Below are 72,089 nucleotides of genomic sequence, written 5' to 3'. Positions count from 1 at the left end.
CACATCCCACATAACATCCAGCGCATGATCACCAGTTACCTGAGAGACAGCAAGCTACGATTCCAGTCTGCCAAGTTTACAACAAAGTGGCAGCCAGTGGAGAAGGGGATAGTGACAGGATGCACAATCTCTCCCATCTTGTTCATCATGGGAATGAACCTGATCATCTCTGCAGTGAGTACAAAGTCAAGAGGGCCGAAGACCGCAGCAGGATGTCAACAGCCAGTAATCAGGGCATTCATGGATGACCTTACCGTGATAACACCAACTCACGTGCAGGCAAGATGGGTCCTGACAGAATTGGATCGTATGGCCACTTGGGCAAAGATGGTGATCAAACCAAAAAAATAAAGGTGCCTGGTTATCCAAAAGGGCAAAACAACTGGAAAGTTCAAGCTACTTGTTCAAGGGGAAGTGATCCAACATCCAGGGGAACCCAATTAGATGCCTTGGAAAGTATTATGATGATTCCCCGTCAGACAGGAACAGCATCTCCAGCACAGAAAAAAAGGTTGAAGAATGGTTGGATAAGATAGACAAATCTGGCCTGCCGGTGAAATACAAGTGCTGGATCTACCAACATGGCCTGCTCCCGAGACTCGTGTGGTTTCTCACGGTATACGAGGTGCTTCTATCAACTGTTGAAAATATGAAGAGGAAGTTCAACAAGCACCTTAGAAGATGGTTGGGAATACCCCTGAGCTTTACATCCCTGAGTCTCTACATATAGTCGGGCCAGCTCCAGCTTCCCTTGTCTTCAGTGGTGGAGGAGTTTAAAGTCGCCAAATGTAGACAATCCCTGACATATAGGGACTCTCAAGACCAACTCATCAGGGGAGCAGGAGTAAGAACAAGATCTGGCTGTAAGTGGGCAGCCAGCACGGCAATTACCCAGGCAGAATGTTCTCTCATGACCAAAGACATTATCAGAAACCCTTGCACTGGAAGACAGGGTCTAGGAACAGCACATTTCCAGCAGTGGTCAAAGTACACCCCTCAGGAGAAGAGAACCATGATCCAGGATGAAGTCCGAAACCTTGAGGAAGAAGGGAGAAGAGCGATATCTATCGAGCTCGCAACCCAAGGTGCCTGGACGAGGTGGAACCTCCCCAAGAGGACAATCACATGGAGTGAACTGTGGCGGATGGAGCCCTTCCGTATATCCTTTCTACTCTGAGCAGTGTATGACATCTTACCAACTGCAGTCAATTTGCATAGGTGGAGGATGAGGGAGGACCCACTGTGCAGGTTGTGTGGCGGGAGAGGGACAACGGCGCACATTCTGTCAGGGTGTAAGACCGCATTGACACAGGGGAGATACAGGTGGCGCCATGAAAAGGTGTTGGCAGTGCTTGCAGACATTCTGGGGCAAGAAAGGAGGAAGAAACAACCAGCCAAAGCAAGACCACTGCTGAGTACCATTGGCTTTGTGAAAGAGGGCCAAAGACCTGTCATCCTCAGCCAAGCCAGGCAGAATCTCCTGCAGTCAGCCCAGAGATGGGAAATGGAGGTCGATCTTGGGAGGAAAGTCCACTTCCCCGAGGTGGTGTTGTCCACAATGCTAAGGCCGGACATCATCATGTGGTCTCCAGAGGGAGGGAAGATCATTCTGGTGGAGTTGACGGTGCCGTGGGAGGAGGGCTGTGAGGAAGCTGCAGAGAGCAAGAAAGCCAAATACCAGCAACTTGTTGAAGACTGCCGAGACAAAGGGTGGATGGTGTGGCTGATGACAGTGGAAGTCGGATGTCGGGGATTCTCCGCTCAATCTGCATGGAATTTATTAACATGGGTTGGATTGAGGGGCCACTTAAGGAAGGCAGCCATTCGTAGGCTGGGAGAAGCGTCAGAGAGAGCCTCCTGTTGGCTCTGGCACAAGAGAAAGGACATAAGCTGGAAGCCTGGAAGAGAGGGACAGTGACCTGGCCAGCCACTGCTGACCCGCCAGCTGGAGGGTGTTGTGGTTAAGGGTCGAAACACCCAATGAAGGTTGAGGACCACCTGATGACCTCTCTCCCAGGCCAAGGCTTCATCCATTAGAAATGGGTGTACGGTGGTATCGCAGATGTATTATGCCTCGTTTCCACTGAGGGGTACGGTACGGTACAGTACAGTATGGGTCGGGTCGGGTACATCATTATCAGGCTTGCGTTTCCACCACCAACAGTACCCTTACTTGATAGGCGTGGTATGCTGGAAAGAAGCGATCGACGTCATTTTCGCGCGAAGAAAGCGACATAGTAAACAACAATGGATGACAGACAGCAGATCTTGTTCTTGCTTCTTGGCATGTTTGTCACTAGAAACAAGCGCTGGCATTAGGCATTTCCAAGAAGCCAACGCAAAGTCCGACACAGGAGAATGATCCCGAGGACCCGAGTCCAGTAATTCTGCTAATGGAACAGCGCATTCTTGAACGCGACACTCAGCTCGCTCTGGCTATGCAACTCCGGTTATCTCTGTATGTTCATTTTAGGCAACAATAAAACGAAATATGTTATAAAACACCACTCTGCTTCTTTTTGATTTCATTTCAATACATTTTAAACATTCTAAAGCACACAAATGTGCAACGCATAGCCTTGATTATATTCACTGCATGTAACGTTATTTATAACAAAACTAAATATAAAACAACCCTGCCTCTTTTCGTTCAAATTTAAAAATATTAAACATATTCCAGGCAATATGTAGCCTAATGTATTGCATAGGCTATCGCATTGGTACAAATGTTGCAATAAACAACAGATGATCTTGTAATAAATTAAAAAATGAAAAAACTATCTCTTTTTGTTGAATTTCAGTTTTATCAATAATAGCCATTGTAAAAGTATAAGTAAAAAGTAAAAAAAGATATACAGTAAAGCTTAAATATAACATCAAGAAACAATTCAGTCAGTCAAATATACTCAGCGCTCAAAGATATGAAACTTCACGTAGCCTTATGCCAAAACTATTGGCCAGGGAACGAATTATAGATTCACGAGACCAAAGATCACCTGTTTATACAAGACGAACTATATCTCATGTTTAACCACTACAGAGACATCCGAGTCAGCGGCAAACATCAGAACGACTAGCCGAGGAAAGGCTGTTCCAGGCGGGGGACACGAGCGCGAGCATCCGGTGATCGCTTAGAATGGATCTCAGTCAAATTATCATAAATCTATAAATAAACCACAGATTTGAGCTTTAAAAAACTACTTTCTCGCCTGAAAAACTCTTAAAACTACATTTCGTGACACAATAACAGTAGAATTATATTTCAACTGTATGCTTCTAATGCCCTTGTAGCACGCGCAAGTGACGATAGTCTGTCCACCAATCACCGTTCTGCAGTGAGTCTAGCTCCACCTTTTAGTACCCTTTCGCTGTGCTAGGTACCCCAACGGAAGGGTACCCAAAAAGTGGTACGGTACAGTTCGGCTTTTTGGTACCATTCACAAGTTTTGACAGTGGAAACGCAAATAATTGCGTACCGAACCGAACTGTACCGTACCGTACCACTCAGTGGAAACGAGCCATTATACAACAGAGTGATTTCAAAGTAACCTCCATTCAGTGACAATGGGAGTTTTTCAGTTGATTTGTCAGTGTCATGGGTTTGACGGAGTGTATGATTGGTGGTTGAAGATGAACAGAAAGCCACTTTAATGACTGAGGAATTAATAGCCAAAGATAAAAGCTAGCAGAGATCTCTTGAGTTTAACACGAGTCCATTTCCATATCTCAGTCTTTACAGGGGACACAGAAAGGAGACCACAATTGCAGCACGCCAAAATAAATTCCTTCCATGAAAGATTCATATCTGTAATTAACAGAATTGAGGTGGAAATACATTTATGTATTTCCACCTCAATTCTGTTAATTACAGGCAGATTCTCTCCAATCAAAGCGACTTTGGAGAAAGTGCACAGCCTTGCCCCGCTGACGAAATTTGAGCTGAGTCACATAGAAAGATCAGCTGGCAGAGGAACGGGAAAGTCTCTTCTAACAGTTACAGTCTAGTTGTGGCCTCTCTACACTATCAATAAATAAACAGAGATATCTGCGCATCAAATCTGATGACACCAATCCCTCAACCTTCCCCCAGAATCCATTGTGTTTTCAATTGTCTCATCTAGCGGCCATAAAGAGAGATGGGGTGCCTGCTGGGCGGGAGCAGTGCAGCAAATTGAAAGTGTAATTTCTAACAATATGGGACCCAGCAGTTGGGAAAGCGGTTGCCTCAACAATTCTCTCTCGCTCTCTCTCTCTCTCTCTCTCTGTGTGTGTGTGTGTGTGTGTGTGTGCATGTCTCTTGTCGATGAATGCAAAGAGGGAAATGGAAGTTTGGTTCCAAATAAATAAGATAACTCTAATGAATGGGTAAATGACTTTGGCCTGGGGTTACAGAGACTTCGTTGCATAAAGCCCATTAAGACCAGTGGCACTCAGCGTCCGTTTGCTCGCCTATGAGCTCCTGCTGTGCTGCATCACCCTCCAGAAATTAATTGGAAAATAAAGTGTTGGAAAGGAATTTTTGGTTTTACTAAAGGCACTGATTGGCATTCTGTGAATCTCTTCTGGATCTCTGGTTTTTATTTCCACTGGGATTTCTGCTGCTTTTAACATGACAGTAGTCAGACTTCTAGATCCTTGTGTGGGTCTCTTTTTCCTCATTTGAATAACTGCTTTTTTATGCTGTGTTTTGTTGCAGCAGTAAATATGGGTTGATCATTCATTATGTTATATTACATTAATCCAGAGACTGTCCCACTCGCATAGATAGTACTCGCATAGTAATTACAATTGTGCCAATAATAATGAACTTAACTTTTCAAGAAAGAAATGCAAATATAAATTGAATCTAAACAAAATACATATCTGTGAAACTGAAAAAAAATGCGGGCATTTTTTTTTTTTACTTTTGTTTTTAATGCACTGCATGTTTTGCTGTTGTCACATCTTTATTTCGCTAATCTGTACGGTGGCCGAGAGAGCTCACCGCGCTGCAACCTGATGAAGACGAATGCAAATTCAAAAAAACGTGTGCAACTATAAAAACGCATTCAAATACAAAAATACATCCGCAAATTAAGAAACATCTTCATCAGTTCCACAACACACCTGTGCTCCAAGTACTCACAACACAACCAAATACAGAAACGCGCTGCAAACGTTCACAACACAACCAAATACAGAAACGCGATGCAAATAACACGGTCCACAACGGAAATGTTTCCGGGGAACCAAATAAGTGACGGACCCGACTGGGACTTGCTTATTGCTCGTGAGCTTCCCTATGCCCTACTCCCTTCAAAGGGCAGACGGCAAAGCTCTTCAAGTGGGAATTTGGCGTGAGCATGACACCTAGTGTGTCATTTATGTAGCCGTTTGGCACTTGATGAAGGGAGCAACAACAGACAACGTAACAACGCAGCACTTTGTCCATCAGCTGTATAGCTGTTCTGACGACAGAAATATAATGATTAACATATCGGTTGCAAATAAATTATTCATTTTTTATTTTTACTTTATAAAAATCTGTTAAATATCCATTTTATATGTCAGTGCCATACATTACCTAACATTTTAAGGAAACTTCTTATAAAAATTTAAACATAAAATGAAACTATTTGTATAGTGTAACTGATGTATGGATTAATATCTTGCCTTCATGTTCTTCTAGATCTTTTTTATTTATTTAGTTTAGTTTTCAGATCATTGTTCTTTTCTCATTTGTATTGTGATGACATTAAACATATTGTTAACACATGTTGTATATTGTACACAAGTTGTATGTCATAATAATTTGAATCTCGGTGTTTTGCAGGGGAAAAGTCAAAAGAAATTAAATAAAGTAGAATTTTGAGTAAGCAAGGACTCCAAGGAGTATATATAGACGAACTAAAAAAAAATAATAATATTATTTATATATACAATATTACTTTAATAGTATAGTTTATTTGTATAGTTTATTTATTAAAAAAAATATATATGCTTTGACTTCTTGTCAATAAAGGTTTTTTTGCTCTAAGCACGTCCTGTGGTTCTAGTCGGGTCCGTCACTTATTTGGTTCTGTTGAGTTATGTTTCAGCTTGCGTTCCATTCAAAAGAAAAGAGTGGACGATAGAGATGAGTTACCCGTTCTTGGCATATTTATTTCAGCTATTGACACATCAGTCTCACGGTCGAACAGCACAGAGAGTAATAAAGATTCTCTCAGTAATATGATCCTCTTAACTACGGTAAATCAACTTGGACAAACATAATAATAATACAAACGCATCCTCCACAGCCTATACTTTAGTGCCCTCTTGTGGCATAAACATATGCACAACACTGAACAGTATAGCATTGCATTATATTACACACACAGCATACAACTGAGGACATAATGAACATACTTTAACACCCCCACTTGTACTCAGGTTGCTATACACTAAAGGAAAACAAAACAAAAAAAACAGAATGAATGTGGACATTTGTCATACACATATCAATCTCCAAAAAGAGCACCTGCAAACCTCTTAAGTTTCAACTTATTCACAGGTTTGGTCATTAAATCGGCAATCATGTCATCAGTAGAACAATACATCAAAATCACTCTTCCCTCACTTACAGCAGATCTAATAAAGTGGTACTTTATGTCGATATGTTTACATCTCCGTCTGTTTACAGGGTTTTTGGCGAGAGCGATTGTTCCCTGATTGTCCTCATGTATTATAGTTTGTTTGTACTTGTAGTCATCTATACCTCCCAGTAACTGCTCTAGGTATAGACACTCCTGTAAGGTTGAAGCCAGCGCCATATATTCCGCCTCACATGTCGACAACGCAACAGTAGGCTGCTTCCTAGTCTTCCACGAGACCAGGGAGCTGTTCTTACTGAGGCTCACACAGTATCCTGTTGTACTGCGTCTGTCACTGGTATCAGCCGCCCAATCGGCATCACTGTAGGCCTGTATGCCTAGCTTTTCACTGTCGTTTCTCCTAAAACTTAACCCTTTCTCTGCTGTGCCTTTGAGATAACGAAGTACGTGCTTCACAGTGACCCACTGCTCCTCCGTAGGCTCAGCAAGATACTGCGATAACCTGCTCACCACAAAGCTCAAATCTGGTCTGGTGCAAGTAGTCAGGTATATAAGACTTCCCACAGCCTCTCTGTACACCCTGACATCTTCCATTTTTACTGCATCCTCAGTATACTCTAACTTTTGCTCACAGGGTGTTTCTCTGGTCCTACAGTCTTGCATATTAAAACGCTGTAGTATCTTGTTAGTGTACCTTTCTTGTGACATTTTTACACATCCATCTGACTGACTGAAATCGATACCCAGAAAATGCTTAAGTTGGCCCAGATCTTTCATTTTAAACTTTTCTGCAAGCATCTCTTTCACCTTTTTCAATCTTTCTTGATTTCTTGTTGCAATGATCAGGTCATCGACCCATACGATTATGATCACCTTTCCTTCTTTTGACTCTTTGGCATAGACACAGTGATCGGCTTGATTTTGTGCAAACCCGTCCTCAGTTAGACAATCGTGCAAAACTCTATTCCAATTTCGCCCAGATTGCTTTAGACCGTAAAGTGATTTCTCCAGCTTATAGACTATACCCTCTTTCTCTTGAAAACCCTCTGGTGGATTGATGTAGATCTCACAGTCTATGGGTGCGTGCAAGTACGCTGTTTTCACGTCCATTTGGTGTAGGAGCAAATTCTCCTGCGCTGCTTTCTGTAACACCACCCTTACACTTGTCAAATCTGCCGTGGGTGAAAAAGTCTCCCCATAGTCAATTCCCATTCTCTGGCTGTAGCCTTTAGCCACAAAACGTGCTTTGAATTTGTCTTTTCCGTCTACATCAGCCTTGATAGAGTAGACCCACCTACCCCCCACTGTTTTCTTGCCTACTGGCAGTGTTGTCGGAGTAAAGGTTTTGTTCTCATTTAAGGACTGAATTTCTTCTTCCATAGCTTTTCTCCATTCTTTTGAGTTATCTGACTCCATTGCTCCCTCAAAAGTCTGTGGAATGCCACACACCGCTCTGCAGCAGTAGTCTACCGTGATATGAACCTCATCACTATCACTTCCTTCAGTTACGTAGTCATCTAAGTAGCTCGGTGTTTTTCTTTCTCTAGTCGGATACCTCTGACTCTTAGGTTCACCACATGTCACACTCGGTTGTGCTTGATCATGCTTACTAAACCTCGTTACTGCACTTGGACCGTCACTATGTACACTTCTACTTCGCACACTTGGCTCTGAAGCATTTTCTGTACGCTCGCTCTCTGTGGTCTCACTAGTCCTGGGTCGCACACTGTCAGAGTCATCACTTATATCTGGCTCACCTGTTTGTGTCTGTTTTTCCACAGCTGTATTGCTCACAAACTTCACTAGCCTGTGTTTCTGTACTTTGTTTGTGTCTGGATGATAAACCAAATACGCCGGACTGTTTTTGTCGTAACCTACAAAACGTCCCTGGTCACATCTGGAATCAAGTTTTCCCTTGTCCTGTTTGTATGTGTAGCAGGTAGACCCAAACTTGTGCATGTTAGATACATTAGGCTTCTTGCCAGTCAGCAACTCATAAGGAGCCTGCCCTGTACGCCTGTTAAAACACCTGTTGCGTACTATTGCTGCTGTTTGTACTGCGTAGTTCCATAGCTGCTTTGGTAATGCACTTTCAAGTATCATGCATCTACCCATCTCAAAAAGAGTACGCCAACCTCTCTCGGCAGTTCCGTTCTGGTGTGGCGAATACGGAGCTGACGTTTCATGTCTAATTTTGTTTTTCCTTAACAGAGCTTGGAAATCACCACACGTAAACTCTGTTCCATTGTCAGATCTGATGCATCTCACTGTCCCATAAGGGGATACATCTGCTAGGAACTTTTCTGTAGCCTGTACTGTATCACTTTTCTTCTTAAGAAAATATACAAATACTGCACTGGAGTAATCGTCAGTAAATGACTGCACATATTTGTACCCATCTATCGACTCTGTGGCTACTGGACCTGCGAGATCTGTGTGTACCATCTGTAAGGAAGCTTTTGCTCTGATATCAGGATCCCTATTTCTGGTTTGGGCAAATTTTCCCTGAATACACACCTCACACTCTTGCTCAGGTCGGCCTATTTTGCCCTTGATTTGCATACCTTCCACAACATTTTGCAACCTAAGAACATCGTCATAGTTACAGTGCCCTAAAATCTCGTGCCATGTTTGTATGTCGTGACATGCATTACACTTATCATTAGGCTCAGCTTCAGTATGCAAATAATACAGCCTACCATACACGTGAATGTCAAATCTGGTACCGTCTCTGGTTATCAGGGCATCTTTATCTTCTTTAAAGACAACCGTAGCCCCACTTGTGGTGGCTGCCTTCACTGAGAAGATGCTCTGGGGGTACGACGGCACAAACAAAGCGTCTTTCAGCACCGCCTTGCATCGTTGTCCTCTGCTGTCAATGAGGGAAACCTCAGCATTTCCCCTTCTCTGAGCGATCCCACTACATCGGGTGCCGTCTGCCAGCTCAACACTGTGCGTTTCTGGCCTGAATGTGCAGTCAAAACTCTTGAACATGCTTATGTCCGTGATGATATGAGAGGTAGCTCCTGTGTCCACCATCAGACCCCTCTCCTGGATGCTACATATCGGCTGCCGCTGGATACTGGTCCCTCCGTCTCTCATCTTGAACACGTAGTCCTCTGCTTCTTCTGAGGCCTTACTCGCACCATCCTTTTTGTCCTTACGTCTACATGTGGCGTCTTTATGTGTGTCACTTCTGCAGAAACTACACCATGTTTTCTGTCGACATCCTTTCGCTCTGTGGCCTTTGGTGCCACACTTGAAGCACACCATCTCTGAGTCGTCCTTGATCCAGCCACGTGCGTTCGTCTTGGCGGGCCGCCGTCCGGCTTTCCCTTGAGTCTTCATCACACTGTCGCTCGACTCAGCTGCTTTTATCTTCTCTGTCTCTTCAAAATTACGTAGTTTAGTCTTGAATTCTGCAAACGTGATTGTATCGTCTGTGTGGGCCACATGTATTGCGAATGGTTTAAAACTCTCAGGCAATCCCTTTAATACCATAGCAACTAGCAGTCCGTCTCCTAACGTTTCACCCGCGTTCCGCAGTGCTGTAATGGCGGTTTCAGCTCTGATAATATAGTCCATTACACTTTCATCGTTTGCCTTCAGAAGCGATGTCAACGTGGTGTACAAGTTGATTATACGGGGCTTTCCCTTCCCTGCATAATACTCTCTCAATTTTGCTAGAGCTTTTCTTCCATCGTTGGGCGCATCCCTCATAACTAACGAGAGACTTTTGTCATCGAGTAGTAAAATCAACTCGGCATATGCGTCAGCGTTTTTCCCCGCATCCGCCGCTATCTCTTCTTCTGACACCGGTTCTCTCAGCACCGTGTTCTTTAGCCCTGATAAATGGAAATGTCCCAACATTTTGGTCTCCCATAGCTCATACTTAGTCTCATCTCCGTCGAACGTCAATCGAGGCAGCCTGCACGTCCTTCTTTGTTCCGTCTGTCACGGGGTGTGGTGCAGGGGTGCAGGAGTGCAGGACGAAGGAGCGGGAGGAAATCCAGTTTACCATCAAACTACGAATTTATTACAAACATACAGGCAGGAAGGCAGGGAAACAGGAGCACACATCGGGTAACATCAAACATCGACTGACAAAGACAGACTGAATAAGATGGAACTAAATAGACAGAGGAATCAAACTAAATGGAGTGCAAACAGGTGAAAATGATGACGAGCAGACGAGGAACAGGTGGCTGATGAGGGAGTGAGATCAGGAGAGGAAACAAAAGGATCCGGGGAAGCGTGGTGCAGATGACGAGACAAACAGGTGAAGACGAAGACTGTGACATCACTCCCCCCTCCCGGTAGGCGTGACCTCACGCCGTAACATCAGCGGGGAGGGGGGGTGGGCGCCCTGGAGGCTGTGGAGGACGTGGTCAGGCGCAGGCAGCCCCCCAGGGCGGAGCAGGATGAGGGCGTGGCCAGGATGGAGCAGGATGAGGGCGTGGCCAGGGCGGAGCAGGATGAGGGCGTGGCCAGGGCGGAGCAGGATGAGGGCGTGGCCAGGGCGGAGCAGGATGCGAGGACCCTTCGGGTGGCCACGGCGGAGAGAGCCCTTCAGGAGGCCGTGGCGGCGAGAGCCCTTCGGGCGGCCACGGCGGTGAGAGCCTTTCAGGCAGCCGTGGCGGTGAGAGCCCTTCGGGAGGCCACGGCGGTGAGAGCCCTTCGGGCGGCCACGGCGGTGAGAGCCCTTCAGGCGGCCGTGGCGGTGAGAGCCCTTCGGGAGGCCACGGCGGTGAGAGCCCTTCAGGCGGCCGTGGCTGGGACACTGGGCCCCCCCCAAAAAAATATTTGGGTTGAGGCCCCGGGTGAAGGGCAGATGGGGAGTGGATGGTCTCGGGCTGGACGGTCTGGACGGTCTCGGGCTGGAGGGTCTGGACGGTCTCGGGCCGGACGGTCTGGACGGTCTCTGGCCGGACGGTCTGGCCGGTCTCTGGCTGGACGGTCTGGCCGGTCTCTGGCTGGACGGTCTGGACGGTCTCTGGGGCTGGTCTGGTCGAGCCCCGCGAGGAAGAGAGCTCGGGCTCGGAGAGACTGGACGGGACCAGCAGTGAAGAGCATACAGTCTCCGGAGGGCTGGACGGAACCAGCAATGAAGAGCATACAGTCTCTGGATGGCTGGACGGAACCAGCAGTGAAGAGCTTACAGTCTCTGGTGGGCTGGACGGAACCAGCAGTGAAGAGCTTACAGTCTCTGGTGGGCTGGACGGAACCAGCAGTGAAGAGCTTACAGTCTCTGGTGGGCTGGACGGAACCAGCAGTGAAGAGCTTACAGTCTCTGGTGGGCTGGACGGAACCAGCAGTGACGAGCATACAGTCTCTGGAGAGCTGGACGGAACCAGCAGTGAAGAGCATACAGTCTCTGGAAAGCTGGACGGAACCAGCAGTGAAGAGCATACAGTCTCTGGAGAGCTGGACGGAACCAGCAGTGAAGAGCATACAGTCTCTGGAGAGCTGGACGGAACCAGCAGTGAAGAGCATACAGTCTCTGGAGAGCTGGACGGAACCAGCAGTGAAGAGCATTCAGTCTCTGGAGAGCTGGACGGAACCAGCAGTGAAGAGCATACAGTCTCTGAAGGGCTGGACGGAACCAGCAGCGAAGAGCATACAGTCTCTGGAGGGCTGGACGGAACCAGCAGTGAAGAGCATACAGTCTCTGGAGAGCTGGACGGAACCAGCAGTGGAGAGCATTCAATCTCTGGAGAGCTGGACGGAACCAGCGGTGAAGAGCATTCAATCTCTGGAGGGCTGGACGGAACCAGCGGTGAAGAGCATTCCGTCTCTGGAGAGCTAGACGGAACCAGCGGTGAAGAGCATTCAGCCTCTGGAGAGCTGGACGGAACCAGCAGTGAAGAGCATACAGTCTCTGGAGAGCTGGACGGAACCAGCAGTGAAGGGAGGTTCGGCTCGGGAGGGCTGACGGTGCGCGCAGGCTCGGCAGGGCTGACGGTGAGCGCGGGCTCGGCAGGGCTGACGGTGCGCGCGGGCTCGGCAGGGCTGACGGAGCGCGCGGGCTCGGCAGGGCTGACGGTGAGCGCGGGCTCGGCAGGGCTGACGGTGAGCGCGGACTCGGCTGGGCTGACGGTGAGCGCGGACTCGGCTGGGCTGACGGTGACCAGGGAAGATGAGGGTTCAGGGTTTGGAGTGGTGCTGGTGACTTCTTCCACGTAGAATGGGGATTCACAGCACACCAGCACCCACTCCACACAGGCGAGGAAATCATCTGCTGGACCGCTCCCTGGGAGGCGTGCCCGGGACCGCTCGCTGAGGCTGGCGATGTAGAAAACACACAGCGAGCGGTCCGAATAGTGAGTGTGGAACGCCAACTCCAGAAAGTCCCTGGTATGGGACTCCAGGGAGCGGTCTTCCTGGTCCAGACAGAGGAGGCTTACCGCTGGAAGATCCATAATTCTCCGTTATAGTGGTCAGTCGATCTGTCACGGGGTGTGGTGCAGGGGTGCAGGAGTGCAGGACGAAGGAGCGGGAGGAAATCCAGTTTACCATCAAACTACGAATTTATTACAAACATACAGGCAGGAAGGCAGGGAAACAGGAGCACACATCGGGTAACATCAAACATCGACTGACAAAGACAGACTGAATAAGATGGAACTAAATAGACAGAGGAATCAAACTAAATGGAGTGCAAACAGGTGAAAATGATGACGAGCAGACGAGGAACAGGTGGCTGATGAGGGAGTGAGATCAGGAGAGGAAACAAAAGGATCCGGGGAAGCGTGGTGCAGATGACGAGACAAACAGGTGAAGACGAAGACTGTGACACCGTCATGTTTGCGTCCTATTTTCCTTTGCAGCCCGTTAGCACGCGGTCCGTTGCGACTTTCTAAACGGTGGAAAACAACAAAACTTATCTTCCGAACGACATCTGGGCCCATAACCTGTTGAGTTATGTTTCAGCTTGCGTTCCATTCAAAAGAAAAGAGTGGACGATAGAGATGAGTTACCCGTTCTTGGCATATTTATTTCAGCTATTGACACATCAGTCTCACGGTCGAACAGCACAGAGAGTAATAAAGATTCTCTCAGTAATATGATCCTCTTAACTACGGTAAATCAACTTGGACAAACATAATAATAATACAAACGCATCCTCCACAGCCTATACTTTAGTGCCCTCTTGTGGCATAAACATATGCACAACACTGAACAGTATAGCATTGCATTATATTACACACACAGCATACAACTGAGGACATAATGAACATACTTTAACAGGTTCCCCGGAAACATTTCCGTTGTGGACCGTGTTATTTGCAGCGCGTTTCTGTATTTGGTGGTGTTGTGAACGTTTGCAGCGCGTTTCTGTATTTGGTTGTGTTGTGAGTACTTGGAGCACAGGTGTGTTGTGGAACTGATAAAGATGTTTTTCTTAATTTGCGGATGTATTTTTGTATTTGAATGCGTTTTTATAGTTGCACACGTTTTTTTGAATTTCCATTCGTCTTCATCAGGTTGCAGCGTGGTGAGCTCTCTCGGCCACCGTAAATCTGAGCTTACAAATGTGCTTCTAGATTTTTCATGTATGCATCTGAAGTTTTTGTTCCCTGAGTTTTAATTTGCCATTCTGGCACATATCTCTCACAGGGGCGGAGCTTGCAGCAGTGAGTTTTCATTGGCTACTGAGTTTTTGATTGACAGCTTCGTGACCTGGAAGTGAAGACGTCAATGTTGTGTTTACATGTATTAATGTAAGTGTATGTTAGCGTCGCTTTCTATTTCATTTTATTGATATAAAGTTTATGTCTGTATTTATCTGTTGCTACACTACATCATTGAGATGATTTCTTATACTGTAGAATGTATAGTTCAGATGAATGGAAATATTATCATCAGTCATCATCGCTATCAGGATACTGGATACTCAGATTTAAAAAAGTTTTTAACATACTAATACTATTTATAACTCAGTACTTGTTTTTTTTTTTTTTTTTTTATACAGCAGTGTTGTCTTGATTTAGCCCAATCATTACAGGGCCTGTTTATCTACATACGGTTACAGTCTTAGATTCGATCATTGATATTTACTTTGATTAGATCATATTTCTCCCCAAGCCACCCCAAACAACAACAGATGCTATTGGACCAGAGCGCTGTCAATCATTGCCTGATTCAACTTTGGCAATACAAAGCAGTTATATGCAATGTAAAATGTAGCGGGATGGGCAGAAGTGGAGAATCTGGGGCTGGACGTGGAGAAGCTCAGGCTTTGGAGCCATGATGTGAAGATTCTTAGCCTTGGCAGGCATGATGTGAAGATCAGGCTGGATGTGAAGAAGCTCAGGCTGGATGTGAAGAAGCTCAGGCTCAGGAGCCATGGCGTGAAGTGACTCAGATTTGGCAGGTATGACTTGAAAAGGCTCTGAATTGGTGGGCACTTCAGGGTTGCGGGGCTCCTTGTCCAAACCCAGAGTAAAAGTTGAGCCGCTTATTAACATCTTAACCGTTGCCAGAGCACTGGCACACTGAAGCGTTTTAATAAAAAAAAGTTACTGTCATACCTAATTTTATTATCCTGACAGACTATACATCATTAAAAAGATATAAGACTCAAGTTTCAGTATTTGACCACTTTATCTTCTGAGAAACTTATAGTGACAGTTATGACTTAATTTGTGTCAGGAGTTACGTAATTAATAAATGAGTCGATACCTTTAACCGTCTGAGGACGGATTGGGCGGTACCACCCAAAATTACATGCTTTTACAAATGTGTAGTTATCTTAAAAACTACTCATGATAGAGAGGTGCAGTCTTTTTTTGCCGTCTTCCTCAGATTCCGCTGATAACAGTGACAACCAGATACCCGGGGATACCCGGTTGTATACACATCGTCCAAAGGCCAATGAAATAGATGGAAAAAAACAACCAATTAAAAAATTGGCGATGGAGAAATGTTTTTCTTATCCAATTAGGGGAAGGTTACCATGACTTATTCTAGCAAATCAGAGGACTCTGTAGCCTTGCAAGGGGTGTTACTATATAGTAAGGGATATGACGCAAACAGCGTCGAGTGGAGGAGGAGACGACAGAAAGCAAACGCACGCGTCGAGTATGAACAAGGCTTTACGGAGTGAGAGCGCGCTGAGATTTATATGAGAGAGAGACAGAAGAATTATATATATATATATATATATACACATACAATTATAGCATTTTTTATTATTTTAGCTCTTTTATGATGGCAAGCAGTAAACGATTTACGGTGGAACAGGCTCTGGAACAATTACTGGAGAGTGACGAGGAGAAAGCATTGCTTAGGAAATTCTAAGCATTCCTAAGAAAAACGCCTGGGACTATTTGTAAATAATGTTTGATTTTTCATTGTTCTTTGCACATTTTATTTAACAATTACACGTCTATCAAGCAAAGGCTTTGACAAATATATTTTTTGTACAAAAACTGTTCACTATATGAAGTTTTATTTCTAAGTTCAGGAGGAGCACATTCAGATAATTAACACGAGTGGACAGCAATCAGCAACCAATGATAAGAGGGTACATATACTCAGCAGTCTTACCTTGATCCATTGGAAGTTTGCAGCATTTGGTCATGTCCGAATCTAGCTCTTCTCATTTCGATAAAGAATCTTTCGTCCTTCAGAATTAGGAATCTTTGCCACAACCTGGTATTATCTCATGGGCGTCAGGCGAAACAAACGGGTCCTCGCCACCGCGGGCGAAACATCCGCAATCTACTTCTGCGTATTTCTTTAAACAGTAACTAAACACTTAACCAACTTTTTTCAGTTAATGATCTGTAAGAATGGATCTTTATTAAAGGGTAACTAAACCCCTGGTCAGAGCCTGACTCCACCCACTAGCAATATTTGAAAAATGCTGAAAAAATGGGCAGACCCCAGCGGGGCCAGGGGGCATGCACCGGAGACCCGCCGTGAGTGACAGCTGCTGTCAGACTCTAAAATAGAGAGAGACTGGAGTGACGCAGGTAGCTGCCTTTGCAACAGAGCGGCCATTTGAAGTCGAGGACTTTTCCTCCTCACCTTCACTCACCTGAAGTGGATGAGGGTGAATTGTATGTAGACACAGGGCCAAATCCATTCGAGACGCTGGCTCAAACTGCGGTCTTAACTCCCGCATCGCGACCGGCATCTGATGAGTTTTGTCGTCGAGTTGATCTCAATAGCGCGCGCTCTGTGGGTATACGCTCTGTGGATAATAATTGTGATCGGAGGATCACACGTTTTAAATAGTTTCTGTACAATGATTTGCGTTCCTTAAACGCGATGCTTCCTTATGGCGTAAACTCACATGTAAACAGTAGGACTGGGAATCGATTCCAAAAAATCGATTCCTCGATTCCGAGGCGTTAGGAATTGAGAGTCGATTCCAAAGGTTGGAATCGATTCCATTAAAGGGTCCTCCTTTAAGATTTTTAACACAAACCGCGGTCTGTAACCAATTTCATTTGTCAACACAATCACGTCACCTGTAAATAAATAAAGTTCAGACTAATTCCAACCCACAGCTTCACCATTTGGTTTACTGATTAAGAACGAACAAATCGGCAGGGAACGCGACCCTTAGAAATGACAAATAAATAAATAAAATGAGAAAATTTAAGGGGGCTTTTACACTGGGCTCGTTTGCTGCGGTACGAGCGCGTTTGTTCCCGACGCCCCCCGCAGAATGGGTCTGGTTTCACATTCAACTTGATTCTATAGAACCCTGGTGCTTTTCCGTGCATCTTACATCATCGCAAATGTGCACAGCGCATGATAGAAAGCCGAACGTGGGTAAATATTGTGTTTTTATTTATTTATTTATTTATATTAATTTGCTGCTATTATTCGCAGTTGAGTGAACAATACAGGTTTATTGTGCGTACAATACAGGTTTATTGTGCGTGTGTCACATAAGGTGGACTTCCTGAACAAGTGAATGGTTGTAAAGATATACACATTTGAATTCTGGTCGTCTGCCCTTTTTTTCCAATTGAAAACCTGAGAAAATCGCTTTTAAATTTTTTTTTGCCCATTTTTTTGTTGATATCTTTTAAAATCCATTGCATTTTAAAAGATAAACTATTTATTTTATAGCTTAATTTGACCAAATACATTAATATATATATAAATATTTTTTTTTAACTCAAATTATTTAAGTTATTTGGAATAAATAATTAAAAAGGCACTTTTACAAAAATGTTCTAAAATCAGAAAGATTGAACAGAGGAGCCAGAGAGAAATTCACTTTTCATACGGATTAGCCCGCATAAGCAGAAAGCAGTCTCTTTTCTTTCATTTTGAATGGTTTTGTTTAAAAGTAAACATTTCAATATATATATTTCTCAAGTCTGTGAGGCAAGTAGGATACCTTAAACGCTGACTTTCGGTTCATGAGACGAGCTTCAGTTCACGTGCTGCCGCTCTGTGTCGTGATTAGGCCTAGCCTATCCTTTGTCTGCAATTTATTTCTTATTATTAAATCCTGGTAATTGGTTGATGAAACATTGATTTAAATTAAGATAAAATTATTTCCAAACGAAATTCACTTTAAAGAACGGCTTTGTGCTTGCTTTCTGTTTAGGCTCTGTGAAAGTTTTAGTGCTGCTTCCAGAGAACGGTCATGTCCGTATCATTGTTTTTTCCTCATAAATGCGAACACGGAAAATAAAATAAAACATTTTCTGTTCTGGGGAGAGTCAACCCTTCTTCATCCAGTGGGTATTACTTTTGGTTTGTGCAGTGTGGTTCACATAGCCCTATTTATTAAAAGATTTAATTTTCTGGGAATTATGGATCTCCTTCATAACGCTGAAATTGCCCGATTTTAAACAATTTAGCAATAATTTAACTAGTTTTGTGGTGTAGGTCTACATATTTTATAACGTTAACTTCAAATAATACTAATAGTAGCCTAATTTAAAGATGTGGAGGATAACTCCGGGATAACTCCGGGATTTGAAGGGACGTGTCGTGATTCTGTTTTCTCACACCGCGACACAGGTTAGTGGATCTGAGTGTTGCGATCGTTACAGCCTTACATGTATTCTTCTTGCAGATAAGTACACTCACAAAGCTTAGGTTAGAAGCCTCCAGTGAGTTCAACACTTTGAGTTCAACGTGTCAGCGGACAGGCTACCCGGGAAATGCTCAGAGCTGACGAGGGGAGTTGAGAAGAGCAATGTTTTCAGCGAATAAAGCTTTGACAACTTTAATCGTCATTTAAATACCTTTACTCAATTATCTGGACTACGAAACTTTATTTTTGAATGTCTGTTCTTTGAAATTAGAAAAAAAAAAATTTTTTTTTGTTATTTCATTGTTTTTCCACTTAATCGGCCCATATCTTAAAATTGAACGTTGCGACTTCCGACTCATTTTGCCAGAGCGGGTCACATATGTAAATGTTACTACTCCCAAAAATGCTAAAAAAATAAACGTGTGAGAGCGTGTTATAGGCCATATGTCATGTTATTTTAGTCAGATATGACGGCGCTACTACGACACGCATCACCTCAGATGAGCAGCTGAGCGCCTATCAAGCTAGTGTGACACCCCAAAGTATGTGCACATTTCTTTTTTGTTTTGTGTTATACATTAAGCAAAAGTTAATTTGAAAGTAAATCATTATATGATTAGTTTAAGAGTCTGTTGTTGTGAGGGGAAAAAAAACGGGACTTTTATTATGAAACCTGAAACGAGGACTCTTACATAGGAGCTGTGTGCGCTTGCGCTCTCACATCTGCTGAGAAGTTTTTGCAAAGCTACACAGTGGCTCCTGTCTCATCAATCATTCCTGTTATTTTACAGGTATTATTGTTACAACAACACTATTATTGTCACAGACTAGAAGGACACAGATGGATGAGTATAAACCAGGTTTATTGAGACAGGTGATATGGTCAGACAGCTGGTGAGTATATATAGAGAAAGTTCGGTAATGGAGCGGGAAAACAGTCTGATAATGTATCTCTTATCTTGAGCAGGTCTGGAAGACGGAGAGCTGGTGCAGCGGACAGATGACCAGAGGAAGACCGGGGACCAGGAGCGGATGAGGAGCAGACAGGACTGAAGCAAGCGGGTAAGTATTCCTTGTAGCAAGTGGTATTGTAGCGGGAGTCTGTAGCCGATGTGTCGACGAGACCAGACGGTGAGTGACTGTGAGGAGTGAGTTTATAAAGGGAGGATGATTGGGACGGTGATTGAAGCGGACAGGTGACAGTGATTAGAATGCTGGGGAGCTGGAACGAGTGGGCGGAGTGAAGGTGTCTGGTGCTGACGCAGATGGATCCGTGACAGTACCCCCCCCCCCCACGGCCAGCTCCAGCTGGCGGACGGGACCGACGACGGGGACGACCACGGCTCCGGGGCGCTGGACGATCTGGATGGGTGGTGTGAAAGTCCTGGAGTAATGAGGGGTCCAGAATGTCCTCCCAGTTGACCCAGCATCTCTCCTCAGCACAGAATCCCTCCCAGTCTACGAGATATTCCAAGCGGCTGCCCCGTCGTCGGGAGTCGAGGATTTCATGGACTCGGTAGATGTTGTCATCTTCTGGATCCGCAGGAGGAGGGGGCACCTCCGCAGCACCAGACCCTGGGGAAGAAGGAGTGAGAGGGTTAGTGTACGGCTTGAGCAAGGAGACATGGAAGGTGGGTGCGATGCGGTAGTGAGCGGGGAGTGCCAGCCGGTAGGTGACGGGATTGATTTGCCTCTGTATCGCGAAAGGACCGATATATCTGGGACTCAGCTTCCGACAGGGCTGTCGGAGACGGATGTCCCGGGTGGAGAGCCAGACCAGTTGTCCGGGAAGATAGTGAGGGGCGTCGGTACGGCGAAGGTTGGCCTGGTTCTGGTGTCTCCGAACAGCCCGCTGGAGGTGAGTATGAGCTGAGTCCCAGACTCTCTCGCTCGTCTGGAACCAATGGTGGACTGCTGGGACGTCAGATGGTTCTCCTGACCAGGGGAATAGTGGAGGCTGGTAGCCGAGTATGCACTGGAATGGGGTGAGTCCGGTGGTGGTTTGTCGGAGGGAGTTCTGTGCATACTCGGCCCAAAGCAGGTAACGGCTCCAGCAGTCCTGGTGGTCGTGGCAGTATGACCGTAGGTATCTCCCAATCTCCTGGATCTTCCGCTCAGTCTGGCCGTTTGACTGGGGATGGTATCCTGAAGTGAGGCTGACGGTCACTCCCAGAAGGTTGAAGAACGCCTTCCACACTCGGGAGATGAATTGGGGCCCTCGATCGGAGACGACATCCTCGGGGATTCCAAAGTTACGGAATATGTGTTGGAACAGCGCCTCTGCTGTTTCGAGGGCTGTTGGCAACCCTGGAAGGGGAATTAGTTTGCACGCCTTGGAGAAGCGGTCCACTACTACCAGAATGCAGGTGTGGTTGTTAGACACGGGCAGGTCGGTGACAAAGTCCACCCCGAGATGAGACCAAGGTCGAGTGGGTATAGGGAGAGGGACCAGCTTGCCTTCTGGGAGATGACGGGGAACCTTGGCCATGGCACAGACTGAGCATCCTTTGACGAACCGGGAGACATCCTGGGCCATACCCGGCCACCAATAGCGCTGTTGGACGAGCGAGAGAGTGGATTGGCTGCCTGGGTGTCCAGAGCCCAGAGAGGTGTGTACTGAGTCCATGAGGGACAGGCGTAGACGGGTTGGGACATAGACCCGTCCCTCTGGACCTCCTGGCGGAGCAGGTTCGTGTTGTGTGGCTTCGGCGATGTGGTCATCTAGACTCCATTGGATGGGGCTGACAACCACGGCTGGAGGGAGAATGGATTCAGGCTCGGAAGGAGGTGTCTCGGGTTGGAACTGACGGGAGAGAGCATCCGCTTTTACGTTCTTTTCTCCGGGGTAGGGCTGAAACGATTCCTCGAGTTACTCGAGTTACTCGATTACAAAAATTCCTCGAGGCAAAAAATCTGCCTCGAAGCCTCGTTAAATTCCTATGACGCGCACTTTACGCGCACGCAGGGACCTGATTGTTTCACACGGACCGTTATTCAGGAAGCACACCATAGTGCATGATACTTTTGACTTAATAAATGGCAGAGAATGTCTAAAGTTTGGGATCATTATATGTTTATAAAGGGAAAGAAAAAGGTGCAATGTGTCTGCAAAGTATACCTGGCAGGGCTGCCAACTCTCACGCATTCAGCGTGAGACTCGCGCAATTCGATTTCTCACGCTGAAGTGTCAATCCCTTCGGTCAAATGCCTGAAAAATGAGTTCGTCTATAGATCTACCTGTTGAGCCACTCGCGATCGACTAGTTTTAGGACGCATATTAATTCGCAAGTTAAAATATCCTGTAATCTAGTAGTGCGAGCGCGCATGCGAGATGTTGAGCTCCTAACCGCGGCTCGCGCACGACGGCAGAGAGGTAAGCGAGCGCGTGCACCCATGTCTCTCTCATGCGCCAATTCATCATATGCTTAGACTTTTATGTAGCCACGCAACAAAAATTTCAGCATACATTCACCGGGACGTGATGAAGGAACAAATATTGTGAGACACACAGACACACACACTCTGTTTGTCTTGAGATTACTGTTGAAAAAGTCTGATTGTTATGTATAATTGTTTTATTTCCATTTATTTTTTTTTATAAATTGTACACATTTGTGTACCTGTTTGGGTTGATATTTTATATTATTTTATTTTTGTTTTCAGGTGGGTAATTTGCAGAAGGTGCAATCCTTTTTTTGTAATGTTGTATTAAGAAGACAAAACTAAGGCCAAATGGGCTTTACTATTTAAGTTTGTATTCAAAGTTTTACATGTTATGGGCTACATGTAACATGTTTTACAGTAAATTGTTTTAACTGTATTGTTATATAATTGTTGGCACTGGCACTTATAAACACTAAATGGCTAAAAATTGCAATAATTAGTTGTGGAGCCAAATGTTGCTGTTGGAATAAATACCTCCCATCTTTTTAAAGAAATAAAAGCCAAACACCTTATCATTTTCGTAATACATTATTTGTTTTGGTTGCTTAAAAACACACATAAACAAATTATCCGATTACTCGATTAATCAATCGATTAAGTGCTAGATTAATCGATTACAAAAAGAATCGATAGCTGCAGCCCTACTCCGGGGCGATAGGTGACTGAGAAATTGAAGCGAGTGAAGAACAGGGCCCAACGGGCTTGACGGGGATTGAGTCTCTTAGCATCTCGGAGATACTCAAGGTTGCGATGGTCAGTGATCACAGTGAACGGGTGTTGGGCTCCCTCCAGCCAGTGCCTCCATTCCTCCAACGCCAGTTTAATGGCCAGTAACTCCCGGTTGCCGATGTCATAATTCTGCTCCGCCGGGGACAGTTTCTTGGAGTAGAAGGCGCATGGATGGAGTTGAGGTGGATTCCCCTGCCGCTGAGAGAGCACCGCTCCTACCCCCTAGATGGAGGCATCCACCTCGACGAGGAAGGGTACGGCGGGGTCTGGAAGGGCGAGGGTAGGAGCTGAGCTAAAGGCTGACTTCAGGTCTTGGAAGGCTTGGGTGGCTCGGGTGTTCCAGGATAGAGACTTGGCCCCGCTCTTGAGAAGGTCGGTGAGTGGGGAACTGATGGGACTGAAGTTCTGGATGAAACGGCGGTAGAAGTTTGCAAATCCCAGAAAACGTTGAAGTTCCTTACGGGTGGTGGGTTGTGGCCAGTGGAGTACCGCTTCCACCTTCCTCTGGTCCATGGTGATTCCGTGTGGGGTGATGACGTAACCGAGGAAGTGGATGGTGCTTTGGTGGAATTCGCACTTCTCCAGTTTGAGATAAAGATGGTAATCTCGAAGATGTTGGAGCACTGTCTGAACGTGGTGGATATGGAAGGTCAGATCGGGAGAGTAGATGAGGATATCGTCAATGTATATGACGACGAACTGATTGAGGAGATCGCGGAATATTTCATTCATGAAGCCTTGAAAGATGGCGGGTGAGTTGGACAATCCGAAGGGCATCACGAGATATTCGTAGTGCCCTGCAGGGGTGATAAAGGCGGTCTTCCACTCATCACCTTCCCGGATTCGGATGAGGTTGTAGGCACTACGAAGATCTAGCTTGGTGTAAACGGATGCCCCTCGGAGTTGTTCCAGGGCTGCTGGGACCAGAGGAAGAGGATAGCGGAATTTTACTGTAGCTTGGTTGAGGATACGGTAGTCGATGCAAGGGCGCAAGCCTCCATCCTTTTTGCCCACGAAGAAAAAACTCGAAGCGGCAGGGGACACTGATGGTCGAATGAATCCGTGATCGAGAGCCTCTTGGATGTACTCCTTCATGGCCTTCTGCTCCGGGATGGACAGAGGGTAGATCTTACCTCGCGGTATGACCGCCCCAGGCAGCAGGTCGATCGCGCAGTCCCATGGCTGATGTGGAGGTAGGATGGTAGCGTGACGTTTATCGAAGACATCCTGGAACGCCCGGTAGGGAGAGGGGATCTCGGGAGAAGGTTCCACTGGTGGGCTCTCCACGGAGGTGGTGGAGAGCGGAACTGGCGGAGTGGTGGAAGGAACCGGGGTTTTCGTCACGGATGACAGACAACGCTGGAAACAGTCCTGACCCCACCGTAGAACCTCGCCGGTGGACCATTGGATATGCGGCGAATGGGTCTCCAACCAGGGGCGTCCCAGGATGATCTCAGCCGTCGAGCCCTCCAGCACCAGAAAGGATATCTCTTCCCTGTGGAGCCAGCCGATCTCCAACCCCAGGTCGGGGCTACGTTGTCCAACCCGGCCGCGTCCTAGTGGTTGTCCCAGGATGGTTTGGACTTGAAGTTTATGAGGGATGGTTCGTTGCTTGGTTTGTAGCCGGTTTAACGTGGAAAGAGCGATGAAGTTGGCCGCTGATCCGGAGTCGATCAGCGCCTGGACTGAAATGGAACGGTTCAGATAAGTGATAGTGGCCGCAGTGAATTTCAAGGAGGAGATGGGCAATGGTAATTGGACCGTACTCACAGCGGGTCGGGGAGGGCGGACGGGACAGGAGGCGAGCAGATGGCCGGAGGCTCCACAGTATAGACACAGCCCGTTGGTGATGCGACGATTTCTCTCGGACACTGGCAGGTGAGTGGTACCGACTTCCATAGGCTCTGGTGCTGGAGGACTGTGGTGGCGGGGCACTGGGCGAGGAGTTGGAGGTGCAGGGCTGTCGAGCTGGCATGCAGTGCGTCGCTGATCGATGCGAATGGATCGCTGGATGATGCTCTCAATACCGACGTTGTCGTCATAAATCGCGAGCTGGAGGCGGATATCAGGACTTAGACCATGACGGTAGGCGGTGATGAGTGCAGACTCATTCCAACCGAGAGTAGCGGCGAGGGTGCGGAATTGCAGCGCATATGAGGCGACGGACGATCTCCCTTGCCTCAGACGGTACAGCTGATCCTGGACCGAGATGGAATGTGCAGACTGCGAGAACACCTCGGTGAAGTGGCCGGAGAAAAAGGTGAATGTCCGGGTAACTGGACCGCGATTTTTCCAAAGGGCATGAGCCCAATTGAGCGCTCGGCCTCGCAGGAGTGAGATGAAGAAGGCTATTTTCGATCGTTCAGTGGGGAAGGATAACGGGTTCATCTCCATGTAGAGCTCGCACTGCAAGAGGAAGCCGCTGCACTCCTCCTCCTCGCCAGAGAAGGGCGCTGGTTGGGCCATGGGACTGGCAGAGGCAGATGAGGAAGAAGTGGTTACGGTGGATGTGGCGAGTGCTGGAGCGCTGGTCCGGGGAATTGGAGGAGAAGGTGGGTCCGGTGTAGCGCTGGTGCTCGGGGTAGATTGCTGCATAATGTTGGTCTGGTCTTCTGTCACAGACTAGAAGGACACAGATGGATGAGTATAAACCAGGTTTATTGAGACAGGTGATATGGTCAGACAGCTGGTGAGTATATATAGAGAAAGTTCGGTAATGGAGCGGGAAAACAGTCTGATAATTAGGGATGGCTGAGGCGAAACAGACGTTCCGAAGCTTTGCGAGATCCCGAAGCAAAAATGATTCGAAACACTGATCCGAAGCGTGATTCAAAACACCCACAGTCACGTGACAAAGGCTAAATGAAGCTTCTAAGTGTTTCATCAGGTGGAGTGCTCCGCCGAATCAGGGTTTGATTGATAGGTCGGTCGGGAAGGATCGCGTGAGCAAAGTGCGCACAGAATGCCTATTCTTATAGTCTTGTGCTGTTTTATGAAGGCAAAAACCCATATAATGGTTTCGATTTAAGTTAATTGACAAAATATAACGCTAGAGACAATGTTAGTTTATACTTTTTACATCTCATGTTCGGCAAAAGCCTGGCTCGAACTCGAGCACATTAATCGTTCTTTCAAGAACTATGCGCTCTACGATCTACGCCACTGTAGCTGTTCGTGATAGGCCTGTTTTTGCTTAAAACACCCCCCCCCCCCATACATACACACATACATATATATATATATATATATATATATATATATATTGTCTCTAGCGTTATATTTTGCCAATGAACTAAAATCGAAACCATTATATGGCTTTTTGCCTTCATAAAACAGCACAAGACTTTAAGAATAGGCATTCTGTGTGCACAAGATAGACAGATTAATAGAAACAACAGAAGAGAAATTAATATTTTTAAATAAAAATCTATAAGAAAGTGAGACATTGTGGCATGATTTGTTTTATTAATATAAATTTTTCATGACCAAAATAACATTATGCAATGTGAAGAGACAACAGGTTACAAGCATCATATATTTAAAAAATACAATAATAAAAAAAACACATTGTTGTAAAGGTTGTTTCAGATCAACACCTGCAATTGACCACTAGGTGTCACCATGGAGACGGGTGTCGGATTGATTCGAAGCCTCGAAACAATATAGCACATTTGCTTCAACTGTTTCATTGCTTCACAAAGCCTCGATCTGCCCATCACTACTGATAATGTATCTCTTATCTTGAGCAGGTCTGGAAGACGGAGAGCTGGGGCAGCGGACGGATGACCAGAGGAAGACCGGGGACCAGGAGCGGATGAGGAGCAGACAGGACTGAAGCAAGCGGGTAAGTATTCCTTGTAGCAAGTGGTATTGTAGCGGGAGTCTGTAGCCGATGTGTCGACGAGACCAGACGGTGAGTGACTGTGAGGAGTGAGTATATAAAGGGAGGATGATTGGGACGGTGATTGAAGCGGACAGGTGACAGTGATTAGAATGCTGGGGAGCTGGAACGAGTGGGCGGAAAGGTGTCTGGTGCTGACGCAGATGGATCCGTGACAATTATATGCACACGAGATCTGTAATGTATATGTGTTATGTTTATGCCGCAAATATTTTGAGTAATGACATTCGGTGTTGTGCATGTTGACTATATGCAAACTGTCCGCCATTTGGTGAACGCTGTAACACGAGGTGATTTGTGAAATGCGGGTAATTCGATTCAAATTGACTCCAGTTACAAGGTTAAAGTGTTCATTTTGAGTTTAACTTTAATATTGTGTTTGTTTATCAAGTTATGTAAACATTTAATGATCAGATGCATTTTCTCAGTCAAATGTTTCAGACCTACATTCAGCTGATGTAATACTGTGTTTATTCCTGCTGCAGCAGAAAGGAAAATTAATGCTAAATATGTATGTTACATATGTTTATCAGGGTTTTAGCCCTTAAACACTCAATCATTTATAATGATGTTCTATGCATAAAATATTTCTTTGACTCATGTGAGTTGATATACAAGAGTTTTGAAAGCTAAAATGTATTAGTTTTGTGGAAAAAGTGTAAATGTGAGATTTGTGTTTCTTTTGAATAAGATGGAAAAAAAGAAACTGACACTTTTATAAAAAGAATGACAGAGAAAAAAATACGGTAACACTTTACGGTAAGGGTACATGAATTATCATGAATTTATGTATAAATTAATGCATGAATAATGCATTCATTCATGCATTATTTCTCATGAATCATCAGGAACTAACACAAGTTCAACGTTTTTCATTCATGACTTCATTCATGATGAATGAACAACACCTTAATTAAAACATTAACTAAGATATGCACATCATCATGAATAATGATTTATTACGCATGATCATGATGTTTTCTTGGTTCTATGTCTAGGTCAGTGACCTAGTCACCACTTTATTTAAGGGGCCACACACATGATGAAGTCATTAATAGATTAATGCTTAGTTAATGATGACTATTGGACGGACACCATAATAGACTAATCACAGCTCATAGCACACACATTCTGTAAATCAAATACAGAAGTCATCATTAACTAAGCATTATCTATCAATGACTTCATCATGTGTGTGGCCCCTTAAATAAAGTGGTGACTAGGTCCTTTGAAACACTGATGAACAATGTGCTATTGAAAGGTGGCATAACTGTAAACAAAGAAAACATCATGATCATGCGTAATAAATCATAATTCATGATGATGTGCTCGTCTTAGTTAATGTTTTAATTAAGGTGTTGTTCATGTGTAAGTTCCTGATGATTCATGAGATATTAATGCATGAATGAATGCATAATTCATGCATTAACTTATACAAGAATTTTTGATAATTCATGTACCCTTACCGTAAAGTGTTACCAAAAATACTTTAATGCTTTATTAGAAAAACAATGTGTACAAAACATTGAATAAACACATCTGCTGAGTGTCAGGATCCAGACTCGGAAACAGAGGTAAGTGATGAACATAAACTTTTCTTTATTAACAAACAAAGGTAGGTATTCAGGATTTCAGGTGCTTAGAGGTGATCTTCGAGGAGGATACGTGGCAGGAATGCATCCAGGTGAGTAAATCCTCTTCTTAAGGAATAACATAAACGATGCGACAGGACAATTACTTTCCTTTTCCTCTCTTTCAGCTCTACTTCGAGCAGACGGGGTGCAGAAAGGATTCCAGGAGAGTAGATCCCTTTTTAGTGCAGAAAATCGGGAACTAACACAGTTCAGTGATTCTTGCCTTTTCTCTTTACAGAACATCCATAGGTGAACGAGACTCGGGGCAGATTCCAGGACACAGAGAACGAGAATCATGGAGCAGATCCTGGGAACATCAGAACAAGGACAGAGAGGTTAGTCTTTTCAGGTGAGTATACATTACTTTTCAGCTCGTTGGATGACTCGGGGAGAAGCAAGTGGAGACTGGTTAGGGTCTTTTCATGTTGGAGGCTTGACAAGGAGTGAACGTGAACTGGGTGCTTTTGTGCTGGCTGGGAAAGGCGTGCTGAGTGGAAACAGGTGCAGGTGATTAGATGGGGACAGTGATCGCTGCGTGGTGACTTGGGAGGACTCTGATTGGCTCCTGACATTACCCCCCCCCCCCCCCCCCAGAGTCCTAGGAGCAGACTGGGATCAAGAACATCATTCCGAGGTACCCAACTTCTCTCCTCTGGCCCATATCCTTCCCAGTCAATGAGGTACTCGAGTTGACCCCCTCGACGTCGAGAGTCCAAGATAGGGGTGGGCGATATGGAAAAAATATCATATCACGATTTTTTTAGGAAAATCACGATCACGATTTTTTATCACGATTCTTTTTCAAGTTGGTTTTAATATTTTGCAAGTGGCTGCTCATTACAGCCAAACTAATGTCCCTATGTTAAAAACAAAGCCTTAGGTAACAAAAGAAAAAAGAAAGCCACACATTTAGGCCAGTGGCGAAGATAAAAATCTTTGTCATTATTTTCTTTGTTATTAAAAAAATAAGACAAGATAAACATTACACAAATTAATATTCATATTAAATAAATAGTGCTTTATTTTTTCAGATGCAGTAGGTGTATTTAGCAGTTGCATTGAAGTAATTAAATGAACAAATATGAAATTAAAACACTAGGCCCTACATAGACTTCACTGAATAAATTGATTCTTATTAAAGATATATTAAAGTTCTCAGTCAGTGAGTGATTTTTCTCCTTGTGTTTTTTTTTTTTATTAACACTAAAGGGATAGTTCCCTCAAAAATGAAAATTGTCTTAATTTACTCTCTTAAGATGTTTTAAACCCGAATAAGTTTCTTTCTTTTGTTGAAAATAAAAGTTATTTTGAATAATGTGGGTAACCGAACAGTTGCTGGTCCCCTTATAGTTTTTTATAGGTTCTCTCCTGGAAGTTAATGGGGACCAGCAACTGTTTGGTTACCCACATTAAAAAAAATTGTCTTTTGTGTTCAGCACAAGAAAGAAATGAATACAGGTTTGGAACAACATTAGAGTGAGTAAATAATGACGGATTTTTTTTTTTTTTTTTTTTTTTGTGAACTATCCCTTTAAGGACAAGCGGCAGTAGGCTACTATTTATTCCTGTTGCTTTTAGACCAGCACGCGACGCGTTTAATATAGACGCATATTACACCAGATATTCTCTCAAATGTTTGCTTTCACTTTAGACATAGCCTGTTTATGTAAACATTGTGTGTATTTAACAGTATTAGCTTAATAAGACTCGAGAGAACTTATTAGTCCAGTATTCAGGCGCTGTTTGACAGATCTAGTTCCTGTGAGCGTCGGGGGTTATGCGGTCAGGAAAGCGCACGTTATAACAGCGCATCAGCGCGTGAATTAAATGTTTAACCGGCAAGGCTTATGCAAATAATGAAAAAATTGCGGTGTCCCGTACCTATTCCTTAACGTGTGATCATGTGTAGGCTGCCTACGTCGCGTTGTACAGTTGAGAGACGGAGGCGCCAGAACTGAACTGATAGAATGCACTGTAACACGATACTACGATATTTCTTCAAAAGCAGATCGTGGAGACATTTTAATCGTCCACGATTAAAAATCGTCATATCGCACACCCCTAGTCCAAGATCTCTTTAGTTAGATAGATGGACTCTGGTTCGATGGGTGGTATAGGGGGATTGTCCTCTGGCTCAACCTCTGTGACTGACTGGGGTACCGGTGGATGATAGGGCTTCAGGAGGGAAACATGAAACGTGGGATGGATGCGGTATTCTGGGGGTAACTGGAGCTGATACGTGACTGGATTAATTTGCTTGACAACTGGAAATGGTCCGATATACTTGGGGTTCAATTTTCGACATTGGCGAAGTCTGATATCTCGAGTGGACAGCCAGACGAGCTGCTCAGGCTGATACTCTGGATTGGATCGGCGGCGTTTATCAGCGAACCGTTGCTGCCGATTGACAGCTTGCTGAATGTGGTGGTGCGTCTGATCCCACACCTGTTCGCTCTCTTCAAACCACTTGTTAAATGCAGGAACTTCTGAGGGTTCACCGGACCATGGGAATAACGGAGGCTGATAACCAAGGATGCATTGGAATGGAGTTAACTGAGTGGATGCTTGTCAAAGAGAATTCTGTGCGTATTCTGCCCAGATGAGATACCTGCTCCAGATGTTCTGGTTGGAGTGGCAGAATGTTCGCAGGAACCGACCGATATCTTGAATTTTTCTCTCTGTCTGTCCATTGGTTTGCGGATGGTACCCTGAAGATAAACTCACTGTCACATTCATTAATGTGAAGAATGCTCGCCAGACTCGAGAAATGAACTGGGGCCCTCTATCGGAGACAATGTCCTCAGGAATACCGAAATTCCAAAAAACATGCTCCATCAACAATTCAGCGGTGTTAAAGGCTGTTGGGAGTCCTTTCAGTGGAATTAACTTGCAAGCTTTTGAAAAGCGATCGATGGCCACGAGGATGCAAGTATTCCCCTCAGAAACTGGAAGGTCGGTGACAAAGTCTACACCGATGTGGGACCCAGGTCTATTCGGGACAGGAAGGGGTACCAATTTACCCACAGGCAGATTTCTTGGAACCTTGGAGATTGCACACGGGATACAGCCTTGAATGAAACTGGTGATATCTGATCTCATGGTGGACCACCAATACTTGACTTGCAGGGTGGCTACGGTCTTGTTTACCCCCGGGTGTCCAGTGGCTACTGAAGAGTGAGCTGATGAAATCAAAGAGGTTCGGAATTCCTTAGGCACGTAGATCTTTCCGGGAGGACATCCGGGGACTCTGGGTTGTTGCTGGGATAGTTCTTGGAGTTGGTCATTTATCTCCCACTGGATGGGATTCACGAAGAGACTTTCTGGCAGAATAGTTTCGGGTTCTTCAACAGGGATCTCAGAGGCATGAAGACAAGATAGTGCATCTGCTCGGGTATTCTTTGAGCCTGGGCGATAGGCAATCTTAAAATGGAATCGTGTAAAGAACAATGCCGATCGGGCTTGACGTGGGTTCAAACGTTTTGCGTCTCTCAGGTACTGAGATTAGGTACTGAAGATTTCCGATGTCGTAGTTGGCTTCAGCTGGAGAGAACTATTTTGAGACGAAGGCACAAGGTTGCGGCTTAGAGGAGCAATCGGAACACTGGGATAGAACTCCTCCGACCCCGGTGGTGGATGCATCGACTTCGACCATAAATGGTCTCTCGGGATCAGGATGATGAAGTAATGGTGCAGTTGTGAAGGCAGACTTCAGGGAGGTAAAAGCCTCCTCGGCTTCTGGGGTCCATTTCAAGGTCTTGGGCTTTCCTTTCAGCAGTGAGGTTAACGTCTATAGAAATTTGCGAAGCCAAGGAATCTTTGGAGCTCCTTCACTGACGTGGGGGTTGGCCAGGACATAATAGTCTCTGTCTTACTCTCATCCATCTCCACTCCTCGATCACTTAGAACGTACCCCAGGAAATCGACAGTGGTTTGATGGAAATTGCATTTTTCAGCCTTCAGAAATAAGGTGAACTCTCTGAGTCGTTGGAGAACTAAGGACACGTGTCTTTGATGCTCAGCGGGATTCTTGGAGTAGATCAGGATGTCATCGATGTATACCAGGACAAACTTTCCTAGAAAGTCTCTGAGAACCTCATTCATGAATCTTTGGAATACTGAAGGAGCGTTGACCAAACCATAAGGCATGACAAGGTACTCATAGTGCCCTGCAGGGGTTATGAAAGCTGTTTTCCATTCATCCCCTTCTCGGATTCGGATGAGATTGTACGCACTTTGCAAATCAAGCTTGGAAAACATCCTTGCCTCTGAGTTGTTCGAGGGCTGCTGGAATGAGAGGTAACGGGTAGCTGAACTTCACCGTGACTTGATTTAGAGCTCTGTAATCGATACAAGGTCTCAATCCGCCATCCTTCTTGGACACGAAGAAGAAACTAGCTGCGGTGGGAGATGTAGACGGTCGGATATACCCTTGATCTAGAGCCTCCTTGATATATTTCTTCATCGACTCTTGTTCAGGCAGGGACAGGGAGTAGATGCGACCCTTGGGTAGTCGTGCGTCAAGGACCAGATCGATAGCACAATCCCATGGTCGGTGCGGTGGTAACTTGGAAGCAGTGACAGGATTAAGAACATCAGGGAACTTGGAATAGCATGCAGGAATGTTCATTGACAGCTTTTCCATGGGACTCTCAATGGACGTGGAATTCACTGTGATCAATTGGCTTTTAGATTCGCTGACTGGACAAGACGATGGACCCTTGCGGCTAGTGCATTGGCATTCCAGTCGATGGTTGGTTGATGACGAATTAGCCATGGTCGACCAATAATGAGATCTGTTTGGCTATTTAGGAGCACAAATGGTTCGAACCATTCTTGATGCGTCTTTTCTACACATAGTTTAATGGGAGTAATCTGGGTAGTAACATTTTTCTTGTTAATTAACTCACCGGTTACGGCATAGATGGCGTAGGTCTTGGGTGTGTTGATCTCTCGCAAATTGAGTCTTTTGCAGAGGTCTCCTGATATAAAGTTTCCCGCTGACCCCGAGTCGACGATAGCTGTCACAGGGATGCAGATTTCTTGAAATTTTAAGGTCACGGGAATTGTGAGAGGTGCTGAAACATGATTGTGATCCAGAACTGAGCTTACCATCATTTTCCCTGGTCTAATGGGGCAGTTAAGTCTGAAATGGCCTTTGGTCCCGCAGTACATACATAACTTTAACTCTTTCCGCCGAAGACGTTCAGTCTGGGAAATCTTGAAAGTGTCAACTTGCATTTCTTCGACTTGATTCTCGAATGTGGAACTCTTTATATTCTGTTGAGAAACAGGATGAAAGGAGGACTGATCAGGGTAACAACTCTGGGATCTTTGATGTACTCGCATGGCTTGTTGAATGAATTTTTCGATTCCTAGGTTGTCATCATAGATGGCCAGCTGGAGGCGTAGGGCTGGATTTAATCCGCGGCGAAACACAGAAATCAGAGCTCTTTCATTCCATCCACTGTTGGAGGCTAGCATGCGCAATTCCACAGAATACTCAGATAGGGACTTCTTCCCTTGACGTAATTGTAAGAGCTGTTCTCCGAAAGAGGAATCATCCGTGGGTCATCAGAAAACTTCCTTGAAGTCTTTCACAAACTCTTGAACTGACGCGACCACAGGTGATTCCTTCATCCATAAAGCCTCAGCCCATCGTAAAGCCGCTCCTGATAGTTGCTGAATGATAACTACTCTTTCATGCATCATGGGGAGCATCCCAAGATGGCGTAACGTGCGAGGCATATGTTCAGTCCGTCTCGTCCTGTTTGTGTCGAGTAACGTTATATTGTCTTTGTTGTATCTTTTAAAGTCTTATAACATTTAAATGATCATCATAATTACTTTTAAACTAAGCCATACCTTTTTTTGCTTTTAAACTAAGCCACATCTAGACGCAAACTCTCCGATTACATGCTTTTACCCTTGTTGGGACTAATATAGCCCTGTGTGAGCTCACCTTTCGCCGAGCCGAGGAGTGGATCCAGCTCCAGGACGTCTGCTGCTGTTGTTGGCGACTAGAAAACTGATGCACAAACCAACTGCATTACCGACATATTCCTTGGATGTGTCCTGACAACGGCGGGATTTCCAGCGCGACGAGGTCTACGTGAGTAATCTCGCCGATTTGGTCGAACTCGCTTGATACTACCCTTGGCATCGGCTCTAGAATCAGACAGCTGGCTAGCGAATCTGCGGCTGTACAGCAGTAGCCTGCAGCCGTCAATGGCAGGCTATCTCTGGTGGCTAACCCTGCCTCAACTTCAGTTCTCGTGTCCTAACTGTTTTACTGTCACTTTGTCACTCAGACTGTATACAGAACGAATTTTTTTTTAAGGTCTACTGGATCAATCATAGCAACGAAATTATTTCACCAGACTTGCGGCTTGTTTGCGGCTTGTTGCCGCGGGCCCCCGTGTGCGTGCGTGCGCATGTGAACGCGTAACGCTTGGACGTTGATTGCACTGGCTCGAATGACTACTCTTGCAAACCGCAATATCAGCATGTCTCCTGTATATTTTGTGGCTGTTATTAACTATTGCTTCTCTTCACTGTAAACTTCCTACTCATCATGTATCAGAGACATTTGTTCATTTAATTCCCCTCTTCTCTGTAACTTCATCTGAAACTGTTTCTTCTAGAGATACAACTGCCTTTACGGTCACACAATGCTTAGGTTTGCCTCAATTTCATAGTCAGACAGCAATATCATTATTTGTACATAAAGTTTTGAATATATTTTACAATCTCCATAACCCCACCCCTTTATTTTACTTTCCCAAGTGTACCAAACGGCCAGTTCTCACAGCCATTAGCCGGGCTTTTATTCTTTTCCTTTTATTTTCCTCAGGAGATGTTCAGTTAAATCCAGGCCCTTAAACCCTTGCTGATAACCAAAGGTCTCACACATTTTCATTTAATGACTTTTGTAATCATAAAAGTCTTGGTTTTATGCATATTAACATTAGAAGTCTCCTCCCTAAAATTGACTTAGTCACCGCTCTGACACACTCAGCTAAACCGGACATTTTAGCTGTGTCTGAATCCTGGCTTAAGAAATCTATTCATAACTCAGAAATATCTATTCCAAATTATAACGTTTTTCACCAAGATAGACATGCAAAAGGGGGCGGAGTTGGAATTTACTGCAGAGAAAACCTACAATGTTCCGTTCTTCTATCCAGGTCTGAACCCAAAATGTTTGAGCTCTTACTCTTAAAAATTAATTTCTCCAAAGATAAGTCACTTACAGTAGCTGCTTTTAAATCTAGACATGCTAAACGCCTCAACAAACCTACTGTCTAAACTGGACGCTCTCAACCTCACACAATTGATTAACGAACCAACTAGATATAAAATCTGTTAACAAAGTTACTTTAATTGACATAGCTCTGACTAACATGCCCTCAAAATATATTCCAGCGGTCTTCAGTCAAGACCTCAGTGATCATTGCCTCATTGCTTGTGTCCATAACAGAGCTGTAGTTAAAAGGCCGCCCCTCATCTCTGTTAAACGTTTTTTATAACATTTCAGTGAACAGGCCTTTTTAACAGATCTCGCTCAGGTATCCTGGAAGGACATTGACCTAATACCACATGTGGAGGATGCTTGGTCTTTTTTTAAGGATGCCTTCATTACCATCCTGAACAAGCATGCTCCTTTTAAAAAACAGAGAATAAAAAATAGATACAGTCCTTGGTTCACGCCGGAACTGAACGCCCTCGGCAAGAGTAAAAATGTTCTGTGGCGGACTGCATTGGCCTCAAATAATCCTCACGATCTGCAGCTTTTTAGGGAAACCAGAAACAGGTACACGTAGGCAGTTAGGGAAGCTAAGACCTGTTTTTATAAACACAAATTCGCGTCTTGCAGTTCCAACTCTAAAAAGTTCTGGGACACAGTTAAATCATTGGAGAACAAGAACATCTCAGCCCAACTGCCTGCCACTTTAAAGCTGGGAGACACTATCACCACCAACAAGTCCGATATAATTGAGGGCTTCAACAAGCACTTTGCTATGGGTGATCATGTGATACATCTGACCACCTCCACCCAATGCAACTATCTTCTGTAGCATCTGGCCCTAGCCCTCCACAATTCTCATTCACCAAAATTCAAACTGAAGATGTCCTGAGAGAACTACAATATCTTGATCCATACAAATCAGCTGGACTAGACAATCTGGACCCTTTATTCCTAAAAATGTCTGCTAACATCATTGCCTCTCCTATTACTAGCCTTTTTAACCTCTCTCTTATCTCATCAGAGATACCTAAAGACTGGAAAGCTGCTGCAGTTATCCCTATATTCAAAGGAGGGGACACTTCAGACCCAAATTGTTACAGACCCATCTCCATCCTGTCCTGTCTATCAAAAATCTTTGAAATTCAAATTAATAAACAGTTACTAGGACATCTTGAGGCCCACCATAGCCTGTCTGACATGCAATCTGGCTTTCGTGCTGGACATGGTTGTTCCTCAGCATCACTTAAGGTGTTAAATGATATCATAACAGCTATCGATGGAAGAAAACACTGTGCTGCTGTCTTTATTGACCTGGCTAAGGCTTTCGACTCTGTTAATCACAGCATCCTCATTGGCAAACTCAAAGGGATGGGCCTCTCAAACGAGTGCCTTGCCTGGTTCCTGAATTATTTTTCTGATAGATTTCAGAGTGTCAAGTCAGAGGGTCTGCTGTCCGGGCCTCTGGCTGTCTCTGCGGGGGTGACCCAGGGTTCGATCCTCGGGCCGACACTATTTTCCATTTATATTAATGATGTCGCTCTTGCTGCGGGCAATTCTCTCATCCATCTTTATACAGACGACACTGTTCTATATACATCAGGCCCTACACTGGAATTCGTGTTGGAAACACTCCAAACTTTGAAGATCTGCAATTTGCTTTCCGTGATCTTCAACTGTCTTTAAACTCAAGTAAGACTAAATGCATGATTTTCAATCGGTCCCAGACTACACCGTTTTGTTCAAAAAACATCACCACCCTGGATGGGTCAAAGCTGGAATATGGGGAGAAATATAAATACCTAGGGGTCTTGCTTGACCCCTCGCTCTCCTTCCAAACACACATAAACTGTCTCCAGTCTAAGATTAAATCAAGGATTGGGTTTCTATTTCGAAACAAGGCTTCCTTTACTTTTTCTGCAAAACAAGCCCTTGTGAAAATGACCATTGTCCCAATGTTTGATTTTAGTGATGTAGTCTACAGAACTGCCTCAAGCTCTCTCCTCAAGAAACTGGATGTTGTCTACCACTATGCTATTCGTTTTGTAACCAACGCCCCATATAACACCCATCATTGTACCCTTTATTCACTAGTTGGATGGCCTTCGTTACATACCCGGCGCCTAAGCCACTGGTATTATCTAATCTACAAGACTTTATTAGGCAAAACACCATCTTACCTAAGATCATTAATACCTGTAGCAGTACCTACACACAACCTGCGCTCGAGTAGATACATCTTCCTAGTTGCTAGAAAAGCCCGTACCTCATTCGGCCGCTTTTCTTTCCAATTTTTTGCTGCAAACGATTGGAACAATTTACAAAAAACTCTCAAACTAGAATCCTTCATACCCATCATTACTTTTAAAGCAACACTTTCTAAACTACTAACGGACCACTGTACATGTTAATATTACATCTTGTGTATACCCAAATGAACAGCTATGTTGGTAATTAACTTACACCGCACCATGTTAGTCATGCTATCTCAGGATATCTATCCTCCAACTATACTGCTTGTGCTCTTATTTAGTACTTCAAAGTTATTTAAAATATTTGTACTCTGTTCAGCATTTTAATTGAACCTGAAAATTTGTATGTGTGATTATACACTTGAATGTTGTAGACAATGTGTAATTTTATGTTGCCTTGCACTTTTAGCCTGTCTTGGCCAGGTCGCGGTTGCAAATGAGAACTTGTTCTCAACCGATTAACCTGGTTAAATAAAGGTGAAACAAAAAAATAAAAAATAAACGCTACCTACGATCGCTCCGTAGGATAGAGTGAAGCTTGCTGTTCCAGCGCAAGTGAACACTGCAACAGGAATCCGTTGCAATCATCCGCCCGGCCAGTGAATGGCGCAGGATGCGACGGGGGACTTGCAAAGCAGGTGATCGAAGAAGCGGCGCTCACGGAAGTACTCATGGGGGAAAACACAGGTCTCACGGGGGGAGCGGCGACTGGTGTGGGGCTTAGCGGCACAGCAGGTTGCTTGGAATTTATCATCCTCACCTCGTTCTGTTGTTAGGTCAAGCCTTCTGTCAGGATCCAGACTCGGAAACAGAGGTAAGTGATGAACATAAACTTTTCTTTATTAACAAACAAAGGTAGGTATTCAGGATTTCAGGTGCTTAGAGGTGATCTTCGAGGAGGATACGTGGCAGGAATGCATCCAGGTGAGTAAATCCTCTTCTTAAGGAATAACATAAACGATGCGGGCGAATACAGGACAATTACTTTCCTTTTCCTCTCTTTCAGCTCTATTTCGAGCAGACAGGGTGCAGAAAGGATTCCAGGTGAGTAGATCCCTTTTTAGTGCAGAAAATCGGGAACTAACACAGTTCAGTGATTCTTGCCTTTTCTCTTTACAGAACATCCATAGGTGAACGAGACTCGGGGCAGATTCCAGGACACAGAGAACGAGAATCATGGAGCAGATCCTGGGAACATCAGAACAAGGACAGAGAGGTTAGTCTTTTCAGGTGAGTACCCAGATAGCAAAAGACTCCGAGGCGGATCCGCCCTCAAGCCGCTAGGTCCGCGGTTCTTTCAGACTCTATTAGGTCATGCGCACTGAATATGCCCCGCCTCCTGACAGCGGACTGTCAAGCCGGGGGCTCGCTACAGACGCTAGGCGGACCCGCTGACCGAACGCGCCTATTTTCAACTGTCACCCATCACTGAGTCCCGCACTGTGCGGCAGGTCGAGTCGCCAAACGGAACACGGTAAGAATAGTTCAAATATGCTTTATTCATGTAACTTTACCGTTCATACTGTAAGTTAACGTTACGTGTACAACATGATTTTATTTCTGAAATGATTGTGTAAAACCATAACTTTAGCAAATGTGGGTTGTCATTACATTTAGCGGGGATTTGAGTAAACATGTTTTTTTTGGTAATTAATAACTGGGTAAAAAGCTTTTTTTGGATATTTGTGAGGTGATTTAATGTGATTTAACGTATGCTGTCCAAACCCGCAGCACATTATTTTCTCCCCTTTCTAAGGTCAGGCGAGAAATCATGTTAGGCCTAACGTTAACCTACGTAGCACTAATAGCTGCTACCTTTTATTACGGAATGTCTAGTATAAAGTTAATGTCGATTTTTGTTTCATTTTGACAGTTCCACTACCCCATGTAATATACATAATTCATACTGTACGTGTGTGTGTGTGTGTGTGTGTGTTCTGTTTCAGCTTACAGTTCGTTCAAGTGCTGCCAGTCTAATCTACTGTTTCATCTCCGAATATCCGAGTAAAGTAAGATTTTATAACGTTACTATTTTCTAACTTGATTTAGCCACATATTTTGTCAAATATTGACACTGGTCTCCACTACAGCTTTTAACACTGTACTGGTTTGGTTAGTTTGAGTTCATTTTGGTTTACATCACGACAAATATATTTTAACCACCTCCCCATGTAATGTTGTTTCAGATAATTATTTCATATTGTATTAAGTGTGTGTGTGTGTGTGTGTGTTCTGTTTCAGCTTACAGTTCGTTCGCCAGTCTAATCTACTGTTTCATCTCCGAATATCTGAGTAAAGTAAGATTTAATACGTTTCTAACTTGATTTAGCCACATATTTTGTCAAATACTGACACTGGTCCCCACTACAGGTTTGTTTAGGTTTTAATGCACATCTGATCTATTTGCATTATTGATATACTGCTGGATACTTTTTAGATTTGCTTATTTTATATAGCCAATCGTTTGTATTTTTATGCTGTATTATAATATTAATTTGAAAGTTTCAAACTTGAATTAATGAGGGCATTTTAATGAAACCTCATCTTATTGTGCTTGTACAATAACAAACATTATTCTACTCTATTAGCTTATGCTCTAACAAGCCAATGTTCAGACAAATTCAATTTTATAATTTATATCAATGATGGACTTTGTCAAAGATGAGAGATTTAGTGAGGAAATGCTATTTTATATCACAATGATCTAAAGAAAAGAGTCAAATATAATTGTGGTTTTCATAACACTTTATAATAGGTTGCATGCGTCTTATGTTTACAGCTTTGGATTCAGTAACGTTAGGCCTAAGTTACACGTGCATGTACCATGATACACTGTTACCCGCTAAAATGTCACGATTCCAACAACATGATAACAAATAATTTATCTAAAAAATTAACACGTCAAAATGAAAACACAGATGCTTACAAGACAAAAGTGGGAATGTATTTTACCTGTTGTCGTCGACCGTCAGCTGAATGCATGCATGCTCTCCCAGGTGAAAAAGACGTTGTATTAAATGTATTAAAAATATATTTGAAATACAAATAGTGTGTTTATAATACATTTGTATTTACAACATGCTTATTTAAAGTGTACTAAAAATGTATTTTATTGCATTTTAGTATATTTCTAAAAAGTATACTAGAAGTACATTGGTAATAAATATATATTTAATCACACTTTTAAGAAATATACTATAGAAAAGCATACTTTTAATGTATTTATAAAAAGTATATTAGTAATATATTGGTAATAAATGTATGCTTTATTATATTTTTAATAAATATGCTAATGATAATTATACTTTAAATGTATTTCTAAAAAGTATATTAGAAGTACATTGGTAATAAATATATGTTTAAATACACTTTTAAGAAATATACTATAGAAAAGCATACTTTTAATGTATTTATAAAAAGTATATTAGTAATATATTGGTAATAAATGTATGCTTTATTATATTTTTAATAAATATGCTAATGATAATTATACTTTAAATGTATTTCTAAAAAGTATATTAGAAGTACATTGGTAATAAATATATGTTTAAATACACTTTTAAGAAATACACTATAGAAAAGCATACTTTTAATGTATTTCTAAAAAAGTATATTATTAGTACATTGGTAATAAATGTGTGCTTAATTATATTTTTAATAAATATGCTAATGACAATCATGCTTTAAATATGTTTCTAAAAAGTGTACTAGAAGTACATTGGTATTTAATTACATTTTTAAGAAATATGCTAAATACAAACATATTTTAATTATATTTAAAAATGTTTTACTAGAAACGCAATGCTAATAAATATACACTTAATTACACTTTTAGAAATATGCTAAAAACAAACAGTTTTAGTGAAGTTTTAGAGTATTTACAGAAAGCATACTTGTTGCTAAATTAAAGTAATTTTTGTGTTCACTTCAAGTTTAAAAATTCAAGTCCCTTTAATTCCCTTCCTAACATGAAGGCAATTAAACATGTATCGAAATTAATTGTATATTTCTACAAAGACTAGAAGTAGCACTTTAATTATAAATATGTGCTCAGTTAAGCTTTTAAGAAATATACCAAAAACTAACACACTTTTTGTAATACTACCAACACTTAAAGGGTAACTAAACCCCTGGTCAGAGCCTGACTCCACCCACTAGCAATATTTGAAAAATGCTGAAAAAATGGGCAGACCCCAGCGGGGCTAGGGGGCGTGCACCTGAGACCCGCCGTGAGTGACAGCTGCTGTCAGACTCTAAAATAGAGCGAGACTAGTCTGGAGTGACTCAATAGCTGCCTTTGCAACAGAGCGGCCATTTGAAGTCGAGGACTTTTCTCCCTCACCTTCACCTTCACCTGAAGTGGATGAGGGTGAATTGTATGTATACACAGGGCCAAATCCATTCGAGCTGCTGGCTCAAACTGCGGTCTTAACTCCCGCATCGCGACCGGCATCTGATGAGTTATGTCGTCGAGTTGATCTCAATAGCGCACGCTATTGATATTATGCCGCTATATGAAAAAATCCAGCAAAATGCACCGGCTCGTTTGTCGACCCTAGAGGATTAACTTTATCCGATTCCTAACCATAAATTGTGATTAAAATATCCACCATGATCACTCACATCAAGACGCCGCTGCGGTGGAGGAGTCCATGCAGGACGAGCAGTGTTTGGCACTGCGTGTGCAGCTGTGTGGAGAAGCCCATGTCCACCTCTATTCCGTTACTATCCTGATCACTGTACTAAACACTGATAAATCTATGCTAACTTGAAGCTATCCTAACTGTACTATGCTACTAGCTACACAAAATAATCTAAATTATCTATATAATGCTATGCTAAATAGATGCAACAATACCCTATCCTGGTCGTTTTCAAAAATAATCTAAATAACTATATAAATGCTATGCTAACTAGATGCTATTATATGCTATAGTATCCTGATCGTTTTCAATATTCATAAATCCAACTCCTGACTCGCTACAGTAGTTTTGACGGAACCAGATGCTTTTATACCAGGGGCTGCCAAGGGCGTGGTGAGCTCGCACCAAGGGTGTGACAGAGTGCGTCTGAGAGTTCGCTACGTCAGCAAGTACCCCTACTGCAGGAGCTTTCCGTTTAACCTGAAGAGGGCAGCACTCAGACGTTTTTACACCATATATTTGAAAATCAAAACACTTTATACTCAATTGTCAAAAAATGTACTCGAATCAATGAACAGCATTTATGAAGCTCCATTCTTACAGATCATTAACTAAAAAAAGTTGTTTTGGTGTTTAGTTACCCTTTAACTCAATGCATATGTATTTCACACTTTATATTATGTGTTTTAGGTTTAACTTTTTTAAATTAATTTGTTATAATTATGAAAAGCACTAAAATTTGACTAACAAGTAATGCACTTCTATACTTCTGCATTAATTAATCAAATAGTATTTTCCACAAAACAAGTGAATACCAGTACTTGCACACATCAACATAAAAGATCAGGTGTACATACTAGAAAAACAAAATAAATTTCTTAAAGCTTGACTCTTACATTTGTTTAGCCAAAATTAATTAAAAAAAACTTGTTAATAAGCATGTTAGGTTTATATAAACAGAGTTGTTTCTTTTTTTGTGGATGTTAGTTAATATTTCCAGTTGCATTCATTTGGACCAATCAGAGCCAATCTTTTCAAAACAAGCTTGCCGGCAATTGTCCAATCACACACTGCCATTTGAACTTACATGTTGGGCGGGGCGCAGACAGCGGATACTGACTGTCTGTGGTATCCCATTATAGCTTCGGATATTTCAACAGAAATCATGTATTTTCCAAATTTTGCTTTGTTATTTCACTGGCTCGGACCTAGTGAATGTGGATAGCACCGATCTAATATTGAGAGAACACACGAGCAGATTACCAGGTCGTCAGCTCCCGCGAACAATTAGCAGTGAAGAGGACAACGCAGAGGTGCGCCGCCACGACATGGACAGAGCAAGATACTGCCAGAAAAGATCTTACTTCTTGGTGGTAAGTTTATTAGTTTAAGTGATTAGTATAATTGGCTTTATTCTCACTTTGGGTTTAGAAAATATTTTCAGAAGTTGATGTCGATGTTCTGTGGATTACTGGCGTTTCTGTTGATTTGACACTAAAGCGAGTTAATCCATTGACGTCTATCAACTTAATTGTTATAGATCTAGACAGTGACATAATACAACTATAAAAAACATTGCACACTGTGTTTGCAGAAAAAAGGTTATTAATGGTGATTAACCGACAGGCTTGATTGTCCCTAAGTAACTTCTTGTGTTTTAAATATTATAATATATTTTAAGCTCTAATAAAACTTTCACATCTGTGATATTTAATTCATAGTAAAATCTAATTAATTATTAGTAGGCTGTCAGTTTTCATGTCAATTCGATAAATAAATTAAGTTGTAATCACCAACTATAAGCTTTCACAAAACCAATTAAATATCTTGCACTGAGAAATTAAAATGATGTTAAATAATGAAATGAGAGATTTTATATTTAATATTTAGCCTAGCCAAGGAATTTGCACATTGCAAAGACATTTTTTTTTATTAAACCCAACCGTGAGTAGATGAGGTCAAGTCGAGTAAGTAGTAGTTGATCCTCTTGATTTGTAACTTTTTGTTGGTGAAAAATAACAAAAAAAAGGCAATAGTGTGTCATGTAGCAGCTAAGTAACTAAGTGACCTATATATATTAACACGTATTTGAAAAATGAATATGTATTTTGCCTGATTATGCATTGAATTATGCAATCACATAATCATGTTTTTCTCGAGGGACTGATTTATATGATTTTATGAGTGGTATTCAGCTTTTTTACATTTAATCAAGGCGTTATCAGCTGTCACCAACTTGTAACTTTCAATAGAAAGTTCTGTCTTTATTAATAATGAATAATTACTTTAATAATAGGGTGGAAGTTACAGTAATGGTTCATTAAATATGTTTCACCATTTAAACAAAATACAAATTATATATGAAGAACACAAACTAGTGTTTTTTCTGCCCTAACTTTGTATAACATGCGACTTTATTTTTTCTTATAGAGCTTCCAGGGATATTAGCATCTCTCAAAGAGGCCCTGGAGTCCATGAAACGAGGTTCATTCAGCTCAAGCCCAAGATCATCTGAGCTGTGTCTTCCTGAAACCTCAGAAATGGTTAGAAAATTCTTTATGATAAAGAAAAATCCTATTTGTTATAATAATTATATCTGACTTTTTGTGCATTAAGTGTTCTGAATTAAGTAACAAAGTGACAGCTTTTTATTAGAATTATAAATGAACAAGTTTATACTAATGCTTGTTTTTTTTTATTCTTGCCAGATTTCCCTCGGTGTTTCTGATGTCCCCAAAAGAGTCTATGGCAGACTGAACAAGTCACGAACTTCTCTTTTTACTCAAGATTTGGCCACTTTACTTTTTGCTATTGTATTTCACTTTGTTTGACTTAAAGGATTAGTTCACTTAAAAAAAAAAAAAAAAAAACCTTTAGCTGATAGCTTACTCACCCCCATGCCAAGATATCCATGTCATTCTTTCTTCAGTTGAAAAGAAATTAAGGTTTTTGATGAAAACATTTCAGGATTTTCTCCATATAATGGACTTCATTGGGGACCAAACGGTTCAAGGTCCAAAAGACAGTTTCTGTGCAAACTGTTCAAAGGGCTTTAAACGATTCCAGACGATGAATAAGGGTCTTATCAAGCGAAACGATCGGTCATTTAAAAAAAAAAAACCCCACAAGTTTAAGTTTTATAAGCTCAAATGGTCGCCTTGCTCTGTTCTGTTATGCATGTTCATGATTTTCCTATTTGAACTCGTTCATCAAAATTAACAAATATTTTTCCGAGTCATTAGGTTCATTCAATGAACGAAATGAATGAATTGACTCGAAAAAAGATTTGTCAGGGCTGCCAACTCTCAAGCATTCAGCACAAGACTCTCGCAATTGAGCCAATTCTCATGCTTTCACGACAAATTGACTGTTAGCCATTGGACCCTGAACTGTTTGGTTCCCAGTGAAGTCCATTATATGGAGAAAATCCTGGAATGTTTTCATCAAAAACCTTAATTTCTTTTCGACTGAAGAAAGAAAGACATGGACATCTTGGAAGACATGGGGGTGAGTAAATTATCACCAAAAGTTTTTTCAAAAGTGAACTACTCCTTTCAGTTAGTTTATTTATTTATTTATTTTTGTTCTGTTTAATACCTCTGCAAATCAATGCATTTTATGTTAATGTATTTTGTTTAGTTTTCATAATGCTTTACTGATGTAGTGCATTAAAGTTTATCTTTCAAAGAGTGTTTGTGTGTTTTGTAGAAATATTTTTTTATTGGGTTTTGTTGAATTCAAATGTTTAAATGTATTTTTAATACATTAAAATATATTATTTTTATATTAAATGGTTTTTGGAAAAATATATTTTTAATATGTTAATAGTGGGTCCAATAGTGTTCTACTAATACATTATTAATAAGCTGAAATTATATTTAAAATATACTCAGAACGCATTAATGTGAAGCTAAAAATATACTAATGCTGTATTTCTAAAGTCGATTTAAAGTGTATTAAAATACACTTTAAATAAGTGCTATTATATTACATTAAATGTACTTAAAATGGTTCCATTTTAGCACAATTTAGTATAATAAAATATATTACTATTACCTTAAAATTGAACTTAAATACATATTAAAATACACTTAATATACTTGAAGTTGTTTCAATTTAGCACATTTAATACATATTTAATACGGTACATTTAAAATACATTAAGTATATCAAAATAAGTACAATTTAAATATATTTCCTTTTCACCTGGGCTGCCTCCTTTAAAATATTTGAAAAAATGGTCGATCGCATGACCGGTGATCTGTGCTATCAAGTCTCGCGTTGTAAGCAGTCATGTCTCAGTAGGGCTGTTGCCATCTAGCGGTTGAGAAATGTAATTGTATTTTTATTTAATTTAAAATGAAAAACAGTCAAATAAAACCGTAGATTTTTTATTAATGTGTGACTGTGACAGCTAACATGAAGCTGCGGGGGTGAAAAACAAGTAAACAATTTTAAGATTTTATTTTGGCTATACTAATCACTGGTCTAAATCAGGGCTATAGCCAAGCCGTTAAACGTAGACCACTGATTGCCTCGATTTCGCCGGTGGGCTAAAAGCAGTCTGTACATAGCCCATCCAATTCAGAGGATCGTGACTACAGATGTCACGATCCACACACAGGAAACAGGGATTAAATCCAAGAGCAGTTGTTTATTTAAAGGGTAATCCAAAATCGTAAACCAGTCCAAGCAAGGGTCAAAATCCAAAGGCAATCCAACATATACAGGAAACCAAAAACAAGACTCAAAGAAAACAGGACCTCAGAAGTGGCGTGATAAATGAAAGGACTCCATGGCACACACTGAAACAGACAGGGTATATATACACACAGGGAATGACAATGATAATGGTGAATTGGCAGAGTGCAATGATAAAACAAGGATCGTGGGAAATGTAGTTCCAGAAGTGAATGACACAGTGGGGAAGGAGGACATCTAGTGGACAAACAAGGGAACACATCCAGACACTGTGACATAACCCCCCCTCTACGGAGCGGCTACCAGACGCTCCACGACAACATTAAAAAACATGACACAAGAGTTCAGGAGGGAGGTGAAATGGTGGAGGATCGGGGGGAGGGATGGTGGGCCAGGTCCGTGAAGGGAGACAGGAACAAGGGGTGAGAGCTTAACCGAGGACCAGGGCGAGACACAGAGTCCATCGGGCGGCCAGGGCGAGACACATAGTCCATTGGGCAGCGAAGAGCCCTCGGGCGGCCAAGGCGGTGAAGACTCCTCGGGTGGCCAGGGCGGTGAAGACCCCTTGGGCGGCCAGGGCGGTGAAAACCATTCGGGTGGCCAGGGCGGAGAAGACCCTTCGGGCGGCCAGGGCGGTGAAGACCCCTCGGGCGGCCAGGGCGGTGAAGACCCTTCGGGCGGCCAGGGCGGTGAAGACCCTTGGGGCGGCCAGGGCGGTGAAGACCCTTCGGGCGGCCAGGGCGGAGAAGACCCTTCGGGCGGCCAGGGCGGTGAAAACCCCTCGGGCGGCCAGGGCGGTGAAGACCCTTCGGGCGGCCAGAGCGGAGAAGACCCTTCGGGCGGCCAGGGCGGTGAAGACCCTTCGGGCGGCCAGGGCGGTGAAGACCCCTCGGGCGGCCAGGGCGGTGAAGACCCCTCGGGCGGCCAGGGCGGTGAAGACCCCTCGGGCGGCCAGGGCGGTGAAGACCCCTCGGGTGGCCAGGGCGGTGAAGACCCCTCGGGCGGCCAGGGCGGTGAAGACCCCTCGGGCGGCCAGGGCGGTGAAGACCCCTCGGGCGGCCAGGGCGGTGAAGACCACTCGGGTGGCCAGGGCGGTGAAGACCACTCGGGTGGCCAGGGCGGTGAAGACCCTTCAGGTGGCCAGGGCGGAGATGCTCTCTCAGGAGCAGGCACCGGCTCGGGACCAGACACCGGCTCTGGAACAGGCACTGGCTCTGTCTCCGGCTCAGGAACAGGCACTGGCTCTGCCTCCGGCTCAGGAACAGACACTAGAACAAAAACAGTTACAAGGACAGACACAAACACAGACACAAACACGGGGTCCAGAACCGACATGGGCTCCAGCTCTGGAACAGGCATAGGCTCTGCCTCTGGAACAGGCATTGGCTCTGCCTCAGGTACTGGAACAGCAAAGACTGGCATCTCCAAGATCCGAGCCAGACGCTCCAGATAGTCCGTCACAACCTTGGCGGCCACGCCAAAGGGGATCTCTGGCTCTGTCTCAGACTGGACAGACGGAACTTGAACAGTCTCTCGCTTGGCAGACGGGACAAGAACAGTCTCTCGCTGGGCAGACGGGACGTGAGCAGTCTCTCGATGGGCAGACAGAACATGAACAGTCTCTCGCTGAGCAGACGGAACGTGAGCAGTCTCTCGATGGGCAGACGGAACTTGAACAGTCTCTCGCTGGGCAGACGGAACGTGAGCAGTCTCTCGCTGGGCAGACGGGACAGGAACAGTCTCTCGCTGGGCAGACGGGACGTGAGCAGTCTCTCGCTGGGCAGACGGGACGTGAACAGTCTCTCGCTGGGCAGACGGGACGTGAGCAGTCTCTCGCTGGGCAGACGGGACGTGAGCAGTCTCTCGCTGGGCAGACGGGACGTGAGCAGTCTCTCGCTGGGCAGACGGGACGTGAGCAGTCTCTCGCTGGGCAGACGGGACGTGAGCAGTCTCTCGCTGGGCAGACGGGACGTGAGCAGTCTCTCGCTGGGCAGACGGGACGTGAGCAGTCTCTCGCTGGGGAGACGGGACGTGTCTCCTTCTCCGGCCCACCGGAACCGGGACCACCGGGACAGGAATCATCTCCCGACGACCTCCTCCACTGTGGCCTCCACGGGTCCCACGAAACTTTACCAGCCGGGTCCCTTTAAAAAACTCCCTTCTCTCCCGCTCGCCGGCTGGGGAAGGGACATTGTAAAACATACCGCTGGATTTAGGGTGGAATGATGGAGTCCTTCTGTCACGATCCACACACAGGAAACAGGGATTAAATCCAAGAGCAGTTGTTTATTTAAAGGGTAATCCAAAATCGTAAACCAGTCAAAGCAAGGGTCAAAATCCAAAGGCAATCCAACATATACAGGAAACCAAAAACAAGACTCAAAGAAAACAGGACCTCAGAAGTGGCGTGATAAATGAAAGGACTCCATGGCACACACTGAAACAGACAGGGTATATATACACACAGGGAATGACAATGATAATGGTGAATTGGCAGAGTGCAATGATCAGTGATGAGGAACAGCTGAGTGCAATGATAAAACAAGGATCGTGGGAAATGTAGTTCCAGAAGTGAATGACACAGTGGGGAAGGAGGACATCTAGTGGACAAACAAGGGAACACATCCAGACACTGTGACAACAGATCGACCATGTAATGATATGACCTTGTAGATATGTTTACTAATGCGAACATGATGGGATATCAAATATCAACCATCTCATGCGTTGCCTGCCCAAAAATTCATTAAAACGACAATTAATCAGTTTCGACTAGAAGTGGGCTATAAATAGCCGGTCAGACTATACGAGCTAGATCGCGTCTACACACAGCCTACACATAGAAAATGTCAAAGAAATCAAACCAAACACCTTGTAATCACAGTTGACTTGCTTACAAGATGGAATAAATACATTTTGCAAGTTATTTTGGAAAAAAATTACATTTAGCCATGATTCAATGTTATTTTGCTAGAAGTGGGTTACACATAGCCGGACTATATCGGGTCTATATTTAACCTAGACGGTAAAATGAGGGCTATTGCTTGCTGGGCTGCTTGTGTTACGTTATTATGTTAATAACCAAAGTACCGAATTATGTTACGTATTTATTTTGTATGAAAACTAGTGTAGTTGACGTACTTAATGATTAAAATCGACCGTTGTATGATCTCATGCATCAGTGCTGCGCGAGCTCTCACAAACAGACTCGCGTACACAGAGAGAGAAGATATTTATAATATAAAAATTGACAGGCAAAGTTTGACAGGCTTGCTTGTGTTTTCTTTGTCAAAATGTCAAAGCTTTTTGTCTTGTCTATTCGTGTTTTTACAATTAGTTAAGCGACGGACGCTTTACTGTTAACAGCCCTCATTATATGTCGGATTCGTCTTATTTGAACAATTATATTATTGGTCATGTGACAGGACTCCTGTCTATTCATTGTTAACTGTTTCTATAAATATATTTGGATTGGCTAAAGTTTATTCAGCTAATGCATGTCCTGTTTATAATGTGTAGCCTAATGTTCAAATGCAAAGAAAGCACAAATATAAGCCCTTTTCCCTGTAGGATTTAATATCATATTTGGATATTGGAATAATCAATTAAGTAGTCAATTTAAAATAAATAACATGTACACGTTTTTTTTTTTTTTTTTTTTTTACTGGTGGTTTTTTAAAATTATTTTAGACTAATTGACCAGCACAGATTACATGCAATACAATACTAATCGATCATGAATAAAGAAATGGAGTTGAGTAGAATTGAAACTTTGTACTTTCACTGTTGCATTGCAGTGCAAGTTAAATTTAGTATTTGTGTCAAATTAAAAAAAAAACCTTTAGAGGTCAAAACTATTTTTATAGAATTATAAAGATAGGCATGTGTCTGTGTGTGACACAGACAAAAATAATGACAAAAATATATTTTGAGATATACCCCCCCACACACACACACATAAAAGTACTCATAAAATTTCTTCTAGGTTGGCAGGTATGTTATTTCCCTTTTTATTACTGTGTTACGGAAGAGGACGTGAGAAGGAGATTGAAGTTAATAGGAAGTTTGTGACAACAGCTGATGAACTAAAAGCAGGTAAGAGGTAAGTGCAATGTACTTTGGAGAACGGGATGCTGGCAGTATATAGTATGTTTTTTCTTACAGGCATGATCATCATGATTGGTAGATGATACGGTGGATGGCAGGAACTCTGAACAGCAGTGGACTTGAGACACGGAGGAAGGACAAGACACTGGAGGAACAACACAGAGGAGAATGGAGACGAGAAGCTGAAGATGATGCTGTTGTGGAGACTGGAGAAAGATCGCTGGAGATATCAGGCTGTTAGTAGTAAAGACAAGGTAAGTAGTCCTCTTCATAAAAACAAGACCAGACAATGAGCGGTGGTGAAGTGTGTGTATAAATAGTGGCAACGATGACGGTGATGATGAGGCGCAGGTGTGTTTGATTAGAACTCAGGTGAGGGAGTGTGATGTTATTGGCTGGTGTAGAGCTTGGCAGATCTGTAACACCGTGGAGCTGTTTTGAAAAAATCAGTATTGTATAAAGTGCTAAATAAATAATTGTGACTTGATCCCAAACTCCTTTGGCCCATTTTTCCTAACACATAGCAGAAGAAGCTTTAAGTAACTCTGTTCCATAATTTCCATGTATGTGTTTTGTTTTTGTTTTTTGTTTTTTTGTCAGACAATTCAAACGTCACAGTATGTTGGGACATTTGATGATTTTTCTGATGCTTGTTGGGAAGTGGAAGTTGTCTGCTGTTTCCCTGGCAAATTACAGAACAAATTAGCATCAGAAGACCCTTCCTCTACCTGTCTGCTCTGCGTTGTCACCAGGGAAGGGTGTCAAAAACACAAAACACCTGTTGTGCAAAGCAGTGAAGCATGCACTTTAATTTTATCAGGCTGCGAACAATCGCTCATTAGAGTCAAGAGGGGAGAAAGAGGAGGAGGAAAAGGAGATGAAATCATTGAAGCGAGCTGCACGACGGCAGATAAAGCCGTACAAAACACCCTCTGAGAACACAGCCGAAGGAAACCGGTTCAGTGACTGTGTCGACACTAATGTATAAGTTGTGCGTGATTCCAAGAGCAGAAATGGAAGATCTGACAAGTGCCCTTTTGAAAGACATCAGAAGTTCTGGAACTCAAGAGTTGTGATTGTGAAGAGGTTTTACATCAAGTCCTGTTTGACCCAAAACCTGTCACCGACTTTTCATCTCTCTGAATGTTTTGGGTTCAATACAGCTCAACCAGCAGCATTTGTGGCATTATTACCAAAGAAAACTATTTTGACTGCAGCTATAGACCTGCAGTAAAAACCTACAAACTATTTGAGACTGACATGACACCTTCATAACCATGACATGACAAATGTATTGAATATGAAGTAAGGTTTATGCATGTTCATGACCACTGTCATTAAGTGTCTTTCGCTCAATAATGACATTTTGAATTTTTCGTGACCTCAACTACAGTGGTACTAATTGAATTTGTTATCAAAAAGTTATAATGGCCTTATGACAGCCATGTCAAAACCAACCACATTACAGTTTAATGTTATGTTAACCAATAAAGCTAGGTGGTTTGATAATTATTCTGCTATGTCATGTTTATGACAGGTTGTGTTGTCTTATTAATGTCAAGTTGTCGTGACAAAGACACTGACAGGTTATGATGTATTGGTTTATGTCAAGGTGTCATAACAAAGACATCTCAAACAATGTCATATTTGCATTAAAACATCATAACTGAGCGAATGACACTTAATGACAGTTGTCACAAGCATGCATAAAACTTCCTTCATATTCATAACATATGTCATGTCATGATTATGAAGGTGTCATGTTAGTCTTATGCACACCCCTTCAAGTAAAGTGTTACCCCTGGGGATAAACAGATTTATTTTAGCTTAAATGCCATTCTTCTTATGATGTAATGACTACTTCGGGTGTTATGGAAAGTGTTTAATTCGATCATGAATGCATGTAATAACTGTTCTGTATTTGTAATTGAGAGCATTATGTCATAATTTAGATATTTTTTTAAGATTGAAGAATGTGGTTTTACAGATGCTAGAAACATGGCTTTCAAGTGTGAGATTGTTTTCAGAAAGCAGCACACACAGGTTCCTAATTGAAGACAGAGACTTGACAGAGCAGCCATCAAGTATTAGACAATATTGTAGGTTTCTACGTGTAGAGTATTTTTGTCATCCATTTTTTTTTGCTGAGTATCATCAGTATCACATAACCTGTCAGTGTCAGTGTCATAACAGTGAAAACTAATGTAAGAACTTGAGTTTGATCACGTCAAACTCACTTCTCCAACACAGACCCAGACCATCAGCATGGATGCATCTCTCTTACCCAATTCACCTTTGGCTAAGCCCAGCCCCCCTAAGTTACTGTTGCTACTTCCGTCAAACTTCATCTGGGCTCTGGTTTGGTATGAACATGGCTTATGCTGTGACAGCTCTTCCTGCTGAAATGTAATCAAACTTTTATAAAGCAGCAAATAAAGTGTCCGATAGAAGTAGGCAAAAGGGGTTGCATATGCGTTCGAAGGTGATATTCAAGACACACAGGTGAAACGCAAGAAACAACAAGGCAACCAAAATAGAGGCAAAAGCATAACATTACCGGTCACAGTAAAGAAATGAACCACCGCACATCCTATTAATCGAGACGGAGGCTGGGACTAACAATATCAGGGAGCAACACTGTTCATGCAAAGCTGGGTAGGTCTCTATTCACTTCTATAATTATTATTACAAAACAAACGGACTACACGATTACAACGTTGTATTTATTAGCAGCGTGTGCTAGCATATCAACAACCGGAATGAGAACCGAAATCATAACCTAAAACATTATAAAACGGTCCAACTAGTAAAACTTCACAGTAAGGTTAGAAGCAAAAAAAGGATTTAACTTCGGTTTTGGTAAGGGAAAAAACGGACACCCCCTCCAACCTCTCTGGGAAACGAGCATCTGTGTTACAAATGCCCCTGGTACAACGTTTAACCATATTTTTGCGAAAACTACGATGGTAATAGCCTGCCGAGACCAAAAATATGAGACGCCTGTGTTGAAAGTCAATGGAGCGCTGTGAAAAAGTGGGAGCTCGTTCTTGGCTGCGGTGTGATTGGTCAATCTACTGTACATTCTAGGGTGTGGCTTAGCCAAAGGCGAATTCTCAGTGCTGTTTGAGTTCAGTTTTAGCCTGACTATTCAGAATGTAAGTCTGATTCTGCTCCATAGGGCTTTGATTATGAGGCATGTCTTAATCGAACCAGGAAAAAAAAAAAAAAAACCTCTGCACTCTAGGGCTGGGCGATATGACGATATTATCATACATCGACAATGTCTCTGAAGTATCGCGATATCGATTATAAATCTGTTTCCAGGCGATAATTGTCAATTTAAAAAAAAGACAAATATATTTCACATAGCCCTATAGTTATACACATATTTATTAGCATGCAATAGCATGATTTAATTTTTGTTCTATAGGCTAGTTAGTAGGGTTAGGAATAGAAAATCGATTCTTCTTGATAGCATTCTTTAAGCGCAAGACGCGAGAGAACCCTTCTGCATGCATGCTGTTTTCTGAGCTGCACACACAGCAGCTTCTCATGCACGGACAAATGCACATACAATATCTCACAAATATCCTTCTTCTTAATTTATAGCATCAAATAAACATGATTAATCATCAGAAGAATTGTTTTAACCACGGAAAGACGTCAGTAGCCTACACATCTTTTTTCAAGTTCAAAATATCCCGTTAACACAGTCGGTTTTGCCTTAAACAGTTGAACAGTAAGCCTATGTCTACTGAATCCGTGCATTGACAGCCTGTACTCGGTGCCAATATTTAATGATTAAATAACAAAGGGTAAAGAAAATCACTCACTGAACTTTTCTAACTTTAGTAAGCTTAATATTTTATGTGCCTGTTGTTCGGCGCTGACTGCTCCAACGGCAACACGAGTCTGTGTATGCGACTTTGAGATGCGTTCCCTGTCAGTCATCATTTATCACTTTCGTAATTCTGTTAAACATTTTTTCCTGGATTTCTTGATCTTTAGAATAGCAGAGATATCTCCAATATTTCATTGTGGTTTGCAGTTGCCTATAATAAAGTTCATCAGAAAAGTAACTTTACCCGTTTCTGAATATTAATTTTAAATGTTGCAAAAAATAAATAGGCCTAATAAAAAAATAAAAACATGACCATTGTAATTAAAATTAAAATTTTGTTATATTGCAAACGGATGAAGAAAATGCCTTGCTTTGAATAGGCCTATCTTATGCACGCGTTCAGAGTTTGCAAGGAAGCTCTGTTACAGTATATTGGGAGCGTTATACTTTGCTTTAGATTAATACATGAACAAAAATAAATAAAAAAACCCAAATATAATTATTAGTAACTTCTGTTTCTAAATAAATAAAGCAGTAATTTTTATTAAGCGGCTTAAGGAGACTTTGGAACTCTAAGACCAGAAAGTTTTTGCTCATGCAGAACAAAACAATTGGTTTTAATCCCTAATTTTAGACAAATAACAAATATACTATAGTTTGAATACAAGTTTAAAAACAGCGCTACACATTATAATTAGTAAATTAAACTTATCATTAAATCAGGCGATAACGGCAAAAAAAAGAAAGAAAGAGAAACATCGGACCTTATGAAAAGCGTCTCGGTTACGTATGTAACCCTCGTTCCCTGAGTAGGGAACGGAGACGTTACGTCGGATGACGGAGAATGGGGGTTTCGCATAGAAAGCCAATCCTCTTCGAGTATTAAAAAACGAGCCAATGGCATGAAAATGCCATGGGTCTGCAAAATTTACATAGCATATCTCCGCCACCTCGTGAGTATAAAAGGAGGAAGCAGCCACAACCGCAGTATGTCTTCACTGAGGAGCCGAGACTGAACTCAGGCGTTAGCGGTACAGCGGAAGTGGCAGGGAGACGTAATGTCTCCGTTCCCTACTCAGGGAACAAGGGTTACATACGTAACCGAGACGTTCCCTTTCGTAGTCACTCCGAGTTACGTCGGATGACGGAGAATGCGGGTCCCCCGTGTAATCACACCACCTTCACAGCTGTCTTCCAGTGCCCTGCAAAAGTCTGATCCCCTGTCGTGAACTTAGCACGGACGAGGAGTCCTACTTAGCACAGGAATACCAAGGTACACTGGGGAGCATATCCCAGAAGAAATATGCCACAGTACGCCTACCCGTACGGAGGACTTAAGAATACACATATGACCCAAGGGGACTTCATATGGAGGAACACAGGAGTCACCAACCCGTAGGGTGGCTAGAATCTTAACTCCAGGGGTGGCAAGGTGGCTTGCCGTGGGAAGACACATGCTCACCAAGATAGTAAGCACAGTTGGGCCGATTCCGGCTGAAATGCGTCATTGTCGGCTCACTGTCGGCATCGGTGAACAGATACTGGGCCAGATCCTTGCCGACTGTGCATAACACATCTGGCTGACAGACGCCGTTTTCTGTATACGCTTTCAGCAGTGACAACATAAACAAACGGTAGTGCGCATGTGCATTAATCTGGCCCAAACTTAACTTCCGGCAGACTTACGGAGACAATCCATAACAAGTAAACAACCTAGTAGCTGTTATTTCTTGCCAGTCAAAGAAAATAAATGTTACCTGGCCAAACTGAAATGTGACACTATCAGACCCGTTGAACAAAAATTGGAGACAAGATGTTTTTCTACCGACGTGTCTGATTTACCGCAGTGTTAAAAAAAACTGTGGCGAGCGCGACGGCGGGGTTTGATAAGGTTAGCATAGCTCTCCTTATTAGCTAGGCTTCTTACATACTTGCTAACCTTTTTTTAAGGTGGGTCTCCACATTGACGGCATGTTGGATGGATCTGTGCAGCGCTGTTTATGATACTAACCATTCAATACACAGACTGGTCCGCTGTCAATGTGTTTGAGAGTGAGAGAGAGAGAGAGAGAGAGAGAGAGACAGAGAGAGAGAGTGAGAGAGCGTGCGAATATGTGCTGCACGCAACTCTGCAGTCAATAACAACTTTTCCCATCTTAAATTGTTAATAACAGGGAAATCAATATGTGGCGGTCGGCGCTGATAATGTGGTGGGCTGCCACTAATAAATGTATGGGAAACACTGTACTGGTTATCACTCAGATAAACATAGGCTATTTTAATACCACCATCTCCCTCATAGGAAACCTTGACATTTTTATTTTTAAAAATTGCGTTTGCTCTCTAGGTCAGGTTGCACCCCACAGCTCAACAACCTGCTCATCACCTTAACTTTCACTGCATTTTTAGTCAATGCCATATTATCCAGTAAACACTAATAAACGAACAGAACGGAAGTTAACTTTGGGCCAGCTCATCACCATGGCAACGCGTCTGATGAAAGCGTCTATAGGCCAGTATCGGCTGAAAGCAGTTGAAAAGGTGTCAGGTCAATGCTCGGTGTAGCTGTGTGTATTTACCATCGGCCCGATTTAGTTTTGACACAAGCGGGCCACTACTAGAATTAAGGAACTCAGCTGCCTGATAAAAGGTTTTGGCGGTTAATTTAAATCCTGAGGAAGATCCTGCTGTGCAGATGCAGACCAATGTTTTGGAGGAGCGAGAGGAATCATTCAGCTGCAAACACGAGTAAGTAATATAATTCATTTATTGTTCTAGAGTTATTTGATGTTTAAATTGTCAAGATAAAAATTGCGTTTAATACATAGATGTTTGCGATGATAATTACGTAACTTCAGAAATGAAAGCTTTAGCATAAGTTCTGCCAGGAAGACTTAATTACCGCGTCACTCATTAAACTACAGATTATCCAATCACATTCTTACTCTTATTGTATAAAAGATCGGTACTTACACATGTTTGAGTTCGCAGATGCTGACGCAACAACACTTGCTCGCGCTTTCTGCTAAACATGTCCAACGATACGCCAATCGTTTGCGAATATTCTGACTCCGATGACGAGCTTATTCCACCTTCTCTTCTCCCAACGCGGCGCAGCTCGCGCCTCCAATGCCGCGACTCGCCTTGGGTAACGAGGTCCTCAGAGGAATTATACAGCCTCCTGGAATCAGCCGGCATTCCCACCAGCCGAGGTCTGTCCAGAGAAGATCTTCTCCTTCTAGCTCAAGACACACTAGGAAATCCACCTGAGCTTACCACTAATCCCACTTCTTCAGCATCTGGTAATTCAAAACAAACCGGTAGGAAAAGAACAGCTAAATCATCGCCACCTCATCCCGCAAAAAGAACTACGCAGCACGCTCGGACACCGGCTGCTTCGGATTCCACTGTGCCCGATGGATTTAATATTCAACTCCTCCAAGCGGTGCAAAGCTTATCCCACAGCGTCAAAGATCTGGAATCGAGGATGGCTAAATTCGGAAAACCCGGCGCTAACTTCAACGACCCTAATACGGCTACAAACGTGGCAGTAACTTCACAATCCAGACCTCCTAACAGCGGATTAAGCGATCTCCCGAGCTTCGCTTCTACTTCTTCAGCCCCGCCAACTCGTCTACAATCAGTCCTGACACCATTTCAGGATACTTCAGCTCCACCTGAAAATTCATCTTTCAACCTTTTAACAGCAGCCCCTGCCCCGTCCTTCGGTAGGCGGTTCGTATCTCCAGCCGCTGCTACAGTATCTCCTCACATTAGGTCAAACATCATACAAGGTAAGGACATAAACCTTGCTTCACTTCTGCTCCCTTCGCCTGCTGTCGATAGGAAAATGGTTGACTGTGGTGACGTGGCAGTCCTGCTCAAAACTTCCGATCCAAGATTACAACGGAACCTTTCATTCTCAGAATTCGTCATCGCATTTAGTATTTTCAGAGACATTCTGTGTCAAGTTTTTCCAGATCGTAGGGAAGAGTTCGATTTATATTTAGCCATGATGGCTGACTTTAATCAGAGATACGGGGGTACTCTATTCTACGAATACCATAAAGCATTCTCAGCCAAATCCGCTTCCTTCATTGCGCTCTTTAACTCCAGGCTAGACTGGTCTGTTACAGATACCGAACTGCTTGTTCGTCATTTCGGCGGTGCAAAAACTCTCACTTGTAACATTTGTAGCGCTCACGGACATTCCGCACCTTTTTGCCCGAAAGCTTTCGCCAGCCAAGAGCCGCACACTGTCCATGGTGCTGATAACGTAAGGCCATTTGTCAGCAGCAAACGTTACACTTCAGTTTCTAATATTTGTAACAACTTTAATGAATCTGTCTGTTCTTTTCCCCGATGTAAATATGATCACATCTGCAGTTTTTGCAAGGATCCGCACCCGAAATCGGTCTGTCCACGCCGGTACAAACCTCCAAGCCGAGGAAAAATACCCTATCAAAGGAAATTCTGACAAGCCACCCTTCTACTCCTATCAATGTTAATAATCTCGCCAGCTACCTCTCTTCTCACCCCGATCCGACTTTTGTCGATTATCTTATCACCGGTCTGTCACAAGGGTTTCGGGTGGGCATCCTTTCTAATCTCACGACCTCTTTTGTAGCAAAAAATCTGCAATCAGCTATAACCGAACCAGATGTGGTTACCAACTTGCTAGAAAAAGAGGTTAATAAAGGTTATGTCATTGGTCCATTCGCTTCCCCTCCTTTTTCGCCTTTTCGCATTAATTCCATCGGCGTCGCAACACGGAAATACTCCGGTAAAAAACGTCTCATCTTCGATATGTCGTCTCCTCATTCTGCTAACATCGCGAGCGTTAACGAATGCATACCCTTAGCACCTTTCTCTCTGCATTACGCCTCGGTAGACAACGCTATTCATCTAATTAAGTTAGCCGGTCAAGGCGCGTGGCTAGCTAAAGCCGACATCACAGACGCTTTTAAAACTATGCCAATCCACCCCGCCGACTGGCCACTTTTCGGAGTCAAATGGCTTTCAAAATTTTATTTCGCTGTCAGGCTTACTTTCGGGTGCAGAAGCAGCCCTCATATCTTCAATTGCCTTTCCGAAGCGTTGTGCTGGATCCTGCTGAACGTCAGCAAGCTTCCTTTCGTCCTACATTTGCTCGACGATTTTCTGTTAATCGATTTCCCATCTCCCCAAACTTCAATTCTTGATGTACTTAAACTTATCTTCAGCGACGTTGGTATTCCCCTCTCCGCTGAGAAAACTTCGGGCCCTTCTACTTCATTAGAGTTCCTGGGTATTTCCCTGGACTCAGTTCTAATGCAAGCTTCTCTTCCCTCCTAGAAACTTTCAAGGATCAGATCCTTTCTGGAGTCTTTTCCTGCCCTCCCTTCAATATCAAAGCGCGACATGCTTTCGCTCCTCGGACACCTTAATTTCGCTATGAGAATTATTCCTCAAGGCAGGGCTTTCATCTCGCGCTTGCTAACTCTGGCTCATTCGGCGGTAAAATTAAGCGATCTGATTCAATTAGACGAAGGCTGTTTGTCTGACATAATGTTTTGGAAAAAATTGCTCAACGACTGGAACGGTATTTCTTTCTTTTACAACGACGACTACGAGTCATCGCTTCAACTTCAATTATTCACTGACGCGGCTCCTTCCATCGGATTCGGGGGGTTCTTTCAAGGGCAATGGTTCGCTGAAAAATGGCCTAATGACTTTCCTATATCAGCGTCTAACACCGTATCATCCGCGCTCTACGAGATATATCCTTTAGCCGTCGCCAGCGTCATTTGGGGCCACGAGTGGTCACGTAAACGAATAATGATGTTTTGCGATAACGAAGCCACAGTTGCCATTATCAACAAAGGTCGTTCATCTTGCAATTCGATCATGCCTTTCTTGAGACGGTTAATCTGGCAATCTGTTAATTTTAATTTCATGATCAAAGCTGTACACATTCCCGGCCACTGCAATGTCATCGCTGATGCGCTCTCTCGGTTTCGTTTTCAGACCTTCAGACAGCTGTGCCCTTCAGCCAACCCAGATCCAACAGCTTGCCCTCCCTTAGCAGACATAATACTGAACTAAACGACCTGCTCACGTCAGCTAGACATTACATTTCTAAAGGCGTCGCTCCATCTACACTTAAAGCTTATACGTCAGCATGGTCTGCTTTTATTATGTTCTGCTTCTCCTTTCAAATCCCCATTTTTCCTATTCTAATTTCGACCGTGTGCTCTTTTCTCGTATTCAATTTTGAAAACCGCAGCCTCAAAATTTCTTCTATTCGCAGACTACTCGCCGGCATTCAATTCTACGCTAAGTATCACAATCCCAATTTCCAAAGCCTTTTTTCTAATTCTTCCATTCGATTATTACTCAGAGGGTTGGCTAAATCTTCCAGCAAAACATCAGACAAACGTTTGCCTATTACCCTGCCTGTATTACAAAGGTTAATTGTCTCCGTTCGCAACGGGCTCTTTTCTACGTACCTCAATACTCTTCTAGAAGCAGTGTTTTTATCTGCCTTCTACGGTTTTATGCGTCCAGGGGAATTTACTTCAGATACTAATAAATTCGATCCTGACCGTGGCATTTCTCTTTCCGATCTATGCTTCGGTCCTAAATTCTTCACACTCTTTCTCAAACACTCTAAATCCGATACCCGAGGCTCCGGCGTTACCATAACACTCTCAAAAATCAATAATGACTTCTGTCCTTTCTCAGCAATGGTTAAATTTCTCAAAATACGGCCTAGAACTTCTAAATTTGCGCCGCTATTTTTATTACCTAACGGAGCTCCCCTTTCTAAGGCCGTTTTCAAATCTCACCTAACCACCGTCATCAAAAGCTGCAGTCTATCCCCCTCTCTTTATACCGGCCATTCATTCAGAATCGGGGCAGCTACTTCAGCAGCCGAAAGAGGAATCCCTACATCATCCATCAAGGTCATGGGCAGATGGTCTTCCTCAGCTTTCGAATCCTACGTCAGACTTGATTCAAAAACCATCCTTGAAGCTCAGCAAACTCTTCAGTGATATCAGGTAAAATTCTTACAACTACTGGTGGTGGTGGCCTCGCGCGGCCCTGTCTCTATATGGTGCTGTAACCACATATGTATATATACGCGTCGATTTAAAAAAAAAAAAAAAAAAAAAAAAAAAACACTGTGCCATCTAATCAGACCCATCATAACTGTATCCGTCTGTCCAAAAATTGCGTACGTTGGCTATCGTGCTATGTCCAGCTGTCGTGGCATATCTGAGGGATCTATCGAATCCCGTATGTCTGGTCTAGCGTGGCTATATCCGCGCAGTCTATCGAGTCCCGTCTATGTCCGGCTTATCGTGGCTACATATGTGCGGTCCATCAAGACCTGTCTATGTCTGGCTATCATGGCTTTATCCGTGCGGTCTATCGAGACCTGTCTATGTCCGGTCTATCGTGGCCATATTGTGCGGTCTATCGAGACATGTCTATGTCTGGCCTATCGTGGCCATATCTGTGCGGTCTATCGAGACCTGTCCATGTCTGGCCTATCGTGGTTATATCTGTGCTGTCTATCGAGACCTGTCTATGTCTGGCCTATCGTGGCTATATCTGTGCGGTCTATCGAGACCTGTCTATGTCTGGCCTATCGTGGCTATATCTGTGCAGTCTATCGAGACCTGTCTATGTCTGGCCTATCGTGGCTATATCTGTGCGGTCTATCGAGACCTGTCTTCGTCCGGCCTATCGTGGCCACATCTGTGCGGTCTATCATTGCATCTAAACCAACAACTTGTTTATTAGATCCAATACCCACTAAACTACTGAAAGAACTATTACCTGTAGTGGAAGAGCCTCTCCTCAATATTATTAACTCGTCTTTATCTTTAGGTCATGTCCCAAAAATATACAAGCTGGCTGTAATAAAACCGCTCATTAAGAAACCGCAATTAGATCCAAATAACTTGGCAAATTACAGACCCATTTCAAATCTTCCATTTATGTCCAAAATACTTGAAAAAGTAGTGTCCGCTCAATTGTGCTCTTTTTTGCAAGAAAATGATATCTATGAAAAATTCCAGTCAGGATTCAGACCGCATCATAGTACAGAAACTGCGCTAGTTAAAATTACAAATGATTTACTTTTAGCTTCTGACCAAGGCTGTATCTCAATACTAGTCCTACTTGATCTTAGCGCTGCGTTCGACACTATAGATCATAAAATACTCTTGGATCGACTACAAAACTTCACCGGTGTTCAGGGACAGGCATTAAGCTGGTTTAGATCGTACTTATCGGACCGTTCTCATTTTGTCTGTTTAAATGGGAAAAAATCAAAGATAACGTCAGTAGACTATGGAGTACCGCAAGGATCAGTTTTAGGCCCTCTGCTATTCTCAATATATATGCTGCCACTTGGTAATATTATAAGAAAACATGGAATTAATTTCCACTGTTACGCTGATGACACTCAATTATATATTTCATCACGACCAGATGAAAACACTAACTCATCTAAAATGACAGAGTGTCTCAAAGATATAAAATTCTGGATGACGCGTAATTTCCTGCTATTAAATTCAGATAAAACGGAGGTATTACTTATTGGTCCAAAAAACTACTCACAAAACCTCTCACAATACAACTTTAATATAGACGGATGTCCTGTTACTTTATCCACAACAGTAAAAGACCTGGGTGTTATACTAGACCGCAACTTGTCGTTCGAAAATCATATTTCATATGTTACAAGAACAGCCTTTTTCCACCTTAGAAACATTGCTAAGCTACGTAACATGCTATCTATTTCTGATGCAGAAAATTAGTTCACGCATTCATGACCTCGAGACTAGATTACTGTAATGCTTTATTAGCTGGTTGTCCTGCATCCTCAATAAACAAGCTACAGTTAGTACAAAATGCAGCTGCTAGAGTTCTTACTAGGTCAAGAAAATATGATCATATAACACCGATTTTATCATCTCTACACTGGTTACCTATTAAGTTCCGCATCAACTACAAAATACTACTACTGACCTATAAAGCCCTAAATGGTTTAGCACCTATGTACTTAACGGACCTTCTTTCGCCCTACAATCCACCGCGTTCCTTAAGATCACTAAATTCAAGCCTTCTGGTCATTCCTAGGATATCGAAGTCCAGTAAAGGAGGGAGGGCGTTCTCGCATTTAGCTCAAAAACTCTGGAATGGCCTTCCCGATACGGTCCGAGCTTCTGACTCGCTGACACAGTTCAAAACTAGATTAAAGACGCATCTCTTTAGTCAAGCATTCACATAATGCTTACCTTCTAGTCCTCTGTTATGCCATACGGAACCGTTTGCCACTGAAACTGCTTAACGCACCAGTGGGGCTCGACAGCCTCTTAGACAAACGGGTCGGCGCGTATGGTTGGGTTGCGGAGAGTTCGGGTTACGGAGAGTTTGTGAGTTATAACGGAAATTATTATGAACATCAGCTATGCTAATTATTTCCCATCTGCCTTTCTGCTGTTATCTCGGGACGCTTGTCCCGAGAAAAATGGCGTTCGTCAGGTCCAGTTTTGTGTCCAGCCTCTCACGGGGATTTCGGATGCCCCAACGCCTGTGATGAGACGACTCAACGCCTGTGATGAGACGACTCAACGCCTGCGATATGTTATGGCGCCGTTTGATTCATAAACAATATTTATATTTAATATTTATATTTAAACAATATGAATGTAAGCCAGAGGAGAACTGGCCCCCGACTGAGCCTGGGTTCTCCCAAGGTTTTTTCTCCATCCAATCTGATGGAGTTTGGTTCCTTGCCACTGTCGCCTTGCTTTTGGCTTGCTTTGAGCTTGCTCAGTTGGGGTTATTTATTTAGTGTTTAGCAATGTTGTTGATCTGTGTTGTGCTACTTACATGTTATCACTGTGAAGCTGCTTTGATACAATCTGTATTGTGAAAAGCGCTATATAAATAAATGTGACTTGACTTGACTTGACTCTATCGAGACCTGTCTATGTCTGGCCTATCGTGGCTATATCTGTGACGTCTATCGAGACCTGTCTATGTCTGGCCTATCGTGGCTATATCTGTGCGGTCTATCGAGACCTGTCTATGTCTGGCCTATCGTGGCTATATCTGTGTAGTCTATCGAGACCTGTCCATGTCTGGCCTATCGTGGCTATATATGTGTGCGGTCTATCGAGACCTGTCTATGTCTGGCCTATCGTGGCTATATCTGTGTAGTCTATCGAGACCTGTCTATGTCTGGCTAGCATGGCCGTATCTGATCATCGAGTCCAGTCTTCGTCTGGCTTATCATGCTGTTCCATGGTCTTTCAAGATTTTCGTACGTTCGGCTATCACGGCGGCCTCTACAGTCTAGTATATGTACACTAGCACAAGTATATGTCCAACGTTCATCATGCTAATCATGGTATCTCCCTTTGTCTTATTTCAGAGTCCTCTAGGAGTCATGACCAGCGGGTATACTTCATCCATTAATTTTGGGGGGAAGGCTGGCCCCGTCCCGATGGATCTACAATCCACCTATTTTTGGGGGGTCGGCTACGCCCCTGCCTTCGTCTCCAGGCAGGAAATGCTGATCCGCTACCCTCGGATTGCGATCTATGGACGGGGCCTACGCCAAAGAACTTTGCAATAATTGTTTGCTGGGCTGTTAATAAATGGATGCTTCGTTACATCATTTTATCTCCCGAGTCTTTCTGGTAGAAATGAAAGCTTTAGCATAAGTTCTGCCAGGAAGACTTAATTACCGCGTCACTCATTAAACTACAGATTATCCAATCACATTCTTACTCTTATTGTATAAAAGATCGGTACTTACACATGTTTGAGTTCGCAGATGCTGACGCAACAACAACCTCCACCCTCCCCACCACCACCAGGATGGTCCCGTCTATACTCCCCTGGGGGGTCGGCTACGCCCCTGCCTTCGTCTCCAGGCAGGAAATGCTGATCCGCTACCCTCGGATTGCGATCTATGGACGGGGCCTACGCCAAAGAACTTTGCAATAATTGTTTGCTGGGCTGTTAATAAATGGATGCTTCGTTACATCATTTTATCTCCCGAGTCTTTCTGGTAGAAATTAGAATCCCCAGTCGGACTTCGCTTTCGGCGCCATAGGTCTCTATACAGGCGACTCTTTCTCATTTGATTCACTAACATTTCAAAAGAGTCAAATGTTTGTGAATCGAATTGAACTTCAATGACCACCACTTCCTGTAGTACACCCGCGGAGACAACGTGTTCAATCTGAAATTAAAAATATTATTTATTTGGTTTTAACACTCCTGAAGTGAATTTCGAAATGGAAAAGCATTATAGATAACTTAAAGGGGCACCAGACAAGAATGCTGTTTTTGTCAATCAGCAACCCCTAGAGAACTGTGGAGTACTTGTTTTTAACATTACTGTCGTAAATACCACTCACGGTGGGCATGACGTGTTACATAGTATACAGTAGTACATTGTGTTTAATTTGTAGTTTAATGAGATCTATGTTGTTAGAGGTGAGAATTTCCACTAGATTAAATACATATCCCCATGAACTATAATGGTCCAGAGGAAGAACTTTTGCCATGTGTGTCACAGGTTCTGTACTAATAGTATAGTTTATTTTCCTCATCCCATCATTGTTCATTAGTGGCTGTATTTAAGCAGGGACATGTTGCATTTGGTTTTGTCATTTCACCATAATGAGTCTCTCAGTCCCCGCAACGGATTGAGCAATGAGCGCGCGTCCGTTTGAATATCACCACAGAACACTGAATCCACTGAAACTGATCGCAGCGCCAACGAACACTTTGGTCACTTGATTTCAAAAACAACATATTTCAGATCGCCTCTTATTTAACAAACAAAATAAATGAATCTACTAGAGTTACCTGGAGATGTTTTATTTGTTTGTATTGGTACATCCGTGCTGCGAGATGTTTCAATGGGGACATATCACACGCACATTACGGCTATGTTTGCGTCTGACTCCTCGCTCGGTCAGAATGCTCTTTCCTCTTTTTCTGTTCCTCCGACAATGTTTCCTAGCTTTCTATATCTTATATGCCGGCTCCGCCATGACGATAGTGTGACAAACTCCATCCTTCTCGACCTTGTTCCTGGATTTGTGCAGTGTTGCCGCAAAGGAATATGTTACATTGCGAGAGCTGATATCACGCGATACTTCTTGATGCTGAGGCCGGCCTGAGCCTGAAACTGCAAGTGACATTTTTCCGCTCACAGGCACCTGGGGGGGTCGAGACGCCCCCCATTCAACCCGAAAGAAGTCATATAACCATTTCAATAACTCTGAAGCTGTTAAATAAAGCTAAAATAACTGCATTGTGTCCCTTTAAGTTACACAAGAGAAGCTGGAAAATAAGTGCAGCGCACGTCTTGTGTTTTTGAATGTAACGTAATCTGCTTTTAGAGCAGCAATTAGAGTGAAAGAAAAATATTAAAGCGTATCTCTGTATAATTTTATTTCGCTGTCAGGCTTACTTTCGGGTGCAGAAGCAGCCCTCATATCTTCAATTGCCTTTCCGAAGCGTTGTGCTGGATCCTGCTGAACGTCAGCAAGCTTCCTTTCGTCCTACATTTGCTCGACGATTTTCTGTTAATCGATTTCCCATCTCCCCAAACTTCAATTCTTGATGTACTTAAACTTATCTTCAGCGACGTTGGTATTCCCCTCTCCGCTGAGAAAACTTCGGGCCCTTCTACTTCATTAGAGTTCCTGGGTATTTCCCTGGACTCAGTTCTAATGCAAGCTTCTCTTCCCTCCTAGAAACTTTCAAGGATCAGATCCTTTCTGGAGTCTTTTCCTGCCCTCCCTTCAATATCAAAGCGCGACATGCTTTCGCTCCTCGGACACCTTAATTTCGCTATGAGAATTATTCCTCAAGGCAGGGCTTTCATCTCGCGCTTGCTAACTCTGGCTCATTCGGCGGTAAAATTAAGCGATCTGATTCAATTAGACGAAGGCTGTTTGTCTGACATAATGTTTTGGAAAAAATTGCTCAACGACTGGAACGGTATTTCTTTCTTTTACAACGACGACTACGAGTCATCGCTTCAACTTCAATTATTCACTGACGCGGCTCCTTCCATCGGATTCGGGGGGTTCTTTCAAGGGCAATGGTTCGCTGAAAAATGGCCTAATGACTTTCCTATATCAGCGTCTAACACCGTATCATCCGCGCTCTACGAGATATATCCTTTAGCCGTCGCCAGCGTCATTTGGGGCCACGAGTGGTCACGTAAACGAATAATGATGTTTTGCGATAACGAAGCCACAGTTGCCATTATCAACAAAGGTCGTTCATCTTGCAATTCGATCATGCCTTTCTTGAGACGGTTAATCTGGCAATCTGTTAATTTTAATTTCATGATCAAAGCTGTACACATTCCCGGCCACTGCAATGTCATCGCTGATGCGCTCTCTCGGTTTCGTTTTCAGACCTTCAGACAGCTGTGCCCTTCAGCCAACCCAGATCCAACAGCTTGCCCTCCCTTAGCAGACATAATACTGAACTAAACGACCTGCTCACGTCAGCTAGACATTACATTTCTAAAGGCGTCGCTCCATCTACACTTAAAGCTTATACGTCAGCATGGTCTGCTTTTATTATGTTCTGCTTCTCCTTTCAAATCCCCATTTTTCCTATTCTAATTTCGACCGTGTGCTCTTTTCTCGTATTCAATTTTGAAAACCGCAGCCTCAAAATTTCTTCTATTCGCAGACTACTCGCCGGCATTCAATTCTACGCTAAGTATCACAATCCCAATTTCCAAAGCCTTTTTTCTAATTCTTCCATTCGATTATTACTCAGAGGGTTGGCTAAATCTTCCAGCAAAACATCAGACAAACGTTTGCCTATTACCCTGCCTGTATTACAAAGGTTAATTGTCTCCGTTCGCAACGGGCTCTTTTCTACGTACCTCAATACTCTTCTAGAAGCAGTGTTTTTATCTGCCTTCTACGGTTTTATGCGTCCAGGGGAATTTACTTCAGATACTAATAAATTCGATCCTGACCGTGGCATTTCTCTTTCCGATCTATGCTTCGGTCCTAAATTCTTCACACTCTTTCTCAAACACTCTAAATCCGATACCCGAGGCTCCGGCGTTACCATAACACTCTCAAAAATCAATAATGACTTCTGTCCTTTCTCAGCAATGGTTAAATTTCTCAAAATACGGCCTAGAACTTCTAAATTTGCGCCGCTATTTTTATTACCTAACGGAGCTCCCCTTTCTAAGGCCGTTTTCAAATCTCACCTAACCACCGTCATCAAAAGCTGCAGTCTATCCCCCTCTCTTTATACCGGCCATTCATTCAGAATCGGGGCAGCTACTTCAGCAGCCGAAAGAGGAATCCCTACATCATCCATCAAGGTCATGGGCAGATGGTCTTCCTCAGCTTTCGAATCCTACGTCAGACTTGATTCAAAAACCATCCTTGAAGCTCAGCAAACTCTTCAGTGATATCAGGTAAAATTCTTACAACTACTGGTGGTGGTGGCCTCGCGCGGCCCTGTCTCTATATGGTGCTGTAACCACATATGTATATATACGCGTCGATTTAAAAAAAAAAAAAAAAAAAAAAAAAAAACACTGTGCCATCTAATCAGACCCATCATAACTGTATCCGTCTGTCCAAAAATTGCGTACGTTGGCTATCGTGCTATGTCCAGCTGTCGTGGCATATCTGAGGGATCTATCGAATCCCGTATGTCTGGTCTAGCGTGGCTATATCCGCGCAGTCTATCGAGTCCCGTCTATGTCCGGCTTATCGTGGCTACATATGTGCGGTCCATCAAGACCTGTCTATGTCTGGCTATCATGGCTTTATCCGTGCGGTCTATCGAGACCTGTCTATGTCCGGTCTATCGTGGCCATATTGTGCGGTCTATCGAGACATGTCTATGTCTGGCCTATCGTGGCCATATCTGTGCGGTCTATCGAGACCTGTCCATGTCTGGCCTATCGTGGTTATATCTGTGCTGTCTATATCTGTCTATGTCTGGCCTATCGTGGCTATATCTGTGCGGTCTATCGAGACCTGTCTTCGTCCGGCCTATCGTGGCCACATCTGTGCGGTCTATCATTGCATCTAAACCAACAACTTGTTTATTAGATCCAATACCCACTAAACTACTGAAAGAACTATTACCTGTAGTGGAAGAGCCTCTCCTCAATATTATTAACTCGTCTTTATCTTTAGGTCATGTCCCAAAAATATACAAGCTGGCTGTAATAAAACCGCTCATTAAGAAACCGCAATTAGATCCAAATAACTTGGCAAATTACAGACCCATTTCAAATCTTCCATTTATGTCCAAAATACTTGAAAAAGTAGTGTCCGCTCAATTGTGCTCTTTTTTGCAAGAAAATGATATCTATGAAAAATTCCAGTCAGGATTCAGACCGCATCATAGTACAGAAACTGCGCTAGTTAAAATTACAAATGATTTACTTTTAGCTTCTGACCAAGGCTGTATCTCAATACTAGTCCTACTTGATCTTAGCGCTGCGTTCGACACTATAGATCATAAAATACTCTTGGATCGACTACAAAACTTCACCGGTGTTCAGGGACAGGCATTAAGCTGGTTTAGATCGTACTTATCGGACCGTTCTCATTTTGTCTGTTTAAATGGGAAAAAATCAAAGATAACGTCAGTAGACTATGGAGTACCGCAAGGATCAGTTTTAGGCCCTCTGCTATTCTCAATATATATGCTGCCACTTGGTAATATTATAAGAAAACATGGAATTAATTTCCACTGTTACGCTGATGACACTCAATTATATATTTCATCACGACCAGATGAAAACACTAACTCATCTAAAATGACAGAGTGTCTCAAAGATATAAAATTCTGGATGACGCGTAATTTCCTGCTATTAAATTCAGATAAAACGGAGGTATTACTTATTGGTCCAAAAAACTACTCACAAAACCTCTCACAATACAACTTTAATATAGACGGATGTCCTGTTACTTTATCCACAACAGTAAAAGACCTGGGTGTTATACTAGACCGCAACTTGTCGTTCGAAAATCATATTTCATATGTTACAAGAACAGCCTTTTTCCACCTTAGAAACATTGCTAAGCTACGTAACATGCTATCTATTTCTGATGCAGAAAAATTAGTTCACGCATTCATGACCTCGAGACTAGATTACTGTAATGCTTTATTAGCTGGTTGTCCTGCATCCTCAATAAACAAGCTACAGTTAGTACAAAATGCAGCTGCTAGAGTTCTTACTAGGTCAAGAAAATATGATCATATAACACCGATTTTATCATCTCTACACTGGTTACCTATTAAGTTCCGCATCAACTACAAAATACTACTACTGACCTATAAAGCCCTAAATGGTTTAGCACCTATGTACTTAACGGACCTTCTTTCGCCCTACAATCCACCGCGTTCCTTAAGATCACTAAATTCAAGCCTTCTGGTCATTCCTAGGATATCGAAGTCCAGTAAAGGAGGGAGGGCGTTCTCGCATTTAGCTCAAAAACTCTGGAATGGCCTTCCCGATACGGTCCGAGCTTCTGACTCGCTGACACAGTTCAAAACTAGATTAAAGACGCATCTCTTTAGTCAAGCATTCACATAATGCTTACCTTCTAGTCCTCTGTTATGCCATACGGAACCGTTTGCCACTGAAACTGCTTAACGCACCAGTGGGGCTCGACAGCCTCTTAGACAAACGGGTCGGCGCGTATGGTTGGGTTGCGGAGAGTTCGGGTTACGGAGAGTTTGTGAGTTATAACGGAAATTATTATGAACATCAGCTATGCTAATTATTTCCCATCTGCCTTTCTGCTGTTATCTCGGGACGCTTGTCCCGAGAAAAATGGCGTTCGTCAGGTCCAGTTTTGTGTCCAGCCTCTCACGGGGATTTCGGATGCCCCAACGCCTGTGATGAGACGACTCAACGCCTGTGATGAGACGACTCAACGCCTGCGATATGTTATGGCGCCGTTTGATTCATAAACAATATT

General features: G+C 43.2%; 1 protein-coding gene and 1 long non-coding RNA gene across 2 annotated transcripts; both read left to right on the top strand.

The window, feature by feature from the left end:
* Window positions 1-43,227: 43,227 nt before the first annotated feature.
* On the top strand, window positions 43,228-46,118 carry LOC148998360 (uncharacterized). Its single transcript, XR_016150319.1, has 3 exons — window positions 43,228-43,801; window positions 44,859-44,971; window positions 45,137-46,118. It is a non-coding gene; the product is annotated as an uncharacterized LOC148998360 (long non-coding RNA).
* An 11,990-nt stretch (window positions 46,119-58,108) lies between these two features.
* Window positions 58,109-62,111, top strand: LOC148998359 (uncharacterized). Its single transcript, XM_089131941.1, has 2 exons — window positions 58,109-58,871; window positions 61,084-62,111. Exons 1-2 carry the CDS (start codon window positions 58,109-58,111, stop codon window positions 62,109-62,111), a joined length of 1,791 nt encoding a protein of 596 aa, XP_088988067.1.
* The last annotated feature ends 9,978 nt before the right edge of the window (window positions 62,112-72,089 follow it).

Source organism: Pimephales promelas, chromosome 1, assembly GCF_988280905.1.
Source record: "Pimephales promelas chromosome 1, fPimPro1.hap1.1, whole genome shotgun sequence".
NCBI lineage: Eukaryota > Metazoa > Chordata > Actinopteri > Cypriniformes > Leuciscidae > Pimephales > Pimephales promelas.
The sequence above is the reverse complement of the archived record's forward strand: the minus strand, read 5'-3'. Positions and strand labels throughout refer to the sequence as shown.

What these genes read in the sequence shown, in the direction of transcription:
- LOC148998359 (XM_089131941.1), top strand. Translation starts at nt 58,109, where the DNA reads ATGTCCAACGATACGCCAATCGTTTGCGAATATTCTGACTCCGATGAC. An exon ending in TAGGTCAAACATCATACAAG is followed by an intron (nt 58,872 to 61,083) that starts GTAAGGACATAA and finishes TTTCGTTTTCAG; the next exon opens with ACCTTCAGACAGCTGTGCCC.